The sequence below is a fragment of the Sceloporus occidentalis genome, unplaced genomic scaffold, assembly GCF_023333645.1.
Source record: "Sceloporus occidentalis isolate IW3139 unplaced genomic scaffold, rSceOcc1.0.p SCAF_16, whole genome shotgun sequence".
Classification (NCBI taxonomy): Eukaryota; Metazoa; Chordata; class Lepidosauria; order Squamata; family Phrynosomatidae; genus Sceloporus; species Sceloporus occidentalis.
Genome location: NW_028316996.1, coordinates 2,538,756 through 2,599,703, shown reverse-complemented (window position 1 = coordinate 2,599,703; position 60,948 = coordinate 2,538,756). Strand labels below are relative to the sequence as shown.

The 60,948-nt window shown below is 38.4% G+C and overlaps 2 protein-coding genes across 2 annotated transcripts; one reads left to right on the top strand and one right to left on the bottom strand.

Annotated features, from left to right (window-relative positions):
• The first annotated feature begins 204 nt into the window (after nt 1–204).
• Nucleotides 205–11,258, top strand: LOC149302942 (lamin-B1-like). The gene is made up of 11 exons (XM_089481714.1): nt 205–572; nt 3,779–3,935; nt 5,137–5,262; nt 5,468–5,638; nt 6,693–6,818; nt 7,182–7,402; nt 7,696–7,921; nt 8,018–8,122; nt 8,282–8,401; nt 8,588–8,689; nt 11,142–11,258. Exons 1-11 carry the CDS (start codon nt 214–216, stop codon nt 11,256–11,258), a joined length of 1,830 nt encoding a protein of 609 aa, XP_089337840.1. The 5' UTR covers nt 205–213.
• A 2,933-nt stretch (nt 11,259–14,191) lies between these two features.
• Nucleotides 14,192–49,172, bottom strand: LOC149302941 (E3 ubiquitin-protein ligase MARCHF3). Its single transcript, XM_089481853.1, has 4 exons — nt 48,988–49,172; nt 41,645–41,849; nt 15,099–15,308; nt 14,192–14,350 (listed from the first exon to the last, which is right to left on the bottom strand). The coding sequence occupies exons 1-4, from the start codon at nt 49,170–49,172 to the stop codon at nt 14,192–14,194; spliced, it is 759 nt and encodes a 252-aa protein (XP_089337979.1).
• Between the last annotated feature and the right edge of the window lie 11,776 nt (nt 49,173–60,948).

Sequence of the window (60,948 nt, the reverse complement as noted above, 5' to 3'; positions counted from 1 at the left end):
TTTAAGCTAGGTTTTCGTTAAGTTTTTATTTTATAAATCGGCTGCATTTTCGGCTCCCCTTGCTTTATGGTGAGGTTGCTTAAAGTTTTATTGTAGCGTGTGGGGTTTTTTTTTGTCACGTGCTGGAGGTAGGCGTTCCATCCCGCTGTTCCATAGTATCGCTTGCGGGTTAGTTATAGTGTAGCGAGCTGAATATTTATCCGTAGGCTAGTAATGGCGACCTCTACCCCTGTTGCTACCAGGCAGTCCAGCCGGCGTAGCAGCATGAGCACCCCGCTCAGCCCCACACGCATCACCCGCTTGCAGGAGAAAGAAGACCTGCGGCACCTCAATGACCGCCTGGCCGTCTATATAGACAAAGTGAGGAGCCTGGAGAGCGAGAACAGCGTCTTGCAGCTGCAGGTCACCGAGCGAGAGGAGGTGCGGAGCCGCGAGGTGACCGGCCTCAAGGAGTTGTACGAGACCGAGCTAGCGGATGCACGGAGGTCACTGGACGACACCGCTCGGGAGAGAGCCAAGCTGCAAATCGATTTGGGCAAGCTCAAGGGGGACCATGATCAGCTCCTTCATAGGTCAGTACTGGGACCTTTACTTTCTGTTCATTTATATAAAAGGGCTGCACAATGACGGCCATGGCCGGTTTCTTGGCGGATGGGGCTGGCAGTCTGTAGTGGGATAACATTACTGGGGGCTCTTATTATAGTAGCTTGTAACGCGCGGTTCTAACAGACTGTCTGATCCTCGGCAGCGAGATGGACTGTCCGTTTAAGAGGGAACTTATCTATGAAAAATCAATGAGCTCCTCTATAGCGCGATGTCGATAAAGCGTGTGGTAGTAAACGCCCATCCCCCACGTCATTGATTGGAGAGGAAGCTCGGGGCTCACAGCACGCTGCGAATTGTCTAGGATCAAGCAGCGTCCCTGATCGGTGCTTACACCATATTGTATGTGGGCTCACTTGGAGGGGTAGAGGTTATAACGGTGTGAGTGAAAAGGCGCGGGATAGATGTGTCTCGACTATAAGACCAAATGGGCTAAACACGGTGTAGTGTTGAAGTGCTGGAGTGTGCTTATCCGCTCACATTACGCTTCTATACCGGAGTATGGCGGCTGCTTTCCAACCACGTTATCTTTGGTTCGTGGCTGCTCTTGTTCGGTATAGAAGCAGGGAAGCCCCTGTCCTGTCAGTGTAGCGTTCTGGGCGTTGCTGGCTCCTCCCCCTGCCCGTTCATTGCTCTCCTGATCAGTACCGAACCTTCAATCATCGCGCCCTCCCCATTTCCTGCTAATAATGCACCGTTTTGGCGCTAAAAACAGTTAACGCCCAATCTGTACATGTATTTGTATCAGGAACCCTCTAGTTACGCATGTGGGAATACAGAAAGGCGGCGATCCCCTGTATTTAACTAGCTCAGTTTGTGGGTCATTGTGATGACCTTGGCTAACGGCATTAGCACTAACATTTATGTTCTTGCGTTTGTCATTAAGCTTTGTTTGAAAATGGCAGCGTTATAAAAAAATATCCCATACTATGACCTGTAACTCGGCTTAACTAAATATGTGCCAATTTGATCTGTAGACCTGTGGGTTGGGACAATTCGGTCACTACCTCCCATTCATACGATTTCCTGTGTAGTGACAGATGGCCAGACAGTGTCCCCAGTTAACCCCTTTAGCACTGCTTGTTTGCCTGGTTCAGGTGAATAGAAACAGATTGAATTCTATTCTACTCACATGTACCTTATACATTCCCTTGTCGCTTTGCTGCTAGAACTTAGCCCCAGTGTTATCTGATGGTGAACTCACAATTGCGAATGGATTCATAAAATAGGAATATTTGCAGGATATTTGTCTTGTGTGCCTTCAAATACTGCAAAAGGTCTCTAAAGTGCCACGTCTGGTTTTAGTGTTTTTTAAGCTATGCATGAATATTCCCGCATATGGTGTTAATCATTTGAAACTGGGGATGGAACTGAGATGGCCACATTTACACAGAACAGGTGTGCCGGCGCTGCATACCTGGCTCCGGTTGCTGACGGGTGACATTAATGACAGCCCGTATATGTTGACTCTTCAGTGTAATGCTGCGGGGTCAGGGGACTTGCGGCAGCTGCTGCTGGAATGAGACCGGTTGGTAATGTGATCTCCTCAAACTCCAGTGTCTCTGCCTTTCTGCATCGATTAGCCTTTCTGCAGATATTGGCCCTGATTCTACCTGTTTTGCCTGACCACTATAACAATGCCTGTTTCACTCTAATGCTTATTTGCATATACTTGCCTGCAGATTGCATTTTCATGCCTCTAAATAACTTTCTTGGGCAAAGGGTAAATTTTTTTTTTTTTTTTTTTTTTTTTTTTTTTTTTTTTTCTGGCAACCTTAAACCTGAGTGATGTGCTGGTTTAGAATGCCTGATTGTAACAGTCTTCATACCTTTTTAACATTTGGCATTTTAACATTTTAACCCATTTATCCTCGCTTTGCGTCCTGCTTACTCTTACCAGATGAGCGTTTTAGGCTGGATGTTGCTGGCTTTGTTCTTTGTAGCCGGCCCTGCATGTGACACGCAGTAGTCTGCGATGAATGGATGACTGTTTCCTGTGCCGCTGTCCGATGATGTACGGGGAGCCTGCAGTCATTGGCAAGGAATGTGTGTAATGAGGCTTACATGTGTTACATCTGACGCGCTGTGCTGTCTGCCCCATTTGGTGAAACAGAAATCTCGGCACGACTCTCTGTGATCACCAAATGAATGGAGTCTGTCAATTGTGCAATGTGTTTAGTCGCTTTCGGCGCTGCATTTTCTAGTAAATTTATGTATCGAGTGGATACTGATACACCAGGAGTTTAGTTTTGTCGGGTCTTCTGGTTACTCTGAACTAGGCCAGCACCATAACGTGAACTCGCTGTTAATGGTATCTTTAAGAATTTGCTTTAGAACATGGGAATTCCTGTTGAATTGTTCTTTCATAAAGAAACTCCGTAACCCTTCTGTCGTGCCTCGTTTTTGCACTATATGCCACGCCATGAAAATACATCTTTCAGGACTATTAAGTACACTTATGTGCGCTCAGCCAAAGGTGTCTTTGTCTTCTTTGTATTTTCTTCTGTTCCTAGACAAAACTGTTCTCATAACTAAAATCAGACAAGCTGATCAGAGGCTACTGAAGCTCTCCTATGTATGACTTTCTCCTTCCCCTCCCCAGAGCATGCTAGACAACTTAAAGTTCTTTTTGCAGCACTGTTTATGACTGCATGCTGTATACTTCATACATGCATCACCTGCCAAGCTATGGAAAGCGGCTTGGCCATTTCCGATGGTGTTTAGGCCTTCTCAAATGAGCTGTTGTAAGAACTTATTTGGTAGTTTAACTAGGTTTTTCTTAACCCCCTTCAAAATTGTGGATATTTAGGTGTTAATATCTTGTTGGGATTGTACCATAATATTTATCATGCCATAAAAGGTTAAATTATCTTGGGGAATTTTAATACTGCATTGAAGACTCGCACTGTTCTCCTGTGATCGGCAAAACATGTCCCTAGTATGTGTTAAAGCACCAAGATACTGCAAGCATCTCCCACTCAGTATGCGGCCTGATTTACTATTTCAAGTGACCCATCACTGTATTTGGGGCTTAACTGAGGTGCAGAAAGGCCAAATGTATGATACAAATGATGCCAGTTTACATTCACAAAATCTGTTTAGGAACAGTTATCTTGTATATCATTACAAGTGATCAGATTGCTTTCTGCTTTCACAATGTAATTCTTCTAAACAGTTACTCAAAGAAAGAAGGTGATCTTCATTCAGCACAAGCCCGGATTAAAGAACTTGAAGCTCTTCTCAGCTCCAAAGATGCAGCAATTTTCACTGTACAGAGTGAAAATAAATCGCTGGCGATGGAAGTGGATGACCTGAAAGCAGAACTAGCTCAGGTAAGAAACTTCAACTTTAGGCTCAGAGGATTGCTTATGCATTTTGAAATAAGGCGAGTAGTGCTAAACAAACACATACACACTGACGCTAATCATAGTGTTTATACTGTAGTGTCAGTCAGTGTGTGTGTGTATACTGTAGTCGGTCAGTGTACATGTGTAATTCCAGTCAGTATGTCTATTGTAGTGTCAGATTTAGCGTGTATCTGCCCAGTGTTGCAGTGTGGTGCTAGCGTGTTTGGTGGCTGTTGCAGTATGACATAGGCATGAATGTGTATGTTGGCATGTGTGTACATGAGTGTAGTATGTATGCATGTGTTACGGTAAGGTTAGTGTTTGAGCATGCTGGTGTTGTATACACTGTTTATTAGCCTGTGTAAATGCATGTTAGTGTACGGCAAGGCTTGACAAACCTCAATAGCCAGGAAAATAAAACCATAATTGGTGAAGGAATAAAAAGCTGGCTCCTAGGGTCAAACCAAATTTGTTGACCCCCTTTTTCCAGCAGTTTCCTATTGTTTTGGTATTCTGCTTGTAATCTATAGAAACCAAAAGTGCGACACCAATTTAACCCTATGAATTGTCTAGGGCTGCAACTAACGATTATTTTAATCGATTAGTTGGCCGTTTTTTTTAATTTAAAATAATGTAATAAAACTTACAATTTACACTTTTGTCTCTATCACAATGGCATTTCTCTATTCACCTTATTTTACTGACATAATAAAAGCTACAAGAACCCAAACAGTGTTTTAATACGAAGTTATTAGTAAATATTCATGTTAACTATTTTTCATATGTAATAAAGCCTTGTTGGGAGGCTTTCTGAGCGTATCAGAGTAGGAAGCAGGTCCCCTGCACCGCGGCAGGGGATCTGTATCCTAACCCTGCTGCCGGCATGCAGTTCCGGGCGCTAGACCCCGAATATAGGCCGCACCCCCACTTTAAAGACTTAAAGTGTGTGTGGTGGGGGGGGGGGGGGGAGTGCGGCCTATATTCGAGCCAATACGGTATGTCACTGGTCGCATTGTGTAAACGGTTGCTTTTAATGTTCCCACCAAGTTAGATGTATTTGGGCTTAATATATTTGTGTATCAATACAAATTGGCAAGTCAAACCAATGTACTGCAACTACTGATCCTATGATCACATTGCCATTCTATCTGTTGCCAGATCTTTAAAATTGTATTTTACTTATTAGGTTGAAGCAACTCTGGCTCTGGCAAGGAAACAGCTTGGTGAAGAAACTCTGGCAAAAGTTGAGCTTGAAAATCGTTGCCAGTCTCTTACAGAAGAGCTTGATTTCCGCAAAAACATCTACGAAGAGGTAATCGTTTGTTTTAACATCAAATTTTATCCAAGATGAATTACATACAGTTGGTAGACTTGACACATGATCTGCAATGATGAACTTGATAAACTGGAAGTTTTTAGCAGATACAGCATCTGGTGCATTTGCTTCCTGCTCATAAGCAATCCATTTATCACTTTAAACTTGCTCACATTCTTAATATTGTATTTTCTTCCTCCAGGAAATAAAAGAAACCAGACGACGACATGAGACCCGCTTGGTTGAGGTGGATTCTGGTCGCCAAGTAGAATATGAACACAAGCTTGCTCAAGCACTCACCGACATGAGAGTTCAGCATGATGAGCAAGTTAGCCTGTACAAAGAAGAATTGGAGAACACCTACCATGCTAAGGTAGGAAAACTAATAAAGAAAATGAAATCTGCCGAGATATGAGTATTATGGGCAAAGACCTACACAAGTTTCCTTTAACTCTATAATTTATGTTGTGTTTGGATGTTTAAATAGCTTAATGGGAAAAGGCCATGGTAGCGTGACAGAATACAGGTTGTAGTTAATGGTGTAAAATCAGGGGAAGCTCTTGTTACTAGTAGGATACCTCAAGGATCTGTATTGGGACCCGTACTTTTCATACTTTTCAATATCGGCAGTGTTAGACTCCTAAGGGTGCAGATAATAGAAACATATGCAACAGAGTAGATCTTCCATGTTGGGGGGGGGGGGGAAGGCAAATGATGAAAACTAGAGAAAAATGGTCGCCTGGCCACTGCAGTCTGATATAAAATAATGCATCTAGGACATAACCATCCCAAGGCAGAACATAGTATTTTGGGTACTCTGTGTAAATTGTAAGTGTTGTGTACAGTTCTGAAGGCATATTGACAAGCTGGAGAGAGTTCCGATAACTACTAAAATACAGACTTGCAGGATAAGATACTTGGAATCATATCCCTAATTGGTGGAGGGGAGATGTGATTAAAGCTTGTAAATGCTTCCAACTGCACTCTGTTCAATCCCTTTATTTCAGAGAAGAAATGTTAGAACAAGAGGCCGTAGTTTAAAAGCGTTTAGTCAGAGGCTTAAATCTAATGTAAGGAAGTTTCCCTTTACTGAATCTACATGCACTGGATAGACGGTTATTTTGAATCTAAGATATGACTTATTCAGGTTTGTCTTTACATGACGGGAAAAATGAGCAGTCTAGAAGGGCTGAATGGGTCTCATCTGCTGTCAACTTTGATGTTTCTGTTTCCATAGACATGTGCAGGGTAACTGCAGTGTTCTGTGACTAATTTCCATAGGAAATGGCATTTCAAAACTACGCACAAATTGTATGTTTTGTGAAATTTCCGTGTATGGTGCGCTTCCCCTTTTTTTTTTTTTTTTTTTTTTTTTTTTTTTTGGATGATATGTTTTCTTTTTGGCTCAAATACCTTCTACCTTTCAGTTGGAGAACGCTCGCCTGTCTCAGGAGATGAGCAGTTCGTCTGCAAACAGCTCGCGTGAGGAACTTATGGAAAGCCGCCTGCGCATCGAGAACCTTACTTCCCAACTCTCAGAACTGCAAAAAGAGGTAATTACTGGATCCGTGTTTTGTCCTAGAATTCAAAACAAGCTGTAGATACATTTGATGTCCCCATGAGAAGTAAACTTATGGGGCTTTATGTATAATTCATATTCGGCAGTAGTGTCCCTTGTAGTAAAACATAAATGCATGTTTATAGACATTAAGGTTGAGGTGACTGCACCTGGCCCAGAAGTTAAAGGGGGCTTAATGTGGACGGCTTGTCAGAGCCAGAGAATCTCAATGTATGCTGATCACGGAGCTGATTAAAGTGCTGAACTGCTTCCATATCTTCTGCCAAACTGAAGGTGTCTCCTTGTAAACCTCTTCCTGGGCCGAAGTAACAATGTTTCTCTTGTTTGTTCTTGATAGTCTAGGGCATGGTATGATCGGATACAAGAGCTCGAGGAAATGCTGTCAAAGGAAAGGGACAATAGCCGAAGAATGCTGTCAGAAAGAGAGAGGGAGATGGCTGAGATAAGAGATCAAATGCAACAGCAGCTCAGTGACTATGAGCAACTCCTGGATGTGAAGCTGGCCCTCGACATGGAAATCACTGCCTATAGGAAGCTGCTGGAAGGAGAAGAGGAGAGGTAAAATCAGATGTGGTTTAATAAATATTGTATGTAAGCCCTGTCCTTTGTAGAGCTGTGTATCTGGTTACAAATCAGCCCTTTTGCTTCAAGTATTGCTCGCATTCAGGCTTAGTTGTACTTTACATTCCTGTCCCTCCTGCTTGGATGTTTTCTAGCTGTCATTTCATTCCCTCTTTATTATCTGCTTGTTCTTGGAGCACAGTAACCCTTTATTGATAACTTCAGTGTCACATATGCCAAACTTCACTTTCAATAAAAAAAATAAAATTTTTAACTTGTGCGTTTTTCAGACTGAACCTATCTCCAAGCCCAACTTCCCGTGTGACAGTGTCTCGAGCCTCATCGAGCCGCAGTGTCCGCACCACTAGAGGCAAAAGGAAGAGAATTGATGTTGAGGAGTCTGAGGCCAGCAGCAGTGTGACCATCGCCCATTCTGCTTCTGCAACTGGCAATGTCTGCTTTGAGGAACTGGATATTGATGGCAAATTTATCAGGCTCAAAAATAACTCTGAGCAGGTCAGAAATAGTCTCACTACCCTTACCTACTCCGTAGTTGTCGTTCACTTGGTAGTGGGGTAGTTTCATTAATTGAAAATTGTGTTTTATGTACAGGATCAACCACTAGGAGGATGGGAGATGACTAAAGTAATTGGAGAAACATCAGCAACTTACAAGTTTACCTCAAGATATGTGCTCAAAGCTGGCCAGACCGTAACGGTAAGTACAAATACGCTATTCACAAGCATACTGAAAATTTCTGAGTTTAGCAGTTACCTACTTGACAATTCCTGTAACATAAAATAATGGCATTAATGTCCTTGAAGATAGGCGTAACTTGCTGGGTTGTTTTTGTTTTTTGTTTTTTTTCTCAACTAGATCTGGGCTGCAAATGCTGGAGTTCCTGCAAGTCCACCATCTGATCTTCTCTGGAAGAACCAGAACTCTTGGGGAACTGGTGAAGATGTGAAAGTAATCCTGAGCAATCCTCAGGGAGAGGTATGTGTAACGTTCTCAATTGTGCAGCATGTCCTAAAACCCATCTGCATGCCTTCACACATGGCATGGCCCACTTCTTATGCAGGAACACTGAAATATAAGGCCTGTTCATGCTTTCATGGACAGACTTGGCTTCAACTGTAATGCACCCTGTAGGTCTTAACTATTGACTCGTTCTTTTCATAGGAGGTCGCTCAAAGAAAAACTGTGTATACCACCACTATACCAGAAGAGGAGGACGAGGTGCTGGAGGAGGAGATTTTGGAAGAGCATGCTCCATCTAAAAAGGTACTTTGGCATTTATATATACAAAATGTTCTTTGTGTCTGGAGAGGCACTTAGTTTTACTATGGCCAGTTTGTGGTAAATCTTCTCTGCCTTCTGTATGCAGTAGGCTTTACAAGTATACCACCCAGCTGTAACTTGCTAGCTTTACTTCCATAACAAGGGTTATTTGGAAATGTCCCAGCAGTCGAGTATCTCTTCTTTTTTCCAGGGAGCTGATAGAGGCTGTGCCATCATGTAAAAATCAAACTTCAAGCAAGTACCATCTTACAAGATCTGAGCCTTCAGGAAGCATGGCCTATTTTTGTATTGGTGTTCAACTTCCATGATGCCAACCATGGCCTTATTTTCTTTTTTTTTTTATTACATTAAATAACACAAAGGACCATTTGTACTAGTGAAAGATCTGTGACCTTTTTGGAAATGTGAAATGACTAGTTTTGTGCGCTGTTTTTCTCTGAGTGACTAATCCCAGGAGTGTGATATTCCTGAACAAGTGTCAGATTTTAGATTTTTACTTTTTTATCTTGTCACCTGTCCGTCACACATGACTGAGCAGAGGCACTGTTCACTCTGGGAATTTGCTTCCTGATTTTGTACTGAACATATTTTCTATTACAACTCCAGAACATTGAAATTGAACTTTGAAGAAATAACCCTTTTTTGTTTTATAAGGTTTTATTTGTATTTTGTGAAAATGCAGCTGTTTTACTGAACTTTTTAGGTTAGTGTGGTGGGTGGGTAATGTAGCAAATTTTAAAAAGACTGAAACCATGGTTTACAGAATAAAATAAAATTATGGTTTTTACTGGTGTGTCCTGGCTGTGATGTTGAAAACAAGATACCGCATGCAAGAATCCTCACCTACACAAAGGTTACGCTGCTAGCTCTAATGTTCTCGTATCGGTGGTGAATATGCGTCACTATTGGGCTTTGTCGTATCTCACACAAGCTCTATTTAAACTTTTTTTTATGATAAATTCGAGATCGGTGTAATTACATTCAATGTAATAAGATATTTAGACCATCTTCCATAGTTGTAAGATTTGTATCTGACAGCCTATCTACACATCTTAGGTATATTTTGCAGCAAAGCGCTTGGATGTCATGACACCGCATGGAATGAATGATGTTTAAATGCATGCAGTTTATGCCGTATCCGTCCCGCAAGATTTCATTGTCATGCGACGCAATGGCTGCTGTTTCCTCCGCCGTCAATCCGATGTTTCCAAGCTTTTGGTATTTTTATTGGCTGCGAGATGTGGAAATAAAGACAAGGCACCATTTTACTGAAACATCTGTTCAGGGATTTACAAGTGTTCAGGGTGCAAATACGATGACTTAAGCTTCAAATTCAGGCCACTCATTTATCCATAAGGTGCTTTTATTTGTTTTTTTTTTTGTTTGTTTTTTTTAACCCAAAGTATCTGTATATTTATACACATGGGTGCAAAGGTTTGTATAGTACCACAATATTTTTTTTTTTTTTTATCTATTACAAAGTGGTAAATTAACAGACTAACTTTTTAATCTCTATGTTGGAGAATAGTGGGTTCGAAACCACTTTATTGTCAAAAACAAGTGTAAACATTTAGTGTAAACAATACAGAATTCATATTAGACTGCAAAAACATAATGTTTACTGAATTATCAAAGTATGACACTTGGTTACAATTCCTGTGTTTGTGTGAGGAGGTGGCTGCAATCTGTTAAACCCATAATGAAATATGCTTTAGGAAATGGGTTGTGGGGATGGTTTACTTATTCTGAGAGCACTTCAACCAAAAAAAGAGTGCCAATGTTTGCTGCAGGGCCATGCCGTCCCTTGAAGCTTAAAATTGCATGGAAGAGGATTCATTTAACAGGTCAACAATTCTAAAACCAAGTTGGAGCCGTGCCTGGTGTATCTTAAACCCCCCCCCTCTAAAGTGATGCCTTTCACTGCGATCACTGGACCTCAACCCGGTTGAACATCCTTGGGAACACTTGAAAAGAGAAGGTGAAACACGCAGATCTAGACACTCTGAAAGACGCTAAAGTAATGCTGGCGTAATCATGCTAGACAGTCATAAAACAAATCTCCATGTGCCTGCCTTCGTTGTTGATGTCACAACTAAACATTTAACATACTTTTTTTATACATGGTTTAAAAAGAACCGTTTAGTGTCCCGGCACCCTCGCTATAGAAGAAAGTGTATTAAAATACTCTGAGCACTACAGTCCTGGATGTTTTCATAAGGGCCAAATTATTTTTTGTCATTACTACCATAAGTTTTTTGTTTTTTTTTTTTTAAACCATGATTTTTTCCATATTTGATGAACCTGCGCACATTATACATTTTGTTCATCATTTTTAAAATCATAGAAAGTTCTATGCTTTGTTTTATCCCGTATTACATAATTTTTACTATTCATTTAAGGTGTTTGGGGGTAGTGGTTTTTTGTTTGTTTCCAGTGGAGTATGGCTCGCCTCCTGATCAGTTTGTGCCGATCGCAATGTGATCAGCCAGCAGGTGGCGCAATGGGAGAGCCCAGCACCGTCGGCAGAGCAAGGGGGAGTCCAGGCTGTTAACAAACAGCCCTCTCTCCTGTGTAGCATCGGTAAGATGTCCCTACCACTGCAACAAAGTCAAGACGTACCTGTACGTCCCAATGGGCTTCTTGGCACAAGTTTTAAGCTTGAGGGAACTGAGTATATACAAGATGATGATTTTGGCCTGCATCTCTTGCAAGGCATTTAGCTGGGAGCGTGTGGAAAGGGGTAAATGCATATGAGGGGAGTGCAGAATTTTTTCTTTTTAAAGAAATTCTAGTTTTTACATATGTTTTTAAGCTGCTGCATATTAGCCATTGTACTATGTTATCTTAGCCCAAGCTACTAGACAAACAACTTGACTCATCATATTGCCTGGGGTGAACAATATAATACCACTAACTAATGAAAGTCTATGGAGAAAGAGACTTCATTAAAGAATTGGTGCAGTGTTGGTGGTTGAGCAGGGAGTCATCCAAATATCATGGCTGATAACAGCCTGCAGTTAAAGGACTTTTATTGGAACAAAATATGGTAAAACCCAAGTTTTTGTCAATGTTTGTCACACTACTGTACACAGCACTGTACTTTGTTAAGGAAGAACAATATTTCATATGGAGAACGCTGAAAAAGTTAAGATGTATTGACAGCTCTATCGAGCAGGTGCTTGTGTAGTTGACAGGTTGATGGGGGCTGATGTGTATCAGAAGTCAGCAGCTGTACGGGTGAAAGCTGACGCCACAGGATCAAGCATCTGCGTCTCTTTAAAACAATAGTATGTTCTGTGTCACCCTTGCAAACACTTTGGTTTCAAGTAACTGAACAGTTGTCTTTTTGTTGAAAATGAAGAACAGGTTTCAGCATGAATATATAGAGTTGGTATTGGCTGGGTATGCTCTGACTTAGTTAAAGCTCGATGATGTCTTATACTGTAGCGAACTCAGCACCTTAACTCACCTTTGACCATCACATTTTTGTCTTACTAGTATAGGATTAAAAAATAATTTTCCAAAGTGTACTATTTTTTTTTTTACATAATCCAAAATACAGTATTTTCACACTGCTGCGAATTAGCCATTCATATTCTAGCTCTAGTATCAGCCTATTCTACTAGGGCCTGCAAACACACTGACTTCTTACCACACTGCTTCTGGTAAACAAGAGGATTCCTCAGTCTTAATCACCCAGCCTGACACTGGATTTTGCTGTGCAGGTCAGCACAGTGTGGCATTTGAGCAGACAACAATGGCAACTTTCAGGCCTGCAGATAAAGGAAGTTTAGTGGAACAAACAACGTTTTAATGTAGTGCTAATGTACTTTACTGTATACAGTACTGAATTAATTTTCAGCAAATATCCTTAGTGCAGACATTTCATTTGCCAGGCTTCTATTAAAGCTCTCGGCTGACACTGTTTAAAATTCGGACACGGATACAGGTGTTCTAGAACCAGTAGTCTGCATATTAAATAATTTGTTCAAACTGTTGTGTGTAATAATATTATAAATGAATATACCAAAAGAATATCAGATTCCTACTTTAACTGTGGACATAGAGAAAAATTATTCTGCAGAGCTGCTTATAAGCCTCCCAGTAAGAAGAGCCATGTGATCACCCTACTATATAATGTACTCACAGATGGATGAGTTGTGGGGGATATCTGAAAATATAATACTTTTCATATTGACTGGAATCATTTTAAACCAAGGCTAATTCTGAACCAACTGTAGTCTGAGTTGGACATGGCTGCTCTGCTGGGGGTGAGAACCAGGTTTCTGCTTGTTTTTTTGTAGGGAGAATACACAAGCTGGAGGCAAGTCGGCCGCTCTACTGCCTCCTCCCTTCCTTCTTTGGAATCTGGCAGGTGAATGTCATGAAGGTTGTCGGACTCAGCCCTGGCATGACCTGCTCATTTGTCTTGAATCACAATCATTGCTGACTACAGGAAAATAGATGCTTACCTCTGATACTAGTGATACTCTAATGCCCAAAGCATCAGATAATTCCACCAGCAGAAAAAGTGGTTTTATACAGAAAAATATATATAAAAAAAAAAGACACAAAAGCTTGTGTAGTATTTAATATTTAAATAATGCACATTTTTATAATAATACATAATGCAATTTGTATATCTGAAATAGTTTTCAAAAATGTTCAATATTTTAACTCATACATGAGTATATTTTCTTCCTGTCACTGGTGGTGGCAAATGTCCAGATCTCAAGTACTCCAGAAAGGAAAGGTTCAATAGATAAATGACATCAAAGGAACAATGAGATTAAAAGTACAGTTCTCTCCAGGAGTAAAGTCCAAACCTCCCATACGCTGATGAAAAGAAAATGATTAAAGGAGATGAAGTTGCTTAATGTTCTCTTTTGCATATTCCAAAATGTTTCCTCCTCAGAACGACGATTCAGTCCTTGCAGGGGTTGGGAAAAACCCATCTTTATGCAAGTTTAATTGAAAAATATGTCAAACAAGATGTTTTTACAAAACGTTCCAAAAACAAAAGAAAAATAACAAAAAAAAATGTCTGCATATTTTGATATTAAGAATGTATGCGAGTTTCAAACCATTGTGCTAAACTCTGATAATGCCATTACTTTGAAAGTGAGCTGCAACATTTTGGACTGTTGGTTGTCACCATAGCAAATACTATGTAAGTTAACACAGAGTTAAAAAAACAGTCTATTATTTGGTAACTTTTTTTTTTTTTTTTTTTTTGCAATGAAAATGTAAAAAAGATGGCAGAATTACTATGTATGTGTATGAGATGTGCCAATTGGCTAAATAAAGTGGTTTGGCACATTAGAACAAATATAACTGCGGTAATTGATGCCTAAATAATAACTGGCCATCGAGGCTCCATTGAGTAATATATATATATCCAGCAGAGAGATAACAGTCTTTGAATCCATTAGAGATGGTGCTGCAGTGCATGTGGCTGCAAGAAGAATCCATCATTTTCTCATGTCACACGATAGTTTCTTTCGAGTTCCTTTTAAATGAATGCAGGCCTAATAAAGACTGCTGATTGGATGGTAGATTGACTGATTTTGGGATGACGAGAAGAACCCTTTGATTGGTCCGACGCCATTCATTGTATAGTCTACAGTGGTATCTAAATGACACCTGCAGGGATTAAAAAAAAGAAAACGTGTAGGTTATAATTAGTATTTTACCAAAATAAAAATTAGAAATAATTATCCTTAATTAGAATGCAAACAACCGTTTTACCCCAAAAGCACATCTAAAGTGATCGTTTATATCTTATTATACAAAACTGCATTAAGAAAAATGTTCATAGAATTAATGCAATCCCTGTTCCCATTAATGCAAATTTAGACATTTACATTGATAGATAGTAATGAAAAAAAGAAGTAATTTGTCCATCTAGTCTGCCCTTTTTCAGTAACTTTTGATATATTCATTCTTTCGCTTTCCCAGAATTCCTTTTTCCTTGTTTGCTTGTACTACTTCTACTTGATGCTTCCCTTTACCCACAGTCTTTTCTGTAAGGTAGAATTTATTTCCCCATTGCCATATTTCACATTGCATGTGCTGTTTTTTGCCAGGCTCCTTTTCCTCCTAATTCATCCAGGGATGGATTCCCCACAAGGATAGAGGTAGGTAAAAACTTTGATACACTTCTGAAACTTGGCAAAACTAAGCCGTTTGAACCCCTGCCAGCTTGTCTATCACCAATTGTTGCCCATAGAGCCGTATTTTAAGTTCCAAGCAGGAGAAGGCAATCAGAGGCATTGTGACAAAAAAATACTAAACATGGAACACAAACCAGCCATCAAGTCATGGATTCTAAAATGTAACCAGTTAGCACTAGGTCATTGTTTTTGAAAAACAAAATAACAGCAGTACTTACAAGTGTCCAAAAGAGGTAAATAGTAAAGAGTGCAACTGTTAGTGCAATGAGTCCAACAGCTTCTAGTCGGCTACTGAAGTGCAGATGATCAACAGCTCCTCGAAGGCAAAGCCATCCGGATATGGTGGCCAGTGGAGTAATGAATAAGAAGCACACCATGTCTCCAAACAGAGTCCTTTTCTCATGTTGTGGGCCTGGGTTTCGCAGCCACTGCAAAGAGACAACAACTGCGTAAGTATTTGGGTTTAATAAATTAGCAGAAACAACCATGTAGAATCCAGAATACATGTAGAACTATTTTTACTTTTTTAGGCAGACATAAAATAAAGACAAAAGGCTACTAGTTCAAAAAGAGGGTGGTCAACATAATAAATCACGCAGACGTACTCTTGGCCATTGTGAATGGGCTTTTTGTAGTGAAATAATTGGTTTGTCCACTATTCAAATATATAGCATACAGTTTCACTTAAAACAAAACAATAAAAAAACTTTTGTATGTTTAACCATATTTAAATGGATTTATCGGTGTTTATACACGTATAATCCAGCTCATGCAATTCCAGGCCAGTGCTATCCTCAAAACTATATATAAAGTAGCAGGCATGTGCGCATGAATTCATAGAAGTGTTTTTTTAGGGATGCTCATAATGACATAATCGTGTTTTTGCTGGCTTCACACAATCATAAAAACACAAACATGCATTATGTGATCCGACCACCAGATGTCTCTATTACCATGAATCTGCATGCAACACAGGTCTCTACGTATAACGCAATTGATTTAGAAATTTTAAAGAGCAACCCCCACAATCTTTTTATAACAGTATCACTTAAAAGTAAAGTGTTATTTTATTCTTCAAAAAAATGATAATTCAATTTACATTTATTTTACTGAATGTATGTTTTCCCATAATTTTGCAATCCACATTTCTTTATACGTTAGGAGGCGCACTATAGGAAGCATGGATGATTGGTTTTGAACAAATAAAGAAAATGGGAACATGTTCAAAATCATCATATGTTACAATTTATTTGTGTCTCTTTGGCACATGGCATAAGATGTTTTTTAAGCCTGAAGTAGGGCTTAATAAAGACCGATATAAGTTGACAAGTCAACCTGTCCCACACAGACAAAAAAGTCACATCAGTTTTGGAGTAGTTAAAATTCTCTGTATTCATTTATTTGGATGTTGACCAGGGTGGCGAAGCTGTTAGTTGCACTCTCAGAGTTTTGAAGAAGTCACTTGACAATAAGTTTGTCTTGTACATAACAATATACAGACAAAGCAAGCAAAAAGGATAAACGGTCAGATGTATGTGTCTGTCTGAGCCCCACCAATTGCCCGTTCAGCCATGTGCCCATTTGTGATGGCACAAAACCATTATACCGTATTTGCTCGATTATAAGACGACCCCCCAAATCTTAATATTAATTTAGAAAAAAAAAGAAAAAGCCTGAATATAAGACGACCCTATAAGAAAAAAGTTTTACCAATAAATGTTAATTCATTTAAACTATTTTTTTTAATAAAAGCTATGATTGAGAAAAATATTTTGGTTTTATTTCCTTCTATTTTCCAACCTGCCCCCCAGTTATGCACATCTGCCCCAGAAATGCCTTATACCCAGTGGCGACTCTAGAAACAATATATAGGGGGGGCACACAAGATACCACAGTCAAACTGGGGGGGCATTAATAATTTCCACCATTAAATCATACCACTGAAAAAACACACACACATATATATATATATATATATATATATATATATATATATATATATAGCCAAAAGTAATGTGCTATGGAATGATACTTTTGTTATTGGCCAATACAATACCAGGGCTTGACAAATTTGTTGTGAATCTAGGCGCCAGGTAAAAAAGTTAGGAGCCAGGATTTTTTTAAACTAACAGTTGGTTAGGAGTGATCGGATCATCATCAGCCCACTTACTAAACTCACAGCGTTTGACCTGGAAGCACCCTGGACTTTCAGGTCAGTGCTGTTTTTTTTTTTATTATTAATTTTTTTTTTTTTTAACTCTTTCGATGCTGATGTTCCATTGACTGATATTTAGTCCCCACAAGCTTGTGGGGAAAAATGTTAACCCCTGCAATGCCACGAATGTGTCATACACAAGTGTGGCATTGAAGGGGTTAACGCTGCACTGTCGCTCTCATGGAGCGATCAGGCAGCAGGGGGGTGTTGGGGCTGGTGTCCACACTCATGTGGAGACCAAAGAACCTTCTCCCCTGTCCCTGAAGCTGCCTCTGGCAGCTGGGACTCAATTGCTGGTCTATAGACCAGCCATTGCAGGGAGGGGAGTCTTTGATGACTGCTGTAGGCTTCCATGCCTACAGGAATCATCAAAGGGCTTGTGGGGGCTCGTTTTTGCTGTTGCTGGTCTGCCTGGGCTTCCAGGCAGACCACCAGCAGCAGAGCCCCGTACAAAACGGGAATTAACCCTTAATGCCGCTATCGTGGCATTGAAGGGGTTAACGCTGCACTGTCGCTCTCATGGAGCGATCAGGCAGCAGGGGGGTGTTGGGTCAGGTCCCCACACTTGTGTGGGGAACCAATCAACATACAATCCCCTTCCCTGAAGCTGCCTGTGGCAGCTGAAAACACGATTGCTGGTTTTGCAGCAACCGCGGTTTCAGCCTACAGGATCACTCCGTGGGAGTGATCTCAGGCTCGGGGGCGGGCTCTGAGTGGCTGTGCTGTCTGCCCAGACTCCTGGGCAGACAGCAGCAGCAGCGCCCCCGTGTGGTTACTCAGCCTCTTACATCCACATTTTTTTATGGATGTAAGAGGCTGACAAAACCTAGGCGCCAGGACAAAATTCTCTGTCGCCATGGCGACCTGGCGCCTGGGATTTGTCGAGCCCTGACAATACTTGTACATTCAACATGGGAAGCCTGAAGCCACAATTTAGTAAGACTAATCCTTGAAATCCTTTAAACAACACAATACCTTAACTTTTGCACTAAATGATTTTAGGGCCTAATATTAGATCCTGCTGCTGATATATATAAATATTAGATCCTGCTGCTGATATATATATATATATATATATATTAGCCCCTGCTGCCCATATATATTAATATTAGCCCCAGTTGCCGATATATATATATTAATATTAGTCCCTGCTTCCGATATATATATAAATATACATATAAATATTAGACCCTGCTGCCGATAGCAGGTATAGATCAACACATTAACACACAAACCCAGCTTTGCATGTATAGATCAATTGAAATTCACTTGTGATCTCAGCACTGAAGGTATATATCAAATAAACAGAATCAGACATACAAATCCTGTATTTGCAGGTATACAATAATAATATATGAAATGTAGCATTGCAGGTATAGATCAAATAAATACATGGAAACAGCATTGCAGGTATTAATCAACTGAACAAGACATACAAACCCTGTATTTGCAGGTATACAATAATAATATATGAAATGTAGCATTGCAGGTATAGATCAAATAAATACATGGAAACCGCATTGCAGGTATTAATCAACTGAACAAGACATACAAAACCTATATTTGCAGGTATACATAAATAATGTATGGAAACATAGCATAGTAGATATGGATCTACAGAAGAACACACAAACCCAGCTTTGCAGGTACAGATCAATTGGAATTCACATAAAAACACGGCATTAAAGGTATATTTAAAACCCCTAAATTACAGGGATAGATCACAGGTTGCACACCCCAACCACGCTGCCCACATAGAACCTGGTCAGCACCCAGATAACACACATAAGATTTGCCATCTTTGTCCCATATACACCCTGCTAGTGCCATCTTTGCCCTTACACAATTATATATCTATGATACACACAAACACATTAACTCATGCTCTCCCTCATTCAGACAGTTCATCCACATATTAACTCATGCTCTCCCTCATTCAGACAACTCATCCACATATTAACTCATGTTCTCCCTCATTCAGGCAATTCATCCATTTTAAGAAACTACACCCCTTGGAGCTTCAAATGAGGGGCTACATGTATTTCTAGGACAAAAGTTGAGTGCACAAATAATGATGGAATATGTCGCTTTGGCTAGAAAATATGTTTTTTCTAACCATAACGACATGTTCATTTGTGTCTAGCGCACTCCAGGTTTGTACTAGAAACACATTTGATGCGCCAAGGGATGTCGTTTTTGCAAATGTGCAATTGCCCCCCCTTGCCCCCCTGTAGCGACTGCTTATACCCCCTATATGCCACTGTGCCCCATGATATGCCTTTTAACCCTCTTAATGCCACTGTGCCCCATGATATGCCTTTTAACCCTATATACCACTGTGCCCCATGATATGCCTTTTAACCCTATATGCCACTCTGGCACTTAGAGGGTTAAAAGGCATATTATGGGGAAGAGTGGCATATAGGGAGGTTTAAGGCATTGCAGGAGGCAGAGTGGCGTATAGAGGGTTAAAAAGGCATTTCTGGAGGCAGAGTGGCATTAAGGGGGTTAAAAGGCATTTCACAGAGCACCTTGCCTCCAGAAATGCCTTATGCCCCCCATTTAACACTCCCCGCCCCACTTACCGGCACTTCTGAGTCTCCTGTCATGTAGCTGGGGCAGCGTGTAGATCCCACGCACTTACGCTGCAGCCGGAAGGAGGCGTGGCTAGTAGCGGGGGTTGTCTGCGTGCATCGCGCAGACATTCCCGGGCTGTCAGAGATCAGAGTTCCCCGCGCCGGGAACTCTGATCTTTGACACCCGGGGAAGGTCTGCGCGATGCACGCAGACAACCCCCGCTGCTAGCCACACCTCCTTCCGGCTGCAGCGGAAGTTGTCTACGCGAATCGCGTAGACATCTACACGCTGCCCCAGCTGCACACCGGTAAGTGGGGCGGGGGGGTTGAGACAGGAGGATCCAGATCCCCTGCAGCTGCGGGGGATCTGGATTTTAGTCGTCTCATAGTCAGACTTTGAGGTCTGATTATAATACGACCCCGATTATCAGACGAGGGGTATTTTTCAGAGCATTTGCTCTGAAAAAAACCTTGTCTTATAATCGAGCAAATACAGTAATACCTAGTGAAAGAGACTCATAACCATTCCTGGGAACTTTATAAATTAGCTGACCCTGAGAATCTTGAAATATTAACCCTTCACTAAATAGTTTACATTCTAAATAGTGACTCCTCAAATGTGTTAAACGAAATGGCTCCAATCATGAAAAGTAGGCATATTAATATATATATATATATATATATATATGCTTGTAGCAAATGTATCAATTGGGAGTCTTAGATGTGGTCACAGCAATGACTAGGAAGGAGTCAGAAGGACCCTGAGAATCTGCTCCATTACCCTGAGACCCTGAAATTCGGGTAAAAACCCTGAGACTCGGGATCAGACACTGAGATTTCCCAGGTGACTCAGAATACAAGCCCTATCATTCTGTTCTCCTTATCGCTGGTCCCCAACAGTGCAGATTTTGAGGATAACCTCAAAATGCACAGGTGTGAGCTTTAAATAACACACAACAATTTGTTAGAAATACTGAATAACTCATTAAGCTGCATGTGCTACACACGTACCATTGGAGAAAAACACCCCGCGCCATCAGCAACTGAACTTGGGCTGAACTCTCCACTAACCTGCTCTCTGCGATTACTAACCGAGTTCACATGGAGAGCTCTGCAGACTCAATTACAATCAACTCAGAAGAGCAACTCTGCACAAAGTGACTTCGCTGAGTGAAAACAGCTGAGTTCATCTCAAGTTCAACTACGTTGCATAAAGTTTAATACCTAAACATAAGACTTGGCCTACAGACCACATATTGACCTGTATAGCTAGTTTGCCATTAAATGATTGGATATCAGAAGTATTTAATGAAACTGTCATGCCAAAAGTAGTGGCTAAGAAAAGTAAAAGTTTTTGCCGATAAATGGAGAGGATTCAGAATATTATTCTAAGTCCTAAAGAGAAGAAAAGCAGAACATTTTATTTCTAATTATAACAGTAAAGAAGCTCATTAGAGCTGTAACAGCAAGTAAAGTCATTACTATCTCCCAAATTGGAGTTCTTTAATTAAGAGAAAGGCACGGAAATTAAGTGCAGGAATCCCTCAAAGCTCATCTCGTCATTGGCAAAAGACAAATTAACAAGAAATGATACAGTAATAAGAACAATGCATACCAAGGGCAAAACTTATTTATACATCAGCGCATTTAGGATATCATTGACAAATCTGACAAGATTTCAAGTGATCCATTTAACACAATTTTCAGTCCTCCATACCCAATATGTTTCAAAAATCTAGATACGGCTGTAAAAAAAAATTTATATTGCTATATCTTTGTGTCAATGTTGGTAAAATTGCATATTAAAATGAATGGAGTATGGTATGGGCCCATATATCAATATCAAGTTTTGGATGTGGTCGCCCAGCATAGAAGCAATTTTATGATCTGTTCACGTTCAACATACATGCCTAGAACATGAAGTAGAAATCTCGAGTCTAATTGTACTGTAAAGGTCAACCGGGACATGATATCACTACCTGTCCGAAAGTCTCTACGTTCACAGCAAACCTACCCAAGCTATTAAGAGATACCTCCATGGCACAGCATGCAACCGAAAAAGAAATTCTTACAATAATGAATCTTGCACATGTTTTGTAATTTCCCTGCAACCCATGTATGAATGTCATATCTTAATAAAGAAGCCATATTTAGCTAAAATCTGGCAGTCATTGACTTATTAAATGTAAAACTACTGTCATAGATCGGAAGGTGCTGATAATTTATCACGCAGATTACTGAATGCTTTACAGATTTATAGACAATATAACATTTAGTTGCAATTACTGATCTTGGCTGTTTTGTAATAATACGATTTGGAATGGGACTGGAGAACAATTAATCTGATTTATTTCCGTATAATTCCAGAAAAAATTATCATACCATTTGTAAGCTTTTAGCCGGTTTTCAAGTCAGCATCCGCCACAGAAATGCTTACATTTGTAATCCAATAATAATGTCTACTGTATTTCTAGATTTAGTGTGTATGTGTCAATAGTGTTAGAGTGTGTATAGTGTTAGCCAGTACATGCATGTGTATAAGAGTGTAGTGCTAGCGTGTATGGTGTTGCTTATGTTACAGTATGGCATTAGCATGAATGTGTATGTCAGCATCTAGCATTAGAGTGTGTGTATGAGTGTATGGTGTTGTGTGTATGAGTGTATGGTGTTGTGTGTATGGAGCATGTGTGTGAACAAGAGATTACATAAGATATTAGCGTGTGTCTGACTGCCATTGTGTTTTTTTCTACTAGTTTGTTGCAAAATTGGAAAGAGCCACAAACTGTGTTTTTTTGCCTTCTTTTGGATCAACAGCAATTAACAGATATGGAAAAGGCTAACTGTAACTATATGTCTGTTAAGGTATGGTGCTAGAGTGTGTAAATGTATGTTAGTGTATGTTAAGGCTCGACAAACCCTGCGCTCCAGGAAAATAAAAACATGATTGTCGAAGAAATCTCCTAGATCCAAAGCAAATTTGTCGACCCCTGCATTACAGTCTTTTTAAGTTCCTCACTTAATTCATGATGCACCCTCTAACAAAGGATCCATTATGAATTTATGTGGGGACCTTAAAGGAGCTTCAAGGTTATGGAAGCCCACACAGAAAGGAAAGCCCTCTATGATTAGAGCTTGCCTTTTTAAAAACAAAGGGTTAAACAGTAAAGCAGTATCCTGCATAGCAACTTACATGCTTGTTAGAATTATCAATCATATAGCTAAACGTATCGAATGATACATTCTAAGCAGATTAGTTTTCTCAATTATACTCTCTGCCACCACAGTGAATCTGCAAAGCTTTGAAAACCTAATCGGGATGAAGTGTTCTGATTACTGAAGTCACTCTGATTTACTTTTAAAATGATTTCTGCACTATAAACAAGTTCTGATCCCGCTCTGAACAGAATCTGAGTATAACACAGCTATGCTTAGTAAATACGTACCAAAGCTTTGAATACTATAATTCTGTGAAAGTCAGCAGAACTGTGCTGTGGTGACCTTGTATCAGAATAAAAGAATATCAAATGACAATAATTCCTATTATCAATTATTACCGCGCTGGAAAAGCTGGAGTTTGCTTGGATTCTCCCTCAACTCCTGTGCTACTACAGTCTGCCTCGCCAATGTATACTAAGAAAACCCTTTTTTTTTTTCTGAGAATCTGCAAAGCTTAACTCTTAAGCTTTTACAATGTTATCTACCCCTCAGCATGGTGGAGAAGTAACCTAATATGAACACCTTGTCTCCTGAGAAATCATGTCTGATGTGAGCCACATACGGAAATAAAGAGTGTTGAGGAAAAATATTGCTTTAAATAGAAAGAAAGAAAATTATGTAAAAAAAAAGAAAACATTTCCATATTTGTATATCCAAAATTTCTCTGTGTAGTCATCTTTCTGTAAATAACCCCAAATGGACTGTTTTCAAGTTGGGATTCATGTTGACGCTACAGTAAATAAACATTCAAGCCTGGAGTTTTTTGTTAAATTTATTTGGAGGAAATATACAAAAATAACTTGGATCACAAACATATGTGACATTAACACAGAACAACTATTGACTTATGAATATATCCCATATTCTGAAAATGTTTCCTATCATCAAAAGATCCCTGTGCAAAGAATGCACGGTCCTCGTCAGTCGGATGCTGGGATCCAACTGCAAGATTTGCAGCCTATTTGCTGTTTTAGGCCCTCTGTGGGCAATATTAGGACCAGGGCTGCTCCAGGAGAACATTGGGGTCCAATAACGTTGCTTGTTAGAACACAAGGCAGGCCAGTGCCTGTGTGTGTGAGAGAGTGTGTGTGTTAGTGCGAGAGTGTCTGAGAAAAAAAGAGGGAGAGTGTGTGTTTGTGTGTTGTGGTGGAAGGGGGTTTGGCTTTGCTTCTCCTCCGCTTGATGGGAATAGTAGACAATCGGAAAACTGCTGCATGTGGACCTGTATTTAGAGGGAGTTGAAGGTACAAAAGCAAATAAAGTATGTTATGTATAAAAAAAATGCATCACAATATATATTAGGGAGGGTGACAAACGGCTATAACAAGCATAGTTTCATAATCAATACTAAGCCTTTCTTGGTAAGGCCGTTGTTTACAAAGAAAGACATTGTAATACAGGACGTTAAGCGTTGTTTCCTAAAACTAATATTACAAACAATATTACAACCTGCTAAATGTATTGTGTAACAATGTACTGAATCAGAGTATTAAATAAACATATTGCAAAAGGGTATTGTTTTGCCATTCTGTGGTCTGTTATGTTGCCAGCTACAACCTGACCCACATCCAGTAAACTGTATGTGTACCTAAAAAAAGCAGCCTATTTTGAAATATATATATATATAAAAAAACAAAGTGGATTATGCACTTAATACAACTTATCTGTAAATGAATATTAAAAAAAAATGGCACCTGAAATCTTTCACATAATAGTTAAAGTATAAACATGAAAAAGAAACAAAAATAAAATAGTGCGCAATATGTTTAAGAACCCACTTTGAAGTTAAATATCTACACTTATTATTATCTATTATCTATTAAGTACAATGTCTTGGTTTGCTGAAGGGGACGTACCAAGACATTTTGGACAATGCTATACTTTCGACTTTATGGGAACAGTTTGCGATGGCTCTTTTCTATTCCAGCATGACTGTGCCCCACAAGCAAGGTCCATAAAGCCATGGTTGGATAAGTTTGGTGCGGAAGAACCTGACTGTCCCACACAGAGCCCTGACCTCAACCCCATCAAACACCTTTGGGACGGACTGGAACTGAAATTGTGAGCCAGGCCTTCTCATCCAACATCAGTGACTGACCTCAGCAATGTCCTACTGGATGAAGAAATACAGTTACCCTAAGGGCCTTATTTTCAGGTGGATTTTTTGAGCAGTAAGCTGCTCTGCATAGAGTAAGTGGCCATTACACACATTAACTTGCATATTATTCATTTTTTAAACATATCACACTCAATTTTATGTTAGTTTATTTTTCGAGTGAATATTATGTGAAAGATTAAAAGTGCCATTTCTTAATATTAATTTACACGTAAGGTGTATTATGCGCACCATCCCCTTTGTTTTTATATGAGTTTTCATTTGCTGGGTGAGACACCAGAGGGAAGTTGCAGCTGGTGTGACATATTTTTCTTTTTATTGTGAAAAAATCACCTTATTCATTAAGTAATGTTACAAGAAACATAGACACCAAAAAAAGTGCAAACAGATGGCATTACACAACTTAATATCATTGATTTAACACATACCAACAGTTTCCATAGCATAGTACAATGGGGAAGTATTTATCAACAGTTCATGTTTTCAGGATCTCACACAATTGTTATTGGACCCATTTTTGCTGACAAAAATGTCCTTGCCTGGGTTAAGTAGTAGAACCTAGTTTCTTATCTCCAGGCATGCTAGTGGTATCACGTGTGGACATGGTCATGCTAGTGGATACGTTAAGACAGGGGTTCTCAAACTGCGGCCCTCCAGCTGCTGCAGGACTACATCTCCCATAATGCTCCTTCAGCTAAGGAGTATGGGAGATGTAGTCCTGCAGCAGCTGGAGGGCCGCAGTTTGAGAACCCCTGCGTTAAGACATCCCTGAGGAGGTAGGGGGACTTTTCTCTTATTACATTTAAAAACATTGGGGATCTTGATGAGTTTGGGACCATGGTTAACGTTTTGTGGCTAAGAGGTTATTAGGAGAACACTAGTTTGGAGTGCCTTTCTAACTAAATCTTAAATTATATTGGTTTTAATTAATTCCTCAGGTTTCATTGAATTCGTCAGGATTATACCTGAGATGTTACCCTTGTAAGGGCCAAATGGTTCTTATATGCCGCCAAATTATCTGATTCTATCTCATCCTAGGCTCCCAGTAACCACAATACTGCTTGTGGTAAGTGAATGAACTAATGTCTAACTGAAAATATTTTTTACTTAGCTTAGTCTTAACAAGTCCATTCAAAACCTGTACAAGAGTAAGAACAATAAAATACTTGTCACGGCCTGATTTTGTCCGGCTCAAAAGCTGGATAGGCATTGTTCATGATTAAATCTGCAATCTTATGGCCCTGAGTTGTTATAGTATCGTCTGGGCACTGGTGACGTTTGCAGACCTCAGAGAAATTCATATTCCAAGCATATAATCTGATAACTGCACATTAATTAAGGCTTACAGTCCGTGCTAGGCCATCAAAATATCTTTTATTTTCAGCTCTCACTCCTGAGCACTGGTTTTTTGTTAAGCGAAAACAAAACCTATTTTCATCTACTATCATCTCTAAAGTATTGAAACCCCTTGTAAGCAGATATATTAAATACCTATCTCTTTAGTGAAATTACTTGCACCCAGTGAGTCACATATTAACCAAAGTAATATAAGCAGAAAGCGGTTTAATCTAATAAAGGCTTTATCTCTGCTGGCACAGCTTTCACTGAGAGTGATTTCCCATCTTTGCAAACGCAATGCTATTTCTACATAAACAATTTACCGATAAGTATTTCCTCTCGGGGCCAGTACAGTATATCTATGTGGGCCCCTGGTGTTGGTTTAGAGATTATTTGGAGAGGTAAAATCTGCCCCATACACTGAAAGGTGATTGCGGCTGGCTGAAGGTCCATTTCTTTTTTCCCCAACAACCCAGAACTTAACATTTTAAAACCAAATGCTTTATTTGCAAATGGGAAGGCCAGTGATTGGGACAATGGCACACTAGCCTTTAAACAGGTAAATGGGCCATCAAGGTAAAATGCGCTGATTTTCTGCAGAGCTGGTTGTTAGATGACACGTAAATAGCCAGTCATGTCAAAAATGTTCCAATAAAACTATAATTGAGCACACATGTAATGGGCCTGATACAATGATCCAGCTAAACATTAATTAGTGTTACCAGTGGTGAAAAAAGCATGGGTTGTGAAAACTGTGAGTGGTATAAGGCTACATAGCGATCAGTTGAAACGACCTCACCTGAGTGATTGAATCTGGTATCCAAAATTTGAATTGATACTTTTTAATCTGATTTTCTAGAGGGGATAAAAACTAGGTCTAGAAATGTGTAGACTGGTTTAAAAGGTAAAACAAAGACATAACAGATGCACAGGATGGTCTAAAGATGGGCAGCTTTACCCTTTGAGTGATTAGTCCTCGGGGCTTAAAGGGAAGTAGGCAACACAACAAAGTGTCGGGGGGGGGCAAGCAGGGTGATGGGTTGCATATCTGGGTTTAGTAGCAGGAAGAGAGAGGTTCTGCCAATTTAGAGATCTCACCTAGTGTGTTGTAAACAGCTCTGGAGACCCCATCTCCAGAAGGATATGGACGTTTTGGAGAGGGTTCAGAGGACGGCTACTAAAATGGTAAACAGTTTGCAAGATAGAAGCTATCAGGAAAACTAGGCAGGTGTAAGAATCCTTTCAAAATTAAACATGTTAATAGTTTCTTTTTATCATTTAACAAAAGAGAAAGTGAGCAAACAGAAGAAAAAGCTAAATCACATTAGTTTATTGTGACCACCCTTTTCCTTCAAAACAGCAAATTTTCACACCTGCTAAAAGTTTTGCACAGTACTGTAAGTTTATTTCATACAAGTTGAACAGCCTCCCAGCATAAATGGTAGATGTGAATGCAGTGAAGCAATTTGGGCATTAGACCAAAGACTAATTAAGGTCTTTAAAACAGGAAAAACAGGCAGACTAGATGGACAGAATGGTTCTTATCTGCTGTTTGAGTAAATTACTTTGACCTCAGTTAAACATGGGCAACAGCAGGTTTCATATTTTGGCCATGTGTAATGAAGATGTCCAAATGTAATCATAGCCATGAACAGTGTGTCCTTACTTTGGCCTGCACTATACACCCAAAACTGGTTTACATATTCTGAAAACAATGGCCCATATGACAACAAAACCCTATGCTGAAGATGTATTTCATCAGTGACCACTTGCTTTTGGGAAATTACCTTGCAATTTTTGGTTGTAATACAGAAAATCTTATTCACTGTCTACTGATTCGGGAAACAAGACAATGCCTGCTTTTCCTTCCTGCTTTTTTACAGAATCCTGTCGCATTAGTAAGAGTATGAGTTCCCATTCTGAACGTTTTACCAACTCTCTGCACCTGTTTGTGTCAGAAGAGCACATGAGTAACATGAGTGATTAACGGTCTGCCCCACTGAATCATTATTGTTTCTAAATCTTTGTTGAAACAATAAAAATATTATATGGTGAAAGAGTATCCTGTATCAAAATCTCCCAATGCATTCTTCCCTAGCATTAGGGTTCTCAAAACTTAACCTTTCTAGTACCTATTCATGCGGAATAGGTTAGTACTCTATGAACACTGTTCCATGAATCTGAAAGGGTTGGACCCAGGAGCCTATACAGAGTGTTTCACATAGAAAGATTGCGGAACAGTTGGTTCTTTAAAAAATATTTAATTGACATTTAAAATATTAATGTTTAATTGTTATTTATCACCTGAGATTTGTTAAATGCTGCTCTTCACATCTTGGCACATAGGCCTCATGACATTTATAACTATAAGCATTAGTAAAAGACACTTACTGTCCCTTGTGTACTCCACTGATGCCCTGGATCTACAAGAGGTCCTCTTTAGCACGGGAGCTGGACCAGGGTGTAAATGTTCACAAAGGGACAGAGCGCAGCGGGGTCACGTAAGGCACAGGAACGCAGAGGGGTAAGAGGCAGAAATGCAGCAGGGTCATGTAACGCAGCGCCACGTGATCCTACAGTAAAAGCAAGGCTTCTTGCACAGACCAGAAAGAAAACTGCGAGTGAGGTATGGGGGTGAGGAGAGGGTAAGAGTATGTATGTACTACTTCTGGCAGATCCCCGCATCTTCCACCCCTCCCCACCTCTTGTCACACCTCTAGCACATCTGTTCTAATTTGGACCGCTGGAATATAGTATATAGTATAGCATTCTAGGTAAGTCATGTTCATTGTGCAAAACATATTAGGGGTGGACATCTATACTATAAAATCTCACTTAAAATACTTGCTTATTTTAGAACACTACTAAAGTGGGTGTATATTATACAACATTGTGTAAAAAATAAATTTTTCTGTTAACCAAGAAAAATATACCATGAATGTTCTAATACTCAAAGGTACTTTATAGATGGACAGCAACAAAGTGACAATACAAGTCTCCTTTAATGCCACATACCAGTAGCTACAATCATTACTCCTCTATAAACGGATGGGGAAAAAAATACTGGTGTTTCAATTTTTCTGTAACGTTAAAAAAGGCATTATTTCACGAAAGATTCACTTTTATAGATTTTGCAGGTTCAGTCAATAAAGCTGCAGGCTTAACCGAGAGGATAAGAGCAGCTGGAAAGTAAAAGAAACCAATGGCTGTGAAATCTGGTCTTGTAGCCGAGTCTCACAAAGTAACATCCTGTCTGCTGTTTAAATTATTAATCACAGGTACATAAAAAAATCGTCCCTCATTGTAACATAACAACACCAGTTTAATATAATACTAATGTTTTCAAGTCCTCCATCCGTTCCTGGGAAGAAAATGCTATGCGAATTTATCCTGGGTCCTGACCAGTTTCAGGGTAAGTGACCTGGGAGATTCTTGCTGGTTGTAAGCTTGTTCTGAAGCTACTCCATCCAGTAAGAAACTCAGCTTGTCTCTGACAAGGTACAAAGTAGAATCCTGCTACATAACAAGCATGTTACAAAAATAAGCTTCTATTTTTGAACATTATTATTTCTTCAGCCATCATATGCACTTCAATGCATGATAGCTGTTGTTTTGAAAATGTATGGTGGTATTCTGTAAAGTTTCTGCACCTGATATACTCACCTCCAGTAAGCTCCAATGCTGCTCGGAGAATGCTGCTTTCAGACCCTTGTGTCAAAAATGCTGCCACTGATTTCAATGGGGGCGCTTTCCTGTCGATGATTGACTGCTTCAAACAGCCAATCAGTGGCAAGAAACGTCGGACCATGGAAGAGGATGGCAGATGCGACAGCAAGACTGCAACTTCGAGCTCTCGTAAGTGCTGTGTTTTTATATTCTTTTAATTTTGGAAGAATGCATCTTAAGTGCCCACTGAGTACTTTACTACTAAACTGTCCCTTTAAAAACAATCCATTGTATAGTGCTGTGGAACATCTACAAAATGAAATCTAATAACAATGCCAGTTCTGATTTTCAGGAAGATTGTAAGAACAACCAAACAAGGTAGTTCAAAGGACATCAGCATTTTCTATAGCAATCCAGCCAGAGATGAATGTCTGGACAACGGCGTGTATCAGGCATTAGTGCATGTGGGACCAAAACCTTCAACAACGCTCACAAACGAGGCAATGCTTTTGAAAAACTCTCCTAATCCCTTGTGCTTCTTGACTACTTTCCAGTAATTAAATTAAACGTATGGTGAGCTCCCACACGGCACAGCTAATAATGCTATCCTCATCCTCAATGACTTCAACAGCATTATTCTTTTATTCAGAAATTTACCATCACAATGATAATACTATATTTACTGTCTATCCCCAATAATAATATCCCCAACAGCAACAAGTTTTCCCAAGTGTAGACCAGAAGAAACACACACATTTTCTGTGTTTGTATAACTGGCATATGCTGGTTAGGGAATACAAATACAATTTATATTACCATATTGTATATGCCTCTAGCATGACTTTTATTTCAATCTCATGGAATTCCACAAATACTTATTTTAAACAATTCTAGAAAGCCAGGAAATTGAGAAGCCTTCCAGCAGTCCATATGGCATCGCTGGAAATGAGGAACAGTTGTTGACAGATAATGCCCACATCTGATAGTAATATAATTCTTTTTAGGCTAAACCGCAAAGATTAATCCTATACGTTTACATACACTTAACCCATTTCATATAAAGTTGCTGCTAAAGTCAGGGATGGACTGGGGATTAAAATTCTCCTGATACTTTAGGGTCAGAGAGTGATAAATGACGTACGCTCTTATTGGGTATTGTGTCCTATTGACAGAACAAAAAAGTGGAGTGGCAAGCAAGAGCAGAATAATTTTTATCCACAGCCCGCTTTGTTATCTAATGGGCAACCTATGGGATGCATGCAGCTTTTTCTGAATTTTGTAAGGTCCTTTATGAAATAAAAACATAGGTTCTATCGTATTACACATTTAATTAAGCCACGCACCCTGACTGTGATTTGTAACCTTGTTTTCCATTCTGTAATCACTGATCTAAGGGGTAATTTCTTTAAAGCTCAATAAAGTCTAGTTAAAATCAAAATGAAATTTGCATACCTCTGAGGCAAAGTATATAAAAAAATTAGTTTAACCTCAGGGTATCTAAGAGTAGTAGCCATATGGCTATATGGATATAAAATGTACTATAAAACCTCCCGTCTCTATTCCATATAAACCACATCCAAGCACAATTTTTATATCCTATTTATTTTTAGTAGGATTATATACAATTATATAATTCCCCCAAGTCTTTGCAGGGAAGGATAAGTATACCTGAATCCTAAAAATGCATAAGACTTATTATATAACATTTATTTATATAGCACAGCAGATTCTATTAAGTGCTATATAAATTGTTGGCGCAATATAAATTGGAGATAATAGTAATTCAGTAGTGCTATATTCTTTATACTACGTACTCACAGCCTGTGATGCATATGTAGAAAGCCATGTAAACTGTTTCAAATATACATTGATTTATAGCACAGCAATCCCTGTATGGAATACCACTGCTACTGTCTGACACGTTAGACAGTCCTATGTCTTCAGATACACATTGTATACACAAGACCATATAAAACCGAGGCATCACATCACTTGACCCCGTGGTGAAACTGAAGCTATACGCACATTGTGGGAGCAGCAGAACCAAAGCTGCAGGAGATGTAAGGAGGTACGAGCGGGAGGGAGTGAGTATGTTTGCATGTGAGCATGAATGTGTATAAGTGTGTTTGAGCATGAATGTCTATGTAAAAGTGTGTATGAGCATGGATGTCTGCGTATCAGTGTATATGGGCATGAATGTCTATGTATAAGTGTATGTGAGCGTGGATGTCTTTGCATAGGTGTAAGTGGGCATGGATATCTACATATAAGTGTGACCATGAATGTCTACGTATTAATGTCTATGTGTAAGTCTGTGTCTGAGCGTGTGAGCATTGATGTGTAAGTGGTGTGAGAGGGAATGTGTGTTACAATGAGTGTGTGTGTTAGTATAAGTAAGTGTGTGTGTTAGCATGTGTAAATTTGTGTAAATATGTTTACATATGTTTGTCAGAGTGTATGTTGGAGGGGGGAACGGGCAATGATGGGACAGAGAAGCTGTTTCGGGGCAAAGATGGCACAGATAAGCTGTTTGGGGTTAGGATGGCACACATACTGTTTGGGGGCAAAGGTGGTACATGTTGCTTAGTGAAGTTGGGAAGCCGCAAGGAAATGTATGCACCGGGGCCCTATGGTTTCTAGTTACGTCTCTGGGGAAAATTATACATACTGGGACTTCGCAATGTCTGCCATGGGTATCATTCCTTCACAGAGTGGTTGGAAAGCGAGTGGACTGGGGAGGATGGCATTCTCATACACAAAGCTGCAGCTCGAGGATTAAAATTCATGTGCTTTTTTTTTAGGAAAAGGAATTCTGGAACTGTCCATGGCTTGAATAAATAGACTGTTTTCCTGTTTATGGAACAATTTTCAGACACAAAAATATTTGTTAACTTGTTTTACAGTTAAAAATGCAAATGCCTGCTTGCATCAGCTTCTATTTTTGGTGATTTTCCTAATTATTAACAGATGATTTATTTACTTAGTTCTTTCTCCTGTTTTGTTTTGAATTCTGCAAATTATAAAACATGACCAGATTGCAATTAACATATTTCCATTGTTTTTTTTGCTTGCATGTATCGGGGACTAGAATTTAAACAGACTCCATAAAATCCACTTAGCCTACCAATTATTTCAAATGCTATATTTTAATGCCAATATCAAATGTAAATTACAATGTTTTTTTCATATATATATATATATATATATATATATATATATATATATATATAATGTTCCCACAAAGTTATAAAGTTTATTGCTAGAACAGAATTTGCTGAATTCATTAGAAGGTATTACATAATTGCTATAGCCTGATATCCCATCACATTTGTGAACATGGCCTAAATCCTTAAAGGTGCTGTTCCAATTATTGTGCAGACATTAGAAGCATCATTCCTTGTACTTTTGAATATTTATACTTTTGCCAGAAACCATTCTTTAATCATGTCCCGATTTTTGCCAGGAACATTTAATTGCAAAGTGACAGAATGGGAGGCACTGACATACGATTGAGACAAGACCATGAAAGTATTAGAGGCAAATACTGCATGCACATAACAATCTTTCTTGTATTAATATAAATGTATTCTAAGGTATTAGTTGTGACAAAAATGCTGTACAGGTTAGCAGAGTTGGAACTATGGATCTTGGCACCTGTAGCAATGCTAGCCGTTTCTACACGCAGATTGAGGAGCAGGCACACTGCCGCCGGGCAGCTCAACTGAGCCCCTCTCTTTGCAGCACATGGGGTAGTTGCCCCTCCTGCTCCTTGAAAGTGCTGCCCATGTGCATTAGACAAAAATAGTAACTAGTCAATGAATCCTAACACTGATCAGAATCACGGCTGTCTGAAGGTGATGGTAACTATAGTCCAACAAAAGCTCGGTGATTATGTTCCATGTCCCAACATGTCTTAAAGCATAAGTCTGCAGTAATCTTATATCTCTATTTGTTTTTATGCTATCTTGTGCACCTGATCAGTTCCTACTGAATGATTTTTGTAAGCAGCTTGGCTTTTCATAAAAGATCTACAAATACGCAAAAGATAAGCCTATTTAATTTCGGTCATAAATATTATGACGATGTCAGATGTTCTGCTGAACACATCAGCATGACAGACAAGGACCTTTTATAAATCAGGCTACAGCTGGAAGGCACATTACGGTTATCTTGTCTGGAGTATAATAATAGTATTGTTCTAAGACATGCACTGTGATATATAAATCATTATATACTTACAGTTCATAACCCACAGGTGACACCTTTTGGCATGCTGGTTTTGGGTGCTTACCACTTCTATGTGATTGATACCTGGTGTTTTGGGAACACAGCATTTCCGAGTTATGGGTCAGAAATTATTTTGTTTCCCAAATCTCAGGGAAGAAGTGATTCCTCTTGAGCTGACCCCCGACCAACCACATCATGCGACCAGTCAATCTGCCCTAACCCATGACATACATCTGGACCACACTAGAAGGGAAATCAATATAGGATTATCCATCACAGGCTACACACCCATATTGCTCATGTGAGAGCTTTTTTATGTTCCTGTAAATACTAAAAATAGTCACCCTGCAATAAAAGTGCGGTGCCTCCCATAAAATGATTGGATTAGTTGTATGAACTGAAAAACATGAATCATCTTCATCAATCAGTCTTATGTTCCAAGTCCAACAGTACATGCACAAAGAATAGAAAAGTAAAACAGAAATGAGATAAAACGCATCATAGGCCATAGTCTCGGTTTGTTAAGTGCGGCAAGCTGCTTAACAGCTTTGGGTGTATGGGAGGTCGGGGAAATGAGCTCTGTCCACTCTACCAACGTTGGAAATTCATGATCCGTACAAAGAACCAGCAAGAGGAATGAACACAGACTTAATATAAACCTATGCAATTGATGACACCATGGATCCAACTATCATAACTTTTTGTTCTCACTGTCTGCATGACCCTTTACCCACCTTATGTTATCTCTGCCCTCTTGTTAAGTTGCTGATGGGTTTAGGTAGCCTCAGCTTCCATACGGTAAAACTGAAAACCTCCGTATACACTGATTGGAGAACAAAAACTATAGGTAGCTTAAATAAACGACTATACATCTACTGAAACCATGACAAATTCAATATTAAATATATAATAAGCACTATCGAAACATAGTCTGGAAAAAAACCAGAAAACAAGAAAGTAAACAAAAAGCGAGCCATAAAGTTACACTTATTTTACAGCCATACTGGCCACAAAAGTCCTTGACTCAAAAGTACATTTGTTTTCACGTGCTTAATATTGGATTTTGGTAGACAATTGATGTGCTTGATAAATAGATCCATGGGATGGATTGTCTATAAGAAAACAGCATTTTATTCTCCAAATAAAATTGCTTGGTTGTAAATGTGTCAGCTGGGTATCAACATATTACTATTATTACTCCTGTTTTGTTCCTTGAATTGTAATGATTCAGTCCCAATCCTTTAATCTGCTGCTGCCCAGCGCTGCCTGCGTGGTGTAACTCTCAAAGGAACAGTTGTGGCATTTTTATTTGCCGGAATGTATTTTATTGTAAAAATAAATAAATAAATAAATCCCCCCAGCATTCCCAGTGCCCTGCAGAGCATTTCTATGTGAAACACCCTGCAGAGCCGTTAAGCCCTTTCTTAGCAGGGAAGAGGCATTTACTGCTGAATCCATCAGCAAAGAAGGAAGAAATGCACCTTAAACAGGGATTAGTGGAGGAAACTGTTTGTTTTAAGGATCTTGGGGAAAAAACACATTGGACGTGAAGGTTTCAGATTAAATCTAAGTCGTCTACGGTCTTCATCATGCCGTAGAAAAAAAGCCCAGCAGACTAGCACAGAGGCAGCCGTGGGCTTCATAGGACCCTAAACTTTAGTGGGGGATAGGAATGTAAATCTACGAGATTAAAAAAAAACAACAACTTGATTTATGCTATAATGAATGTTTGTTTTGATATACATTACAATGAAATAAAATATTCAAATTGTGATTATATCACAAGTAGGAGCGTCTGCCCATCAGTCTCTCACGGATTTTCTCACTGCTATAACAAAGCAAACTTCCTGCTTGAATACAGGCGACAATTCAGAATATCGTTATCTCTTTTCTAAAGAATTGGTTAGAATCACTTAACTGCCACCATTGGAGTTAATGCGATTAAAGCTTTGCGACGGACTATATTAGGTTGACATGTGTGGTTAAATAACAAGGTAATAATCAATGTTTTAAACATAGAAACATACAAATTTACAGTAGGCAAGAACCACCCAGCCCATCTAGTCTGCCCACGTTCCCGATGTAAAGACTTTAATCAGTCTTAGACTCGGATAACTTTATGCCAATAGAGCATGTTTAAATTCCCTCTCTGTATTGGCCTCTACCACTTCTGATGATATGCTGTTCCGTTTACCTACTACCCTTTCCGGTAAGTAAATCTTCCTTACATTACATCTAAATGGATATTTCATTTACAAGACTGTGTGCCTCACCATCCCAACTACTTTATAAGTCTTTCTAATTCACCTTATTTGCAGGGTGACAACCTTGGCTATTTATCACTGGCTCTTAATGATTATTACTTCTCAATTTAGTTCGGTAACTGCAAGCCTTACAAGGGGCATCAAGGAGGTAAGCTTAGGGCAGATAAATTATTATTTGTACAGGTCTTCCCCATATGGCATTGAACTTTTAAGCTAAATTTCTCTAAGACCGTTGATTAAAATGCAAAATGGTAGTTTTCGGACTTTGAGAAATACATTTAATTATACTAAAAGCTGTACAGGTGACTGGTCAAATTATAGTGTCCTAGGATCACATGAGAGCCATAAAAATGTCCTAACTGAAAATAACAATTGTTGGATCAGCTACATAATTCAGCACATTGTACCAGTGATAGACAATCTGAGCAAATATGCAAAACAAAGAGTTTAATAATTCTAATAGAAAATCATTTCTGGCATAAAAAGGTAAGAGACATCCAGTTTCAGCTAATGGGTTTAACATTCATTTATATACTTAAAGGTCAGGGAGCTGTCTCAAATTCTCAATATTATCTGCGTCCCTTGAGAGAATAAAGATACATTTCATATTCTAGATGGCCTTCAATACAGGCTGGCACCATAGGTCAAACCCAAGGCGATACGTAAGCCCTGTATATTTTTTTATTTTAGAACATAAGCCAAAGGCCGTCCCAAAATACCTTATTTTTCTCTTTACCCCAGCATATTCCTATTGCCACCTCCATTCCAACCTACATTTAGCTTTCTCAAAAAAAATTAATAATTGGACAACGTTAGACAGAAAGAAATAATCCCAAATAAAACTATATTACTGCGTCAAAGACCAACACAGACGTATTTCGAAATGATAGATTCTTTTGTGCAAATGTGACATTTATGATAAAACAGAAAATCTATTTTACTTTGCTGATGGGTTCGCTTGACAATCATTTTCATAGAAATATATATATATATAAATATTTGCTTTTTTTCAGATATGTGATAGCTCCAGACTAAGAATGGTGAAATTAAAATATGAAAACACTAAAAACGTATTCCACCAGCATATTCTGCATATCCACTAGGCAGGTATACCTTAACAAGATGGACCCTCATTCTAGATTGGCCATGACTACAGCTGGCCTCTTCTAATATTAAGAATAAATGAATATCTTTAATGTGGATGGGGGCAGGTTTTAGACGCCAAGTAAACCATTTAGTTAGCAAGCTTGGAACCAGAAATAGTGGTTCTCCAACCCAACACGTAATTTTAAAGAAAAATATTTTGGTGACATGGTTTGCGGATGCTGGGAGAACATGACCGCAGACGCTGAAGCCGGGTCCAGAAGAAGCCGATCAATAGCACATCCATCTATGCATATTCCTGTAGATAACACTTCATTTGACAAAACTCTCAAATGCTTTGAAATATTTAGGAAGCTGTCTAGGCTATCTTATGAATGCTTTATTGCAGCCTCAAAACTACCCAATTAAAATCCCTGCTTTGAAAATAGAAAGTAAATTGCACTTGTGAGAACCTTGAGATCGAATCACAATTCATTTATCTTTGCTCTAAATCTCCAAGAACTAGTGGGGACTGCACTATATTTATTATAAGAGGCACTTTACATTTTTCAGTGTCAGCCGAGAGCACATCACAGAATGCAGATGCGCTGATCCACCATCCATTTTAGGGTAGATCAGACAAACGCCATGGACACAGGGTATTCGAACCCCGGAACGGATCTGCTGTAAGTTCTACAAATGTAGAACAAATGTAGAAGCCCGACATGTGGATCTGACTCAATGTTTTCTCATTGGATGTGGGTAAAAATAATTGGGAATGGAAATGCCTGCTAATGATTACAAGCACCTCCATGAACTTCTACGCGCTCAAGCCTCTTCATTCTTAGATCTGGCAAGAGGGAGGCAGAACCCAACTAGATGAGACTGGCATCTAGCGCTTTGTACACGGCATTCATAGTTCAGGCATAACTGTAATTATTTTCCCATCTTAGAATTTAGGGGATTTAGTTCTAAAAAGAAGATTTCTTTACTCAAAAAACCCCCAAAACAATGAATCTGGGAGCTGAGCGTTTTATACATTTTATAAGATGCTTTCATCCAAGTAGACGGGTAATATTTTCTTTACAAACAGCGAGCCGTGTTCACAAAGGTGCGTTATCAGAAGTCCGAAACAACATAAGCATTCACACACATATAGGTTTCTACGCAGCCTATTTCTTGAATGTCGGTTCAATAGGACTGGGAAGTGCATATTCCAGTTCCAAGTTCAATTGTTACAGGTGTGAAAATTGTGACTATGTATAGTATATAGTGTAAACTCACGAGAACAGGGCTATTTTCTTCTTATGTACTGGTATTAGTCTGTTTAATCGTATTGGATACCCTGACTGGCTTTACAGCGCCTCAAAGGCTCCTCACAGACAGATACAATATAACAGCTCACACAAGCACTGTTACAGATAAAGGGAATACAGCAGACTCATTGTAACTGATCAAACACACAGACAGCACAGAAATCATTAGCAACCTCTGTATTTTCTGTGTGTGTAAACTTCGCCCATACTGGACTGCGCCTTGTTAACCTCTTCAGTACTGGAGCGTAAAGGTGCCCAAATGATGGAAGGGTGGCGGGTTGGATGCTGGGCACTTTGGCTGCAATGCCCTTGAACATTATTACTAATATTTTGTTCTTTTAAAAATGTGGCAATGCTTATTACATCCATATGAAGAAAGGCTGGTAGTTCAGTATTTGTACCATTAGGCAAGTGCTTGCGACACTTGGACATAACACACACTCTCTGTTTAGTCTGCGATTGTATTGTTTTGCTATTGTTTTACTAGACTGCGCTGGAATAAACTCTCTGGAGCTCCAAGGTACGTCAGTACAAACACTGCAGTTTTAAAGTAGAGGTCACCCTGCCGAGGACCTTCTTCCCAGCTACAGTAACATACAAATTGCTGCTACTGCTTTGTGGTGGCATACTGGGAGATTATCCATTAGAGCACTTGGTCCCATAAGGCCTTGGAAGCCCTTAGCACAGGCTTAGTTTTCCTGATGGGTAATCCATCACTGTTACTAGATTCCCTGGCCATCCACACTCAACAGAATGCCAATAGCCCGCAAGCCTCCTGACACATAAATTATTGTTATTATCATTAATATTATGTATATATCATTAATATATTTATGCAGCACTTTTTAAAATACATCTATTCAAGGCGAATGATGAGACTAGAATAGAAAGACTAAAACAAACCGATACATTAAGTAATGAGGGCCCTGCTTGCAAGTTTACAATCTAGAGGATAGCTTTATTTTTACCAGCATTAAATTATTTATGTACTGATAATTTTAAATACAAAATGATAACAGGAAAAAGTAAAACCTGATCCATGATATGATTTAAATTCTTTTACATAAATATCTTTTACATAGAACTGATCTTAAAAACCAATGCTCACATTTTCTATTCTATCCTAAAATTGCTTGTTTTGGGGGTCTTTTTTGTAATTAACATGTTTTTTTTTTACTGTTTGCACCAAAGTATGTAAACAAAAATCCTTATCAGAACAAACTACAATAAAATGATCTTGCTTTCCCATTTTATGTGCATTTCTTTTTCCATTTTTAACTGGCTGATACACATTACCAAATAAGCAAATATCTGCTTCAAATGTCACCAGACCGCAGCTGATAGATGAGCTTTTCATGTCCCAATCAATACTAGATTGAATTTGGCCTGCACTGTAATCTGACCTATTCAATGGTTTCCTTCAGCAAAGAAGGCGTTAATTTTCATGCCATTAAGCTAGGAACAAATTGTTATTTCTTATACTAGACAAGTCAGATGACAAGCAGGATAAAAAAATTATAATGATGTGATTTACCCAGTCTCAACTTTAATCTAGCAAATTTCTTGCATCCAAGGAACCGCAGATGAATATACATTCTAATTCTGGCTGCCTTGCTGTAACTCTTAGAGGAACATGAAACCAATAACATGAAAATATCATCTCTGAAGATTATGAAAAAAGGAAAATAAAGTATGGGTTCAGGGCGGATTAAAGCAGAGGAAATGATCTAGTAATTTGCCTTTCAAATTCAAAAGATAAGGAAAGTAAAAGGAAATATGGAATATAGTGTATGTTTCTACTGTACGTTGTATTTGTACCGTATAATAATACAAAGATATAGGCACTTATGAATAAAAAAAGTATTCTGGTATAAACATTAAAAAGTAGTTGTATCACTATAGCAACCAATGGAACGGTCCAGGAACAAAGAATTGTAATACTTTGATAAGATTTATAACACATGCTGAAAATACTAAATAATGCAGTGTGGGGCTATATGGCACAATATGTGAGCTGAATGAACTTGCTAATAAGCCAGCTAAAGGTCGGTATGATGCATACAAATAACATCAAAACATATACTAATATAATCCATAGATTTCCGCATTTTTAGTTTTCATTTAAAAATAATATATTTAATATTAAAGTAAAACATATATATATACTTGTATATATATAATATAAATGTACTGTTAATTTTCTGCTAGGTACATCAAGTGTTCTAAAAAAAACAACAATTAAAATATTGCAACACAACCCACAATTAAATTTGAGTTACATTTTTTTCATATGCCTTTCAAAAAATCATATGGTATAAAGTATTATCTACCCCCAATTGGTATTACTCAGATTTTCGTGTTTCTACTAGATTTCACAAAGTTTCAACATTTTCAAAACACTGTGTCATTTTCAAAGCAGCTTGTGTCCCATACATCATATCTTCAAGAATTTCCCAACACAACCTCTACAAATTGTCCCTGTGTTTAGAAATGTTGTCTAAGGCATGGCCTGGAGGAATCTAAATCATGAAGATGGAATCTAAATCAGTAGAAACCGTATGATCAGCGGTAATCCTATTCAAATCTCTTAACCAGATTAATAGATTCTCTTTAAAATAAAGCCCTCCTTTGTGATTTGATGATGTATCCAGCCTTTTAATAAGTAATTGGTGACATTAAAGAATAGGTATCTTGGGAAAGTAACATACATTATGGAACAATTCAATTGATGAGGATTATTGACTGACCTCAACTAATGGTCTAGGTTTACGTTCCACAGAAAACCGGAAATGACAGAGTTCACAGTAGCTGGTGTTGGAGGATGAAAGCCAGTGCTCCAGGCAGCTGCGGTGTATTGTCCCTAGAGTCCCAGTACATTCACAAGGTGAGAGAAGGTCCTCTTGGGTACTTCCTTCATGGCATATCCTGCACATTGGGCGGTCATTGAAGGTACTAAAAACAAAGAATAAATGAAAATCATTTTGCAATACCAAGACAGACAGAGAGACAACAGGAACATTAGAAGAACTTAACTTGGAAGTATTTATGAAGAATGTATCCTGGTGTCTTCCAAAGTAAACTGAGAGAGTAGATCAGGATTGAATATAAATAACTTGGCAACAAGGCATCTGAATTAAGTAGGACATGACTCACTTAAGTCTAAAGAAAAGTTGTCCAACTGGAGACCTACCAGTTGATGCAGACCCAACTGTAATAAGACTGTAACAAGCCAGCCAGAAAAATCAAGGTATCAGAGTCCATCTTGTCTGCTTATTTTTTTTTTGCTGTAACGGCCTCAAACCTTAGTCTTGCTTTAGTATAATTCAGGATAATCTTATGTTTAAATCGCCCATGTTTAAATTGCCTGACTGTATTAACCTCCTTACTTCTTCTGGGAGGATGTTCCACTTATCTACCACCCACTCAGAATAAAGCATACTTATTTTGTTCTCCTGGCTGTCTGGATTCGTTGGCATAATCCAAAAATAAAAACAATGTAACTGATCTAGCAGCATCTAAAACACACATCTTAAAAAAATGGTGTCTACACCACTTTCAAAAAACAAAATTATAAAAAAAACCTTAAATTTAAATGTAACTATAAAAACACTCACAATATCCCATCTTCATCCCACTACAATACAATAACTGTTTAAAGTAATATAGCTAGTGTATGCAGGCACAATTCCAAAAAATAATTGCATTTATGTAATTACATTTTCGGTTAGTTGAAAAAACTATTTATTAAGTAATTCATTTATCTACCAATTTGGGTAAATTGCTTTTGCGTGGAGAATGAAAATAAAATTTGTGTTCTTCAAATAGATTTTTGGGAACATAGTTTTTTTAGGTAGATCTTATTATGTGCCCTTATTTCATATATAAGAGCACTGCACGACATATCACGTTTCCATTGGAAGTCACAACGAGATCTGATGGTAGGGGTTCTGTTGGGCTGAGTTGGGCTGGATAGACTTCAGCTACTGGATACACGGATGCGATGGTCCCGGTAAGTGCTTGTCTTGTCCTATCTCGACTCCTGAATTCACCAGGGGTTAGGCAATCGCCCTGTGCACGAATCTCCCTCGATCGGCGTTGAATAGCACCAAGACGACGGCAGGAAGCCCTCGGGTTGGGGCACACACGGCAGGAAGCCCTCGGGTTGGGGCACACACGGCAGGAAGCCCTCGGGTTGGGGCACACACGGCAGGAAGCCCTCGGGTTGGGGCACACACGGCAGGAAGCCCTCGGGTTGGGGCACACACGGCTAGAAGCCCTCTTGCAGGGCACACGGCTAGAAGCCCTCTTGCAGGGCACACGGCTAGAAGCCCTCTTGCAGGGCACACGGCAGGAAGCCCTCTTGCAGGGCACACGGCAGGAAGCCCTCTTGCAGGGCACTCGACTTGGGAGTCCACTTAGTGGGGCGCTGGCCCCAACTCAGGAACCAAAGCAGGAACCAAAGCAGGAAGTCCTAAAACGTAAATGTCAAGGCCCAGACTGCAGGGCTGGGCAGGTTTATAAAGGCTGTTTTGATCATGAAATCAACTGCAGCTGGACCTGATAATCCGTCAGAGTGGTTCTGAGTGGCAAGGGCGGCCACTAGTGGCTGGAAACGGGAGTGAGCAACTCAAAGTTCAAACAAGTCCAGGCAGCGAAGGGTGAACGTTACAGTATGGCCCATGGCTCTTCATGTTATTGATTAGCTGTTGGATGTTTGCTACTGTGATGGTGACTGGTTCCTGTTCTAAGAGCTTGCGATGTTCTGCTCTCAGGTCTTGGAGCCACTTTGGATTTGTGTTATGTGCTGGAAATACATATATATATATATATATATATATATATACACACACATATATATATGTTCTCCCAAAGAACATGGCATATGATTTCTGGGGTTTTTTTTCTAAACTTTCTCAACTTCTGCTTTCACAACTGAATGTCTGACACTGTAATGTGAATTACGGTGAGGGCACGACATGAAAGTACATATTAAGTAATATAATCAATTTAAGATGAGACATTTATTAAATACCAGTAGGTAAATAGGGATAAGTGACAGTTCATGAGTGAAGGCTATAATAAACAAACCTTCCAAATTTTGCAGAAATCAGAAACAAACACATCTGCTTCCCCACATAGCTATACACTCAACACTTACATTAGGATGCATAGAAATTTAATAAGATGTCTCTGTGAATTTAAATTACAGTTCTGGGCAGCATGTCATCGAAAATATATTACGGGATTACAAAGGGCAACAAAATAAACAAAACTGAGTTTTAGAACCTTATAATGAGATACATTAGCCTAAAGTGGGTTGCATATTCTGGGAACTAAAAAAGTGATTTGATTACCATATTCAAGGTCAATCTATGGAACTCCTAAGATTATCTTCAAAATATCTGCTGTATGAGATCACTTATTTTATGGGCACAGTGAAGACACAAATCCTCAGTCAAAAAAAAATATAAAATGATTTCCACAGACGCATGGGATTACGGGCACAGAAAAGTTGTCTCACATTAAAGAATTTCCTGTATATATGAGACAGATAGCAGTTTCAATGTATGGAAGGAATGGACACATCTGTGAGAAATTTAAATTTTATCCAGTTGGGTATATGTCCATTAAGAACAATGGATTGTCATACCCCACAGGCTACCATTAATCAGCAGGCAAGAGAACACTGTTTGGTCAAACCCACTCCCCAACAAGGTCCCACCAACTCCCTGCATAGTCCCTACCCTTTTAAAGGGAAATTGGGTTAGCCCTGCCCCTAAATGTGGCTAGCTCCCCCCCTTATCAGAGTCACACCCTGAAGAGAGGGGGCACTATACATTACAAAAATGCAAGTGCCAACCATAAGATCTTAGAAGCCATGGTTAGCTTGTTTGTGAAATATAAATAATAATAACCATCGGTGGAAGAGTAAAGGAGCAAATGAATATGGAGGAATCACTCAGCTATGATGGTGGAGGTGTCCAATTAAGACCATAAATACTAACTGCATCTTTATTAATATTAAATGTATCAAAAATAAGAACAGTATTTCCAGAAAAGCCAATATATGATTGTTTTTCAGATATCATTCCACAAAATGTGTGTATCTGATTTTATAAACCCTTTAAAACCAGTGTAAAAATGGTTTCTGCTGCAACAGAGTAAGTGTTTCATATTGATAACGATAGTCAATTTATGTAATTGGTGGTCAAGAGAGATCACAACATAGATACCTTTAAGAAGAAGTAGAAATAGCTAAATATAAAGCAGTCTATTACGACACTCTTTATCAAGGAAATGTACCCATGTATTTTTTTAATTAATCTGGAGTAGGACAGATGCGGCCAACAATAATTTCAATGGAACTCAATCCCAATTTAAAAGACTCTCTATTCTACTCTATTATGCCATTTACTTAATATATGTCAATGTTACAACAACATAAAGGGACAGAATAAGGCAAGATGATTAGAGGCAATTCCCATTGAGGTTTTATTAGCTAACACTACAGTGTTTGTGAAACCTTTATATTTCCGCAGACTACAACCAACATTTTCTACCCACCAGAGAGGTACACAATATTTGATCCCATGAGTTGAACAGTTACAGTAAAGTCCTATAAAATAAACTTTATATCAGCCTTAAAGGACATTGTTTTATAAAAACACATACTTTGTACAATTAAGAAAATTGTAAAATAAAGATTTTATTTTGAATTAAGAATTGTTTAATTAACTAAGGATTGCTGGTATGACTCACATTTTGTTACAATTTAGAAAAATGGAGGCACAAATCTCCTGTAAAAGAAAAAATAAATTATTATATATCCAGGCCATTTTAATTAGTTAATCCTGTTATTTATCTATACTTGCCTTAGCAATGCTATTTAATAATAATGCAGAATCCAACTACCCAGTCTGTATTCCCCATCACAAGCATTAAGTATTACTTAAATATATAATAATTTGTCACAAATAGACAGATAGTTTTCACCATCATTCACGGATCTTTTAAAAAATAAACAGCTCCTACCTGTATAAAGATATGAAATCTTGCATTAGAAGAATGGGTCTACTATACCTATAGTGGGAGGCCATGTTCATTTTAAACAGCATTTCTGAATTATTTGGCTGGCATGGTGCTGCACTTCCATTAATGCTGTTTTTTCACTTAAGAAGTCATGGTTGGTTGGAGGCATGTCATTTAGAATTGTGGCCAACTTAAATATGTTGCTGCATTAAAACAATATCTTCTTACTGATTTGCCACACACACACAGATATCAGCAAAGCCTCTAAGGTTATTTGACATCTATGCAGAGAGAGGACTTTCAAGACTCGCAGAGAGAAAAATATTTGCTTTTTGGCATGAGGGAATGTGTTGATAGAAGTAATTTATTGGAAATTGACACTAAAACACAGCCAGCAGGACATTAAAAGATTGCAAAGTAAGAGAACAGAAGCAAAATCTAAATCAAATCAATATTTGGTGTGACCACCCTTCTTGTCCTGTTGCAGAATAAATCTGGGGCCAATCAGATGCCTCCCTGATGGTTTTGCATGTTGGATAAGTATCTTTGTGACCAAATCCCCAACTTGCTTGCACAAATGTAGTCCCAAACTTGCAAGGAACCTCCACCATGCTTCACTGCTGCCTGCAAACACTCATTCTTATACCACTCTCCGGCCTTTTTTATATTTGGTCATATGCTCATGAGACAATGGCCATGCAAATATTAATGTAATTTATGTACAATAAAGGCACCCAAACAAAAAAATGTCTACAAAACAATCTCCTGCCTGCCCACCCCAGCCGTACCTCCTCTAAACATTATATAAAAACATATGTCAAAGAAATGTTCTTTTATGAATATTTATTGTGCAAGCAGCATCAGAAAAGATCATCTTTGTAAACAGAATACAAGCAAACAGCTACAGTACAAAACACCTGTAAAGACAATGAGCTTCTAAGCAGCCCTCGGTCCAAGGAGCAGTATCAATGACACTTGAGCAGAGTATATTTACATAATACTGTATATCTTGCATAAAATAAATACTGTTAACGAGGGAACATTAAGGAAGCATAAATTCATTCAAATATAATAAAATATAGAGCCGCCTTTCCTTGGGGAGTTTATTTCCTGACCCTGCATCCTGTGAGCGGGAAATAATTTACAGCTATCAATTGGTGTTGCTGATTGTTTGCTACCAAAAGCAATCTACAATGGGAAGAACATTACAAAATACAGTATGTAGGGAAGAACTTTCAAAATTCTCTTCAAATGTAGGAACATGCTAAAAATGTAAAGTATTACTGAGGTTAGTTTTTAATTTTAGAGGGATTTTCTACTGGACCTGTCACTAGGGGCAGGCAGTGATTAGTGTTTCAGGCTTTAACTCTTCATTTGGGAAGGTTTTTAGTTCCCCAAAGACTGTACTTTTTGCAATTTTTTTTTACCATATGTCGGTTTAATCAAGATTTCCCTTTTCTGTGTTTGATGTAACCACACAAATTATTATTTTTTTCAGAAAAAATATGGCTTTCATTGGAAACCATAGAAGCATGCAAAAATGTTTTTTTACTATATAAAAAAAATAACTTTTCTTTTGTAAGTTTGCTTAGAAATTCTTCTACACAGTAGGAGCCACTGATGAACAATTACCCAATTTTCCCTGATTACAGACATAGCCCACATCTATCCCTTACATAGTACCCTATAGGTATTTTAATACTTCAAGTTTAAGAGATTAGGTGTAGTGAATGTATTATATTTTTATTATACTGTAGTGCTAGAGCAATAGGAATGTCAGGGGTTTTTACTGATTATTATTATTATTGTTGTTGTTATTTATTTTTTGTACCATTATCAGTGTAAAAAATATTGTGTCTTCCTCTCTTCCCTACGATCTCTCCTGCACTGATCACACTGTGATCAGCAAGCACGGCGCCACTAATTTGCATTGCTGATCGCAAGCAGGGGGAGCAATCAGAGATCTCCTGTACTCCAGTGGCCTTCCGGTGGGCATCAGCAGGGAATCCCCTATTACGCGATAGGGCATTCTTTATATAAGGAGAAATTAATGAGAAAGATGGAGTTTGCAGGACAGTTGTAGTTTTACCTCACTGGATCTATTCACCAAGCTGCAAATGCAGTTAAATTGGCTATAAATTAGAATCATCTGCAGCTGCAAACTCTCTAAAGCCATCTTGCTTTTGCAGTAAATCACTCTCACCATGCATATGCTCAAGTGCAGGAGAGAGAGGGTGATTTGGAACATTCCCAGGGGGGGTGCAAGGTAAAATGGGAGCCACTCTTCCCTGCACAGTCAGATAAAAATAATAGTAAAAGATTTAAATATATATATAAAAAAATATTAACCAATGGGGGTGGTGATTGCCAAAGGGGCAGGGTGGAGGTGTAATGAAATAAACCGTGGAGGTTATAGGGCCAAGGTAAAACCCTGCCATCTGATTCTCGGATGGACAAGGGATTGTGATAATTGACCCAGCAAACAGTCCAGTTTGGCCATACATCAAGATTATGACCTAGAGGTGTGTCTGCACCCAGTAAGATTATAATTTAGTACTCAAAGTATTAAGAAAATTAGATGTCAATAAGATAAGTCAATACTGGTAACAGTTAGAACTTTTATTCATTCAGTCTGTACCTCAGAAACCAAACTTAAATGTGTTCATGCCAGACTGGCTTTTAGTCTGATACCAGTACTGTCACTAGTTAATATCCCACATTTTGAGGTCAGACTTAATATCTGTCTGATTAATATTTAAAACTACCCAATTGTTTTTTAATCAACCTTGTACTTTACACACTTGTCTTCTTTATGTTGGAAATTACAATTCAAAAAATCCCCTCCTTTGTTGAAAGAAGTCTCTCCATTTTATTCCTTCAAACTACTACAAGGATTCTCTTCTTCAAGTATGCAAATTAGCTTTTAAAAAAATGACTACACACACAAACAATGTAAGAACTACGTCGATATGCCTGTTGTTCCTCTGGTTGTGTTCTTCCTGAGGCTGTTAATGCAGAAATTAAATGGTTAACAATGAAGTAAACGCAGTGTTTGCGGTACCTCTGAGTGGTTAGAGTCCGTACTACAGTTGACAGCAGTTGACCGTCTTTTGCTGAAACTTGCATGACATACTGTGGCTGCCCATTCACAAGACTGGTACAATCTTCCACCGTCTTTCCAGAGGGGAGAGCGCTTGTACAGTCTGGTAAGACCTCAGGAAGGTGACTGCAGCGGCTGGTTGTCATAGTGACAGAGAGCAATTATGGTGCTAATGGCTTCTGTATACGTAGCGTGCTTCCATCTGCAAGAGACGGGGGGAAAAAAGCGTTAGGCTTTGACTTGCTAATGGTGTGGCACATGGATTACATTGTACACTTTGTGTAATAGGCTTCTATAGTTCTGAAAACAGAGGACAAGCAGCCTTTGGTTCTAATAGGCTTTAACACATGTTGGCGAAAGCCTTGCAGCTGGAAAAGTTCTAATGTGCAGAACATGCACTTGCGATAAAACAGTTGCATTCATCCTATAAAAGAAATGGCATAGTTTTATACATTTGCAAAGACGTAAAATAAATTGTGTAATAACCCTTTAAATACTTTAAATAAGGGGAACAATGCAAAATTCAAGGCTCTGCTGATGTCTGCTGAAACTGAAAAAAAGAAATAACTGCTCCCTACTCTCCGTCATGTGTGACCAGCCACATACTGCTGTCTCTCCTCAATGACCCAGTGTATGGACTGCAAAGCAGACTGACCGCTTAACCCCTTCATTCCCCTATAGACGTACCGGGACGTCCAAAAAACGCCTACAAAGAAACCCCTATGGACGTCCCGGTACGTCCAGCCCTTCGTGCAGCGTCAGGGACACATCCCTGCCACTGCACGGGAGACCAGGCTGTTTGACAGCCTGGACTCCCCCCTGGCAGCAGAAGCCGGCATCGCCGGCTTTCTGCTGTCCGATCTCCCGTAACAGCTTCCGGCATGAAAGCCGGTAAGCTGTTACGGTTGAAAGTGCCCGATCGCGCAGTTGCAAACGGTTGCAAAAGGTCATCGGAGGACAGGATATCCTGCCCTCCGATGAGGCACAGAGACGCTGCGATCTCTATGCAGGTCTGTGAGGCCCTGCATAGAGATCACAGTGTGATCGGTGCAGGGGGATCGCGGGGAGGGGAGTGAGAAACCACGTCTCTCACTCCCCCTCCCGTCCTGAAAGAGAAAAGCAGAAAAAAAAAAAAAGTGAATTCATTTAAAAAATAATATTAAATAAATCATTAAAATAATAATATATATAATACAAAAAAAAATTATAATGTGAGCTGTGATGTCATTGTGACATCACTGGCATGTTCAGGAGGTCCCTAGGAGGACCTCTAACCATTTCTGTGTAAAAATAATATATAAAAAATATAAAAAAAATGTAAAAAAATTAAAATTAAAAATGTTTTTAAAAAAATATATAAAAAAAGATAATAAAAAAATTATTAAAAAACCTTACTTCCCATTGCCCTAGCATAACATCTAGTCAGTATAACCCTCCTGCCCCCGTTCACAACCCCCAAACCCGTTAAGCCATAGGCATAAAAATTATACAAAATTGTACACCTTATAGTATGCTCCCTGGTGCTGGGAAAGTCTGGAAAATCTATATAAATTAGGTATTTCTGAAATCAGGACACCTGAATTAATAAACTTGGAGGGGATTTTCCATCACTTTACCTAATTTTGTGAGGATTCAGAGGGAAAATGTAAAAAAAAATTAGTTTAATTTTCTAATCTTCGCTAGTTTTTACTAAATTTCTCATTCTAAATTTTCAGCTAATCATCCAACTATGGTATCAAAGGAAAGCTCTATCTCTCCTTGAAAAAACAATATATAGTTTACATGGGTACACTATTCACAGGAAAAGAGAATCATCACTAAACCGACATACCCCAAAAATGGCAAAATTGCCCGGATGCTTTGGGCTATGATTTTATTAATGCTTTGTGTCTGGATGGGTATAATGCAAGTTGCAGAACAAAGCTACTATTCCAATCAGGGATGTGTAACCTGTGGCTCTTCTTTTTACACGTGATTTCCGTGGTAAATGCTATAAAAGTCATGTCTACAACTGTTATCCCAATCATCATCATCATCATTATCATCATCATCAGGGAACCTCCCATTTTCCATCAGTGATTTTCATGTTGTGCAGCCATCCTCTTGGCTGACTGAGGTTCATGGGAATTATTTACAGTCGATGAAGAGTCACAAATTGTTTATTCTTGATTCTGAATGACTTGAACAATGTTTTCCTTTCACAGTTAGTGTAGGTACTGGTTCCTAGTTAGCTAACTGTCACAATTAGGTTGTTCCTCCAAATTTGTGATCCAACAGGTGCTCATGTTTCATGGTAAAGAGGCTTTTCACGTGCAAAATAAAGGCTAGAGCAGTAAGTACTACAAGAGCAGATTGTAATGTGCTTTCCAACAGTTTTGCCAACAGATGACCTCAAAGGACAAGAGTGACTAAAAAGTTGGCAACTACGCTAATCACGTAATTAAGGTAAATGAACATGTCTTCATATAATGCACATTGTCCTTACCACTCTAAATACAGCTATATGGACAAAATGACAACTCCAGCATTTTTATGTGTTTTCCTAGCTGTGCTCCTCCCAAGTTCACCTGCTTGTTGAGCGTCACAATGGACTGTAAATTAGATTTCAGGTAAAACAGATTTCAGGTAGTAGGAGACTACTTTGCATGAGAAATTCCCCATTTTATTACAAATATGTATCTATAGGTAATGTATTCCAATTTTGAAAACCAAGCCAAGATGTGATACCAGCTGTAAGCTCTGTTTTTTCTGATGATCCAAAAAAATCCATGGATGAAAAATTCATACCCTGCCAATCTAAGTTCTAGCTTTTAACTCAAGGATCCACTCTTGTTACAATGCTATATTATATAATAACTAGGGCACCAGTCGTATTATATTCAGCACACCGCACTTCTCCTGGAATGCAGCTTAACATCCAAAATACTCTTCAATCAAATAAAAGAGATTTCATTAAAATCACTATAAATCCATATACAAACGTCAACCTTAATTCATAGGTATGTGCACTTAATTTGTCTTTATTGAAAAAAATAAACATAAAATGTGTTGTTGGGTCTTCAAACAATATCTGAAAATACCTACTATGTCATTCCACACATCTGTTTGAACATTCACTTTCCCCTGTGTACTAAACATGCATAATGTAGAATGCCACACAGCTAAACCACATTGTATGTATTGTCCCTTACACTTTTATTATACAATATGAATAGAAAAGGGCAAGTTTTTAATCTGATCCCTGCCAGCCGGTAAGGATGTTCAAAGCTATAAAAAAGAGCTTTTAAACCAGAGCAGCTGTATATGTATGAAAATGTGATCCATGTTTCAAGGTATTATCCATAAATCTTTCAGAATTATGCGTACAGTAGCAAAGTAAAGTAAAAGTTGCAAACGTAATTAAATCAACAACAAAATATGAAGTGCCCAATTCCCTTTATTACCTTACCATATGATATTGTTACTGTATATCTCTGAGTCTGGTATTTTTTTCTTAATGGGATCTGTTTGAATGATTTCATTCCACATGATAAAATATAGCAAATAATCTAGTTAATAGAAAATACAATAGTGTTAATATATAAAGAAGCAATCTATAAAAAATAAAGAAAATAGCAGACCTTAAAGCAACAGCAATCAATCAATATGGCAAAATGGAGAATAAGATGTATTGGGGAGCTTCTCAAATAACCATTTAGAAATCAACTTTATGTCACTTACACAAATGAATAACAATCATGTTCTGGGGATGATATCAGTTACTAAAAATGAAAGCATTAAATTGTTAACGAGACTTTGAAGTATATTCTGTAACGCTCAGTCAGATCTGGACTAAATTGAGCCCCAAGGGGAAAATCAGTACAAGGTGCATAACAACAGCTGGTGATGCTATTTGGCCATGCATACCTTCAACCAGGTTACCGGCCTAGGCCTTCCAATGTCACAATCGGTTGCCCAAAGATGACATTAATTGCTGTCCAATACAATTTAACTACTTGACAGCTCTACCAAAAAAGAATGCATATCAAAATACTTTACGAGTACTTTGCATTGTAACTGCATTGTTTAAAAGGTTGAAAAATACCTGAAGTTGCATCTGTAGAGCTGCAGTTCCCTACTACACCAAATCTTATGACTGTTCAGTGGCAGGAAAGCCCTGCCATTGAAATGAATGGCAACGTTTTCTGCGCATATGCACGGGGGGTCTTGTTAGACCTCCCCAAACAACATTTGTCAAGCAGTAGGTATATCACGTGTCCGTTGATGTGCTTGGCTGAACACATCTCTTGCATCAAAAATTGGTGTGGGGTTAGGAAAGTGACAAATGCATATTATTCATGGAGTGTCTGTTCAAGCCAGACTTGAGGAACCCTTCCCGTTCAATATTTTTTTTGGCCTTGGACCCCCCAATGCACAGCTTTACACCAGCAGCGTGAAGGCCAAGGGGATACCAAAGCTGCACAGGAGGTAAACACAGCAGAAAATTCTATAGGGCATTTTTACCAGCATGAACATAGTAGCACTGGAGTTCTTACATTTCGTAAAACTACAAAAAACAGTGGAATCAGGTCTTTATGTCATTAATTAAAAAAAGGACATTTGCCGACTGTGGACACCCTGGGATTTTTAGTATAGCAGTAACCACCATCAACTGTAGGACACATCTGCCTGCAGTGCTTTTTAGGATTTGTACAGCCAATGCTCCCATTGTGAAACCTGATTAGGGGGTCGGCATGTGCCGCAATATGAAACTGGAGCCATATGTGGACATCCTACACACGTTGCAATCATGTTGTTTTGTTTCCTGCCATTGTGGGAACGTTATTGTGACACAAAACAGGATATTAGAGAAATGTCCTGCAAAATACATCATTTATTTTTCTCTACAACACAGAGTTCTGGTTTATATATTCATGGAATGTAATTCTTGTGTCGTGCACAATAACAGCTGCATGGAAAGTGATTTTAGTACAATGCAAAATTTACAGCTCCTGTTGGGATTTAGAATTGGAAATGTATATATATATATATATTAAAAAGAAAAAAGCTAAAAAGATAATAATGATGATACAATGACAGTAATATATCATGGGTACGCTACACCTGGCTTCATAGGGTGCAAACAAACCAAGAATTCAGTGTTTTCTTGCCTATAAATAAGGAGGTTAATATCGATGCACGGTGGCCTGTTTGTAGCCTTCAAGAATTGTAGATGTGCACCAGTGTTGCATTTTTAAGTTTTAAAAATGGGAGCAATTATCATGGAAATTCTAGTTGTCGCTATGGTAATTACACCAGGTTTTTGTTAATCACTGTTGTCCATAACAAAGCAGACAATCTGCAGGCCTTCTCTCCTATTAAACATGATATGAAAACACAGCAGTCAAATCCAATTGGAGTTTAACTCTTATATTGAGCCGACACATGCTAACGCGCATGTATAATCAGCCCATTTAAATAAATTCTTTTTTTTTTGTTATAGTCAAATGCCTGAAGCCAATGTAAAGCTGAGCCCAATGTGTATTTTACCATAAGTGATATCCTTCAGAATCGCAGAAACATGCCTTGCACAGTCCCCTGGTTCTCAGAGTGGCTTATTGTAAAAATCTAAATTAAATACCTATGTATTATGCTTCTGTAACGCAAGTTTGGTTATAATATATACCATACCATATAAGAGGCGTAGATAGTCTTGAAAGCGTGCAAACCCATTCTATGTCTGTAAAGTCAATAAAGATCTCACCTTTACCTAATGTATTTTCTCTCTTCCTATGGCTAACACAAGTCTATAGCTTCTGTAATGCTAACTCAAACACATTGTTCTTTACGGCTAGCGTACATTCTATGGCGTTCGTGGCCAAGGTTCCAGCTTATCTGCGTCATTTCACATCAATCGCTCATCAAGATGGCTTCTTGATCTCCTTTCGGACATGGAAACATGAAAATATTTTCCGGTATTGTATGTTCCGAACTACAGATGTGTACAATAGTAACTGAAGGTATGCATATAAAAAAAATACAGAGCTCAGCCAAGTTTGTCTGATTCCTGATTCTTTTGTAGCTTTTCTCTTGCTCCGGGACAATACAAAACAGCAAGAAAATACAGTGATAGCGCTGTGTGTTTCCTGGCATTGAGGAAGGATTAGCAGTAAAATGATGCACAGCAGGATGTAAGAAGTGCACCCAATGAAACACATCATTCATTTCTCTTTCAACTAGGTCCTGGAAATGTTTAAACACTGCAGGCAAAACCACTTGCACGTGAGGTTATAAAAGAGTGTATTGACTTGTTAAAAAAACAGTTGAGGAATTCAAACGAGAAAATGTACATTTAATTTTTTTTATTTTTTTTTTTAACACAAAATAGTAAGAATATGTAATGTCTGTCGCACCCGCATGAAAAGCCATGCGAGAATAGTGCAGCCACCACAACAAGCAACATTTGCTGCAACACACACTAATAATGTATGTGTCATAACGTGACTTTTTTGAGCAAATTCTCTTCTATTTAAACCATGCTAAGGGCTCCCTCAGTGCTATTTTTTGGGGGTCTCTCTTCTGATCACCTGGTGTTTTTGTTGAGTGATTGATCCGTTTCCAAACCTCTGCCTGTTTTCTGCCTGCCTAGACCCACACCTGTTAACTTGACCACCTCTGGTACTTCATTTTGGGTTATCATCTGGCCACGCTGCCGAAATCCTCCTCCAGTTACATTGTGACAAAACACTACTAGGCATTTTACGTATAAAACAAAAATATATGTACATAGTTATAAAAATAAAATAAAAACAAATTATGGCTAGAACTCGAGAAGCGATATCACCCAGGTTAATTCAATTACATTGAAGTCGTTTTAAGTCTAACCAGTACGACATTTCATTTTTGCAGAAATGTAAATCCCGCAGCTATTCTGATTTATGCGAAATAAAAGGCAGAGAAAGTCTTACCAAATGTATGCAACTACAGTATATACGAAACGCCTGTTCCTTTCAACCACCAATTTATGTTATTCTACAACACAAAAATATTAAAGCCAAGCTCCACTGCATCTATAAATGACAAGTAAACGATTGCCTGTATGATGCAATTAATAAAAGAAACCCGTAAGGAAATAAACTCATGTAACAGCTGGGTATAAAAGGCACTGTTCCATCTACACTGCTAAATTTAACACTTTTTTAAACTTTAAAACAGTATTAGAGAAATACAACATTCCTAGTACTGCTGAACGCCCAAACCTTTCCCATAAACAGGAGAAGGGAGACCAGTGGGGCACGTATAACCAAGCGTCACCTATTTATATCAGCCCATCATATAATCTTTTATCTTACAAACACTCACACACATACTCACTCAATTACAGCTTACTTTCCATTGTCTTGACGCATTGGCTTTCATTCAGCATTGCCACATAACATTAAGAGACCCTCACTGGGCACCTAGCATCCCAGAGCCAACAGACTCGGAGGCAATACGTTAGTTGGTCACCAACTGGTGGAAGTGTCCTTGGTGTGAACACCAAAAATTGGTACATTACTATAAAAAAATGTATAAAATAATTCTGATACAATATTAATACAATAATTATTTAACTATGGCCAAATTGCTAGAAACAAATGTAAACGTTCAGCTGTCATTGGCTAATTGATTAATCCTTAAAGTATGGCTAAAGCCGCAATACAATTTAAGATTTGTTTGCTAGTTACACATAAACAGACTTCACATGGAGAAACAGAGAAGGTTCCTTATAAATAAGCTTTAGTGAATGCCAAAACATGACACTGCACATCCAGTAGTCATCATCTTGGTGTCTTCAACACTTCTTTACTCCTTACCAGATAAGGGATCCTAAATCTAGCAAAGATACAAAAAAACACAAGATCTTATAATTGGAACATTCTTATAAGAGGAGTTCTCAATAGTAGAATTTATTCTATTTCTTTTTTGGCACAGAGAAAGTGCTGAGGATGTTTAAATTTATTTATTTATGCTGCAATGTGTATCCCGAGTCATGGCTACAGATCAAAACAATTGCTAACAAACTGAACAGGCTGCTAATGCCTGCCTTGTGTCTAAATAAAGAACTAGAGTGCTCCAAATCCGAGGCCGCAGTCAAAACGAGTTCGACGGCCAAGTGCGAGATGTAAATAGCCTTAGCACAATGTTTACCTGGATACTTGGCAAATGTATACATGAAGCCATGAAATTACTAGACTGCCTCAACAAAACAATTTTATTTAAAGAATGAAGGCTCTTTAGGACATGGCCAGTACTATATATGTTTCATCGATTCATGAAAGATTTATGGAATGATCAAAACAACCAGCGTTGCTTTGGAATATATAAATCGAGAGACGCATAACATCTACCCAAATTTTAGTTTTGAATCTTTCATTTCCAATCTACATTAGCAATGGTAACGCCATGGAGAAACATTCATTAGTGCTTTTTTTGCTATTTTAAAAAAAAATATTAGAAAAAAATAACCATCATAATCATTACAATCATATATTTATTTTTTATTTTTAAATGGAAAAATAAAACATTTCTAGAAATATTATGAGCAAAGATGGATAACGAGCACAGATATATTTACTAATTAACCCAGAATTGTACCATTTGGATATAATTAGGTGTGTAAATAATTTAGTCCAATATTACACATTGCAGTGTAATAAAAGTTTAGGTCTCAGGGTTTTTGCTCCGATTTCAGGGTCTCAAGGTGAAGGGCCAAAATCTCAAGGTCACGCAGTCTGGAGCTGACTGCTTTTGTATACTGCAGCAATCATTTCTAAGACTCCCAAATGGGTGCTTCCAGTATGTTATGGTTCATATACCCGCGTGAATGCAGGTGACTCAATTAAGTGTACTTTTAAATAATGAAACGTCATGGTTACCATGAGGACTGGAATTGGAGCCATTTGGTTCAGGTCAATCGTCACGATGGGCTATTAAAAGGTTCATATTTTCAGAATTTCAGGGTCAGCTGATTTAGAAATGTCCAAAATATGTTATTATTATTATTATTATTATCCTTTATTTATATAGCGCCAACAGTTTACGCAGCGCTTAATACAATACATAAATTCAAGGGATATGACAAGACAAGAATTGACAGACTAAGACAAACCGATACATTTGGTGGAGAGAGCCCTGCTCGCAAGCTTACAATCTAATATGTCCATTAGGTCACATAGTGTGGTTCACTGCAATGGGATATTGGCTTTCCTAGCTTTTAAAGGATTAGCTTGTTTCACAGGCAATTATTTCCTAGGAGCGGATTTATGTTTGTACAAAAAGTAAGCCATAAATAGTGAAAATGAGGTTGTCAACACTGCCGTTTGCCGATACCACATACTTTGCATATTGGGGTCATTTTTTTGGACTCAGAAGACAAGTCATATAGTGAATAAAACAAATTCACCTTAGGGTAGAGATCTTTTTAATATACTAGAAAAAGTACAGTATGATAAGTGAGTGGTGATGCCTAATCATGCGTTAGAATCAAAGTAATCAAGTAAATAATGTTAGTGCAGATAAACATTTACTAACCAGAGCTTAAAGAATTAGAAAGACAAAAACTGTATGAATATTAAAGAATAAATGTATAGATTTTCAATGTGTGGACATTAAGGTATTGAACTACAGATCTCATGATACACTGCAAAGGTAATAGCTATAATAACTGTTGTGTATGAATACTTACTAAGCATGGGCAGACTAGATAGACCAAATAATTTCTTACCTGTGCTCAAATTCTGTTTCCATATTTAATCAAATATGGGTCAAAATCTGTGTTCAGTGAAATTACAGACACTTTTGTAAAGCCACTCTTAAGGTCCCGCTCAATGCCTCTTTAATGAGCATTTAAACATGTGCGTATTAAATGGGCATTTCACTTTAATTTTACATGAAATAGCCCCAAATTGGCACCTAATTAAATATCTAATTATTACCTAACACGTGAGTGTCCTTAAAAAGTAAATAAATATTAGGCAGTCTCTAGGAGGCTTAACATTATTTCTCTGTAGACTAAAAATATATTTACTAACTTAAACTGCACAAGCCTAATTTATCATTCAGTTTTTGTCTACTTTTTTTTTTTTTTAGGATTTCTGATTTAATTATGCAAAATTAAACACTCATTTAATTTTTCAAACTGGCAGAAATCCCAAGTGTTGCTTTCACTTGCCTAAAGCTTGTATGATGTTTCCAACAGATAAGAGCCTGCCTCGGCTAACAATAAGTTTCCTTTCTTAAAACTGACATGGATTTTGTGTCAATGGTGCATGCCAATGAGATGTGATGTATATTTATTGCCACAGTTATTGTTTTTTCTCTCTATAGTAGAAATTACTTGTTTTACACTATCCATCATTGCTCAGATCAGTACATGGTTAAATACACCAAATACAACATATCAAATGTAGAATTAACCTGTTATATGCTCTTGGGGCAATGATTTCCAACCAATTAAAATGCAAAGGCCCGTTGTACAATGTTAGTTATAGTATAGTAGGTTGAAAAAAAGACTTTAGTCCATCAAGTTCGGACTTTCACACATACCTGGTTCTAAAGTTGATCCAAAAGAAGGCAAAAAAAAAATTCCTTCTTGATTCCATAGCGGCAATCAGATTACTCCCTGGATCAACTATCTAATACGACTGTCCTTTTAGCAGTTGTAGAGCCCTTTATGTTATTTTGAAGAATATTATGGTGCTATATAAATCAATAAAATAATAATAATTTAGGAATAGGCACAGTGGACTATGGGGTGTGCCTTGACGACTGGGTTAGGAACCTTTGTAATACTGGCTTTCACTACTACCAAGCAAAAACACTTTTAATTGTGGGATGAACTTATTTGAAGAGAAGAGCCAAATGACCAATGATTTGTTCTATGAAAGCGATCAATGGCTATGAGCTGTAATGGAACAAGCTTAAAGCATACTCTCTATAATGTTTTCTAGAGAGTGCAATAGCAGTATCTTCATCACACCATAATCATCAGTTTTCAAGGGAGTTCGGTTGCATTGGAATTTATTCTCTTTCAAGTTTTATCACAAAACGCTAAAATGAATTGCACGGCCCACCATACTACAGGTATAATGGTCAAATGAGTAACATTCAGCATACATTTTTGCATAAAAAAATGCAAACCAAAGGTGAGATCAAACAACAAACAATCCCACTGCATGCCAGAAGTAATTAAAACGTACAATACAAACATAAGGAAGGCTAACAGAAGTCACTTCCATGCCTGAAATAAAGTTACATTTATTTCCAATAATCAGTCTCCAGCAGATTCCTGTGCGGCTGAAATAAAATGTACTAAATCATACTAGTAGGTCTTCAACCAGATCAGTTCAATGCAGATAGAATAAACCCAAACATGCAGCCAGAACTCACCACTATTTTCACGGATGTCACTGAAGGTTATACACAGTCACAGTCACAATTCAGTATCACCTTAGATAATGACAAAATGTTTCGGTACTCAGCGCAGATGGCAGAGCCGTATTCATCTGTTTATAAGGAGTTCATTCCTAATACAGCTAGAGCTGGACACTGAGAACCTGAGGGGGACCTTACAGGACTATTAATTGGTATTGAGTGAAAAGGTAGAACAGGAAAAAAGGATAGATTTGATGGACCAAATTCTATGTTTCTATGAAGAAAATATTGGTATGAGTGTGGAAATACTATTGCAGTCATTGCACACAGATTTCATGTGTACAAAGGTCAAAGCAAAACTACACTTTCAAATTAGAACAAGAGCTTACAATGGGAAAAGATGAAGAAGTGTAGTTTTGGCTTTCTTGTCTTCTCTCTCCACTTTCCTTAACCCCATGCACCTTGAAATACATTGCCCTCAAACTATCCATACTTTACATTTTGGCAATCTACCAAAGCATAGTGTCC

Coding starts and splice junctions, on each gene's coding strand:
- LOC149302942 (XM_089481714.1), top strand. CDS start 214: ATGGCGACCTCTACCCCTGTTGCTACCAGGCAGTCCAGCCGGCGTAGC. Junction 5,639..6,692: donor AGAACACCTACCATGCTAAG/GTAGGAAAACTA, acceptor TCTACCTTTCAG/TTGGAGAACGCTCGCCTGTC. Junction 8,402..8,587: donor TGAGCAATCCTCAGGGAGAG/GTATGTGTAACG, acceptor TTCTTTTCATAG/GAGGTCGCTCAAAGAAAAAC.
- LOC149302941 (XM_089481853.1), bottom strand. CDS start 49,172: ATGACAACCAGCCGCTGCAGTCACCTTCCTGAGGTCTTACCAGACTGT. Junction 41,850..48,987: donor CGGACTCTAACCACTCAGAG/GTACCGCAAACA, acceptor CTTTGTTTTTAG/TACCTTCAATGACCGCCCAA. Junction 14,351..15,098: donor TTTACCTCTTTTGGACACTT/GTAAGTACTGCT, acceptor TAATCCCTGCAG/GTGTCATTTAGATACCACTG.